General features: G+C 36.9%; 2 protein-coding genes across 8 annotated transcripts; one reads left to right on the top strand and one right to left on the bottom strand.

Moving 5' to 3' along the window:
• The first annotated feature begins 3,598 nt into the window (after positions 1–3,598).
• Positions 3,599–15,358, top strand: LOC103981936 (probable E3 ubiquitin-protein ligase XBOS34). Of its 5 annotated transcripts, XM_009398704.3 has the most exons (11): positions 3,599–3,788; positions 3,878–4,010; positions 4,151–4,265; positions 5,135–5,215; positions 5,308–5,396; positions 5,518–5,609; positions 5,757–5,838; positions 12,164–12,266; positions 13,746–13,831; positions 14,173–14,985; positions 15,085–15,358. In XM_009398704.3, exons 2-10 carry the CDS (start codon positions 3,909–3,911, stop codon positions 14,962–14,964), a joined length of 1,542 nt encoding a protein of 513 aa, XP_009396979.2. In that variant the 5' UTR covers positions 3,599–3,788; positions 3,878–3,908; the 3' UTR covers positions 14,965–14,985; positions 15,085–15,358. The 5 variants fall into 5 exon arrangements, with proteins under 5 accessions (XP_009396979.2, XP_009396978.2, XP_009396980.2 ...); XM_009398703.3 differs by having other exon boundaries at positions 14,173–15,358; XM_009398705.3 differs by having other exon boundaries at positions 3,628–3,765; positions 14,173–15,358.
• Positions 15,359–37,277: 21,919 nt separating this feature from the next.
• On the bottom strand, positions 37,278–71,876 carry LOC135584327 (uncharacterized). 3 transcript variants are annotated; one of them, XM_065104415.1, is made up of 32 exons: positions 71,638–71,876; positions 70,752–70,839; positions 66,358–66,466; positions 66,183–66,281; positions 62,883–62,925; positions 61,659–61,730; positions 61,472–61,567; positions 61,017–61,262; positions 60,744–60,927; positions 58,350–58,461; positions 58,191–58,277; positions 57,948–58,086; positions 57,496–57,583; positions 57,285–57,347; positions 57,024–57,133; positions 55,105–55,209; positions 54,351–54,424; positions 53,553–53,628; positions 48,686–48,922; positions 47,008–47,079; positions 45,997–46,068; positions 45,842–45,906; positions 45,659–45,761; positions 45,449–45,580; positions 45,157–45,300; positions 41,883–41,990; positions 41,750–41,800; positions 41,612–41,689; positions 41,425–41,538; positions 38,557–38,753; positions 38,289–38,358; positions 37,278–37,841 (listed from the first exon to the last, which is right to left on the bottom strand). In XM_065104415.1, exons 1-32 carry the CDS (start codon positions 71,722–71,724, stop codon positions 37,653–37,655), a joined length of 3,510 nt encoding a protein of 1,169 aa, XP_064960487.1. In that variant the 5' UTR covers positions 71,725–71,876; the 3' UTR covers positions 37,278–37,652. The 3 variants fall into 3 exon arrangements, with proteins under 3 accessions (XP_064960487.1, XP_064960489.1, XP_064960488.1); XM_065104416.1 differs by lacking the exon at positions 37,278–37,841 and adding an exon at positions 38,025–38,176; XM_065104417.1 differs by lacking the exons at positions 66,183–66,281; positions 66,358–66,466; positions 70,752–70,839; positions 71,638–71,876 and adding an exon at positions 63,176–63,249.
• Positions 71,877–72,089: the final 213 nt, after the last annotated feature.

Below are 72,089 nucleotides of genomic sequence, written 5' to 3'. Positions count from 1 at the left end.
AGAATCTGCGGTTAAGTCTCCATTCAAGTTGTTGAGAGAATCAGTAACAAGTGATTTTTAACTGAAATCTGGGTATAAAGCAAGATCTGGATCTGAATCAATTACCGGCATTCAAGCGTTAGCAGTTCCAGTTTCATCTACATCTATAAGATCATCTTGAATCGAATGCCCACAAAGAAGAAGAGGTGTGTTGACTTTGGGTCAGGTGCTAGTGTTGTAGTAAGAGAATCTACAGTGCATGTAGGGGAGTTTATAGTTTCTATTCCTGGAATTGAAGAAAAGGGTGTCAGGTATAATGAGAGAGTAATCTCCAAACTCATACACTTTAGCTCGAAAGAAAGATTCTTGTCATGTACTCTTTGACTCGGCCTCAGTGCTTGAAAGGAAAGATGATATTGGGTAGCCAAAAACAAAAAGATTTCACAACTCTTATTGCTTGCCTGATTGCCCTTAACCTAAATTGTCAACTCGAGAAGAATAAGTATCAAGGTTCTGCTCCAGGTTAAGAGTGAGCAGTGAGGTAATGATTAAGCAGCTTGACCTAGAGAGTTCTCCCTCGAATGTTGGGTTCTGAACTGAAAGTGGAGTTTGGCAAAAGGGGTGCTGGAAAGGTGAGTTCGCCAAAGTGTGTTAGTGAGTTGCTTTGATCTATGCTTACGGGAAGAGAGAGAGGTTCGCCCTGTTCTACTTTACATATTAATCTATACCAATTGCTCGGTAAGAGATGAAGTATTGACTTGCGAGTTAGAATAAAAGATAAAAAATTATATATGAGCTCTTAAGATGAAATTCAGTATTTGTTGAGTTTGCTTGGAGTTGCACTAACAGAGTATTTGTATCAGCTAATGCGACTTATTGAGTTTAGAGTATTCGTATCAGCTAATGCGAGTTATTGAGTTTAGAGTAATAGGCTGTTTACTTACTTTTCTTATACTATATATGTGCACTTCCATGAAAACAAGACTTGCGGAGGATGGGACGTTTGACTGTGTTGGCAACGATATTAGATCTTTTTTAATGCTTGTGGAGCGGTTAAGCAGGTAATCTTAAATTCAATGATGAACTTCAAGTCGAGTTCGGGATGCGCCTAACGAGTTTGTCGGGCAAGACGAAGCAGAAAGTCAAGTAGAGTCGACGAGATCAGATGTAGGATCATAGGCAGTATCGGGATTTGAAGCAGTCGAAAGTCAATCAACAGTTCTAGGATTAGTACCAGGCCCAATAGCAGTGTGAGCTCTGGAAGAAGCTGCTTCAAAAGAAGTATCAGAATCGGTTGAAAGATCATATGCTGGATCAGGAGAAGGATTAGAAGCTGTCTTTACAAACTTCTATAGCACATGCGCTCACAAGTCTAGTTTTTCAACCTCTACCTGTTGTTTATGCAAGAGAAGCAGTATTTGACGGAAAGGAGAAGTCCAATATTTGATGTTTGAGAGAAAGGTGAAGTCTAGTGTTTGATGTTTGAGAGTTCGAGGAAGAATCAAATAAAAAAGGAAGCTACATATGCATAAGCTGGATCTTTAACTAGAGACGATGCAGTATTAGGAGTTGGCGTAGCAGCACTAAGATAAATAAGGGTGTCTTATATAGATGCAGTAATTAGAGAATAAGAGTCTAAAGCAGGAGAAAGATCTTCATCAGCAGAGTCAGCATCAGTAGCATGCGATTCAGAGAGTGGAGTTCAGAAAGCCTAAGAACGTTAGCGTTGTGGAGAGGAGGTTCAGGTGATTGACTTTAATCGTTTTAAGACTCGGTGCTTACGTGAGTGGTGTCTAGTTGAGTGATTCTTATCATTCTTATTCCAAAGTACTAAGCTTTGGTTACTGAACTGAAGCAATGTAGTTTGTTTACTAACTTCTACCATACATCAGATAGCTCTAAAATTCAATAAATGAGTTTGAAAGAAGAAATTCAATATTAATCTCATGATCTTTAAAAAAGTCATAAAACTGGGATGGTACTGTTATTTGGTTAAACTCGGGTTACACAATATACTCCTCAGTTATTGGGCTATCTATATTAATATCCAGAATGTCTGGAGTTTTAATTTTATCTCTAATATCATTTTTTAATGATAATTGAAATCTTATGGTCCTTAGTCAGTGTTATTTCTTAACACTGGTCCCATTCATAAAATCTAATCAATTCATATTCCACTTGATCATCAATGGATTAGACCTTCCACCCCATTACAATGGTTACTATAGAACCTTTATCACTTCATTTAAAGCAGATAAATGGACTCTCATCGTAATCGAGGTTGGAAGTCTATGTTGAGCCTCAACTTCTCAATGCTCCTCACTGCTGTTTCCAGGTTTAAGAAAACCTAATAAGAACTTAATATCATAGTTAAACAATATATTTTTCAACTTTGGTTTAATTTCCTCTCTAACATCATTGTTAATGATAACTGGACCCTCATGAAAACTATGTTTGGAAGTATATATGGAGCATTGATTCCTAGCTGCTCATTACTATTGCCCCAAGTTTAAGAAAATTTACAAGAACTGATACCATTCTTAATGATAATTAGAATCTTATGATCCTTGATCATCTTTTCAACCCTAATCTTATCCATAAAATTTTATTGATTCATATTCTCCTTAATTGCCAGTCGCTATAACTAAAGCAAAACACAGTAAGTAGAATTTTAAATAGGTATCTACATTAATTTAGGATAAAAAAATCAAATAAGGAGACCTTTTTGTTTCTGAATAGACTTGTAGTATTTTTGACATCTCTGTTATAACTAAAATAAATGGACTGTAAACCAAAAAAGATCAACTCATATGCAAAGGTAGAATTTCAAATAGATATCTTTATTGATTCAGGATTAAAAACAATCAAATAAGGAGAATGTTTGACATCTCTATTAAGTCTATTAAAAAACATTATAACTAAAGCAAATAGAGTTTTTTTTAATTGATTTCGGATTAAAAAAATCAAATAAGGAGACCTTTTTGTTTTTGAGTAGAGTTGTAGTATTTTTGACATTTCCATTAAAATACTATAAATCTGTTCAAAAATATTATAATTAAAACAAATAGATTCATAACATAATAGAAACCAATTAATATACAAAAGTAAAATTTCAAATATATATCTTCATCAGTTTAAGAATATGAACAGTCAAATAGGAAGATTTTTTTATTTGTTATAATATTTTTAAAAATATATAATATTTTTGGTACCTACATGGAACACTACAAGAATACTATATGTAATTAAGAAATTGAATTGGTCATAGTATAATGACAATTGGCCCATATAGGTGGACCGGTTCACCTCCATAATGTATAACCAAGCTTACTTGGTGAGGGGCACATTTTTTAAGATTAAGATAAATAGGAGATATTTTTGAAAAATACGAAAAGAGCACACTATAGGTTTTTTTGGTAAAAAAATAAATGAATGATTGAAGTCAATTTTTGTCTTAATTAAAAATGTTTGGTACGTGGGAAATAAATAAGTTAAAATAGCAGCGGAAAAATAATAAAGAAATTGAATGAATTTTAGGGACCGGCGCTTATTACAAAAGAAAATAAATAAAAAAGATAAATCTCATTACAACTCATTCCCTAAAACAGTGGCGCGCTCAGCCACCCGTGCGTTAGGAAGAAAATTGGCTTCGACGGTCTCATAATACTCAATTTACAAACTTTGGTGGAACCATATATTGACGCTGAGTTCGATTCCTTCCCGTCGAAGGAAAACAGAAACCTCCTCTCGCTTTCGTCCCTGGTCTCCGTCGATTTGGTCGTCCCGGTGATTCTCTTCCTCCATAAAAGGTTCATCTGTTCATCGTTTCAGCAATTTTGTTGGGTGAACTATATCCATGGTTCTCGTGGCTTTAATTTCATTTCTGTGGTTTAATTAGGTTTTTCGATCTCCGGAGTAAGGACTATTCGATGGGGTTGCAACAATCCAAGGAGGAATTGCTTTACCAGCAGGTCAATTATGGCAACATCGAGGGGATCAAAGCCCTCCGCAGCCAAGGCGCCGGACTTGAGGTAAGCCAAGCGATGTCCAGAGTTGAATTCATTGAGTCGATTAAGATGGGTTGGAATTCCAATTTCGCCTAGCCGGAAGCCAATTCTGCGGAGGATTTTGAAAGGATTGGTTTCTTGGATGGGGTTGTATATTTGTGCAGTGGATGGATAAAGAAGGGAAGACCCCTTTGATCGTCGCGTGCTTGAGGCATGATCTCTTGCCCGTTGCGAAGATTCTGATCGAGTTGGGTGCCAATGTCAACGTGTACAGGCCCGGTGAGAAGCTACTTCTGGTGCCAAGTTCATGTCGTGTCACATATAATGGAAATAAATTCGCCATGCGACCTATATTAGGTTTTAAAATTACAACAAAATGGAGCATTTGCCAGGTTTAGTTTAGCAGGTTCTTTAGTAGAGATGAACTAGTTACATGATTTATCTGTCTCTATGCAAGAGGGCAAGAACCAGAATAGCGTGATGATTTTGCTTTTCTATGATCATGTATGTTGCCTTAGACAGGTACTCAAACAACTATATTCAGTTATCATGAATGGTGCTCAGAAAGAAAAAAATGAAGAGAAGGGAAGATACGAGAAAAGAAAATTTTGTTTCCCCTTTTCCAGTGAAGAGTGGAAATACAGGATCAATTGAACTTTTTCTTCTCCAACTTTCTCCAATTTTTGTTATTAGAAAATTGGGTTTCTGTGTGTCCACATGTTTGTGTGATTTACTATTTTTTTTCTCTGTTATCCTCCCAACTCTATTACCAAACAAGAGGACATAACTTAACTCTCCACCCTTTGCTTCTCATCTCCGGTTATCTCCCTCTGTATTGATTAATGAATTGTTGTTGTAGTTTGGTAATGTTTTCGTGCTTGTTTGTTCTATGCAAATGGCTATGTTGTGCAAAGGATTTTGTTGCACAAATATATTCTGTGTGCTTTATTAAAGAACTGTATTTGCAAGCAAACGAATTATCACATAAAGCCTACAGATAGCAGAAGTGAATTTAGTTTCTTTTTCTGCAATTTCATGAAATTTCGTGAGTAGATACACTTTGATTTTTTGCATTTGCATTTTTATTGAATTATTGGACATGGAAACTTGCATATAAAGGTCTAAGTGCCTTTACTTTTTCACTGTAGGGTGTCATGCAGGAACTCCCTTGCACCATGCTGCTAAAAGAGGCCTTGAGCAGACTGTTCATCTCCTTCTTTCTAATGGAGGTATTTCTGTATCACTTGCTCTTCAAAATACTTTTTCCTCATGTTTTTTTATTATTGATGTTATTAGAATGCTCATTTCTTAAATATCACAGCAAATCCTTTCATCATGAATGATGATTGTCATACTGCACTTGATTTGGCTAGAGAAAAGGGGCACTGCAATGTTGTCCGGGCAATTGAGGTATTCTTTCTGCTGCTAAATCCAATTTACCATTTAGCTCCAGTCTCGGTGTTTGGTTCTAAATTTGATGCATCATCTGTAAATTATATATGGTCCTTTTTCTGATATTGCTTGTGTTCAGAGTCGAATTTCTCTTTTTACTGGATGGCTGCGGGAGGTTTATGGGCCAGGCTTTTTGGAAGCACTTGTACCACAACTGTTGACACGAAAAATGTCTGTGTATCCTTATAGTCTTTTTTTGTTCATATCAGCTTTTTCCTTCACAGACACCATCGAACATTAGTGTAACATAGAGGATATATCAACTTTCGTCCTTTAGGAATTATGAAGTTGCTGATCATTATTTCATTTATTATGCAGTTGGTCTGTGGTTTTGCCATGTGATGCTCGTAATCCAACAAGACCTCTCAAGTTTGAGCTAGCTATTTATTCTGATCTTCAGGTGCAGTAGAAGAGTATCATTTTGCATGTTTTGCTTTTTAGATAGTTGCTTATCTTAATTCTGTTAAGTGATACATTATTAATTTTAAATCACTTGTAATTTGACTATATAGCATTGCGCTTTTGGCAAATATTAGCGCTTACTCTTAATTTGATCTCATATACAAATGAAATGATCAATAAAATATAGAACTAAACCAAATTTTTTCTACTGATTATAAAGTTGTAAACATTTTTTTCTTGTTATATTTTGATGGATGTCCCTTTTACTCCTTTATTTTGATATTTTATGTGGGGATCATGAATTTATGATCACTTTGGGTTTGCTTGGAATTTGAAGCCCTTGTTCAACACATATAATGGTCTGAACATTGTAGATTGATTTAAGAGGTTAATTAAAGAAGTTAAAGACGAGTGCCCATCTAATCTTCTATATACCATGTAAGAAAATTCATTACATGAGCTAGCAGGTGCATCCTCCAATTCTGAACTTGTGTTAGGACCTGCTAGTCATCTCTTGGATAAACATATCCTGTTTTTTGTGGACTTAATACTTAGAACTAGGAAAAAGTATAATGCATAGTTCACAACACAAGTTTCAGGATTGAGATTAACTAGTGACATTATGATTGAAATTGATAGGATTGTTTTAATCAGATATTGGAATCGGTTGATAAAATAATTAACTAGAAACAAAAATTATATAGACAAGAAAAAGGTTAACAACAAAATAAATTTGAAGAAAATTTAAAATTCATTCTAAAATATTCTTTTACCTTCATATTTCATAGTGTATGTATCTTTCCAATATAAACACATGCAAAGCTTGTAATACAAAATACAAAGATATTGTATAAAAAGGCACTACATGTTTGTTTAAAAAAAAAACAATTATCATATTGTATATATGTTATTAAAGTAAAAGTTATAGTATGTATCATACAAAAGATCAAAACTTACTGTCTACAGCTTTGAAGTTCATGATAAGCTTCACTATAGCTAGAATTCTTCTTAATCACCATGCAAATGAACTAGGGGTAATACATATAAAATAATATTGAAGATCAAGTTGTATCCTATTACATTTGCATTCTCAATGATAGTTTTCTTATTTCCTTAAGTGATTAATGATTATCCTTTATCCTTCCTTTTCCCTTCCCTATATCCTTTTTATCTTACCTTTACCTATATCCTTTCTGTATTAAATGATGTTGGATGGTAGATTTTGTAAAAAAGGGTGCAAATAGTAAATGTGATGGTTGTTATAAGAAGCAAACAGTAGCAATGTCTTCTCTGTATGGCAGTTGTAGCCAAAGACTTTTTTACTTTCTTCTATTTTGATTTTCTCTTCTTCTCTTTCCCCTCCTTCCCTTGATTCAAACAATTTGTCATTTCCCACTGACCTCAAATTATATGACCAGAAAATTGACCGAATTTGAACCTTGCATACCAATATGGATTTAGTGTACCGTACCAAAGTCGGGTGATGTGGAAGTTTGATATGATGATTTTAGTTTTTTTGTTTAGCATATAGGAAGCGGGCTATGATTTCTTGGATATTGAACTGCTAATTACACACTGACATGTACTGCAAAATTCATCTACTGATGTCTATATTTGAGTGCTCATCATTAATGGAAGTGACAATTCTTTTATGGTTCTACACATGATTTGTCATAGTGGTTTTTTTGGTTCTTATAAAGAAAAATTGTGTATAGATGATCTTTTTTTGGTGCTGTACATGTTTTATGGTGGTTTTTTGTTTTTTGGTAAAAAAGACTAGTTCTGAGAGAACGAACAAGGGACTTGTTCACTAGTTCCGGAGCATGAGTTTAATCATAGTTGTCTAGTAATTATTACCACTGAAGATGCTACACACTTGGTTTCTAGTTTTTATCAGATTTTGCTGTTTCTTTACCATAAATATCATCTAGAGATATATATTCAATTGAATTGATACACAAGTATAGTTTCAGGCCATAAATCAAGCCAAGGGAAAGGCTCCTCCTACCCATCCTATATTCAGGATTTTCTTTTTCTTGTGCACTTTAACTAATGTTTGCTTATTTGAACATGGAATAGATTTAGAAAAATGTATATTTGTAAATGAGGAAGTGCTTAAGTCAGATTGCACATTTTATTGCCATTTGCAGTTTCAATAAGGTAAATGTGGGTACATGACTTCATTTTTAAATTATCCAACGCTTGTACATTTTGATAGGAAGTTTTTAAGATTTTGTACCATAACTGGTTGAACCCACAAGTTTACTATGTAGTTATAGCATTTGATATTGTCAAAGGAACTTATCCTGAAGATGAATTGACATCATGGTAGAGGTCTTACTTCCGTAAACATGGATGAGATAGACTATAATTTTTATATTATGGAGTCTTTGGATACACATAAACTAATTCAATTATTCTGTTATCTGTTTTAACCAAGGTTTGCAATACCGTACCGTACCGTACCGGTATTTCGACCTGGGCTCGGTACCGGTACGGTACGGTATACCGAGCTGTCACGGACTTAGCTGGTTTTGCCTAAGTCGTGCGGCACCCTTGCGTGTCCGTCCGCAAAGGTCAGCCTCCCCGAAGCCTCTCATTGTCCCTTAGGACCAACAAAAGAAAGAACGGGTTAGAGAGAACGCCTCAATCGGGATCCACAAGCAAACATCTCCGAAAAACACTTCATAGACAATGCAAATTACAAACAGACTTTACAAGCTCTGAACAGTGGCACAACAAAGGGGTAAAATGGTCCATTACAGACCGAAAATCTCTCGCACGTGTCCACATGACACAACCTTTATTTACAAGCCTAAAGAGGCCACCAACCCAACTAAAATGGGACTATTAAGCCTTCGGCCGCCCCTCTACATGCTGTATAAGGCATTAACATGCCAAAAGACACGGACATACATAAGCATTACATCAAACATCCTGTTTCGAAGTTTGTCCGTGACAGAGCGGTACACCTAGGTGTACCGAGTACTGTAGCACTGCTACAGTGCCTCGGACCGGTAACAGTCGGTCCGTGTACCGAAAACCTGTCGGACCAGTACATACCGCCCGTACCGGGCGGTACAGCTCGGTACGGCAGACCCTGGTTTTAACATCTATGCATTAGTATAGGGAAGTCTTTTGTTGCACTTAAACTGATTTGTTTAATGTGTTATCTTCTTTGACATCTTTGACTGGTTTTACTTGACTGTTTTGCATCTGAGTTTGGTGAACTGGTTTGATCGGTCAGCTGGAGAAACTCAGCTCTAAATTTCCTCTATCTTTTTCTATTTCCCTAACTTCATTCACAAAATTCCCAAGAAATCATTGAATGAAAATATTTACTATGTTGTGAACATGTTCTTCATGTTGATTTATGAGAGAGAGAGGAACAAATTATTCTGATGTCATTACTGATTGGATTTTCTAGGGCGGTCTAATTTAACAGAGTCCACTCACCATCTTATAGCTCACCGTTTTGTTAAGTTTGACATTTATTAATGGTTTGTACATGCAAGTAACTAGTGTTAGCATTCTTTGCGACAAAGAGTGCAGCTTACAGTTGAAATTTGGCTCCTGTACTTTCTATTCTTCTAAGCATGAATAGTTTTACTTTGTTCTTAAATTAGTGTACGGTCGTAGATCTCAGTATTGGAAACCTCTCAAGACTTAGCTCCATGACACATTGAACGATGTTGCCCACAGGCCATTAGTGAACAGTTTTCAATTCTTATAAGCATGATTAGTTTTTCTGGTATTTCAACAGGACATTAGTGCACAGTTTTGAGTGCTAAATCTTTTTCATTTAATACGGAGGGAGAAGGCAGAATGATGTTTATTACGTAGTCGACCACCTTAGACTTAGTGCCTCAGGCCATGATGTTGAAATTTGATGGCATTTAAGTTCTGTTACGTAGTATATGTTAAAAAAAACTTGTGCACAAGTATGAAAGTCCCAATTATTTGACTATGGTAAATTAGTACCATCATGGTTTTCCGTTTTGTTGTAGAAACTTTTATCATCATGGTAATTTAGTATGAAAGTTCTACCATCATGTTGTGTGTGGGACTCATGTCTTGCTTATGTCTACAAATATGTTTTTGTTGTGTCCAAATCATCATTATTGCTGATATTTCTACAAACATGTCTTTCTAATTTCTACAAACATCACTTGACTATGTATAACTTGTTTATATATGCAAAATTCTATGTTTAAAAATGACATTCAGAACCATTTTTACTCTCTGTGTGTCTGTTTTTATCTCCATCTCTGACTCTATGTCTAAATTGCACATACTTTTCATGGGAACTTGTATGCTGGCACTTCTTCCTTGTTAGAATATTAATTTGTGATAACTGATCAATTTTAACTATGGATTTATAGGAAGAAATAACTCTTGTTGTCCTTAGTGCTGATCCACTAAGGACACATTGGCTTTTTTTTATGGAAGACACTGTTCTACTCCCATGTTGCTAGATAAAAAAATATACTTAACATTTATGATAGACTATGTAATCCACCCTTCTGTCTACCCAAGGAAATATATATTTATAAAAACATGAATTCTTACAATAAAAGAACACATTGTATCACAAGATGTATTTTCAACTTTTGTGCACATTGAATAGTATTACTAGTTTCTTGGAGAAGTCTTGGGATTGAACATTGTCATTATAAGCTCCATGATATATCGATCAGCATTGCCCATGAATAAGGACTGCTCATAGTTTCCAGTATTTCAACAACACCTTAGTGGATTGGTTGGATGTAATGTCATGTTCAATATGTTACTTTAAATAAGGACACATTGACATGTTAATCATAGATGGATATACTGGTTGCACAATAATGTGTACTGCAAAGCTCTTCTACCTTCTTTACAAGTTTTAGCAAGTATTAGTAGCAATATCTGTGTGTTTTTGTGGTCTTATAATATTTTTGTTGTAATTCATTTATGTTTTCATTAGAGAAGAAAAGTTTCATGAAAGAATGAAATTCAGTATGCCCTTGATTGTAGTGAATTAATATTGCTTTGGATTTTTATTTTTTCATATTTTATCCTATATCTATGGATCAAACAAAGCCCATATGGATGAAGTGAAGTGAAGTGACTTTTCATATATGAATTTTTGTGCATTTGCGTGAGCCCTTGATTTTAAAGTAGACTGTCCCTGTTGGTAACCATTCTTTGGTTTCAAATTGTAAGTTGTTCTTAGAATTTACTAATTTTCGAAGCCTAAATGAATGTGTAGCTGGATCATTAATGGTACTGAAGCCTCACTATGGAGGTACTGTGTGTTCTTTCGTGCACTAAAATTATCCCTATCACTACTTGCATGAACATATTTTGACTCAGTGGCAACTTACTTAAGGTTTTAGGTGAACTTCGAAACGGATTTGAAATATTTTAATTTGAGCATATATAAACATGCAAAACTGAAGTTCAAAGTATCATCAACTTGTTATTATGCTGAAAAATGCTTTTACAAGGATACTTTATGTAAATGGATTAAGCACTATATGCAACACAGTTAACTAAAACATTTATTAATAATGGTTTGACAAATGTTGATTGTGGTTTGGCCATGAGTGATCCACTCAGTTCTATTTGCCCTAATAGGGTGTGGTATATATTTTTTTTAAATTTCATTTGTATTGTGAATATCATTCATGAAAACCTTGCTGATTTATGATTAAAAGCATAATGGGTCTGTCTGCAAGCAGGACTTGATAGTTGATGATGAGTTGTCTTTGTTCCATATATAGAGTTCGAATCGCCCTTTCTTGTTCTCCTAACTCTTTACTCTTGACTCTAAGCTCTAAACTGCTTCCAGCTATAACCCCATGGAGGGAGTGGTAACCAAACTTCTTGAAGAATAGAAGATAGTGCACAAGAGTAGAAGAACGTAAAAATGTAGCTTACTTTAAGTTAGAATTGAGGATTAAGAGCATAATGGGTCTATCTGCAAGCAGGACTTGATAGTTGACTAGATGATGAGTTGTCTTTGTTCCACATATATATATATATGTATATGTATATATATATATGTATATGTATATATGTATATGTATATATGTATATGTATATATGTATATATACATATATATATATATACATAAATATACATATATATACATATATATACATATATATATATGTGTGTGTGTGTGTGTGTGTGTATTTCAGCCATTTTAAATTGCCTGAATTTATCAGGAAAAGTTCTACTTTTATCATGAAAAGACTAGAAACTCCTTTTGGTTATTCAATCAGTCAATAAATGGTAGGTCATTGGTTTTTACTCACTCACTCATTTTTATCGGCAGACTGCCAGGCCACGTACTGTTGTTCCACTCTGGAAAGTTCACATTGAAGAACCCAAGTTCAACCAAGTAGATCCTTCTGTAATCATTGTTGATAAAGCTACAAGTATGTTTCTTCATTGTTTTGAAATTTGTTCAATGAGAATAATGACTTGAAAATTTCATGTAAATTGTAACATGGTTTGAATTTCTTTCTTAATATTTTTTTGTTAAAAGAAATTAACTTTGTTAACAAATAAACATTTTGGTGCCATATCTTTAAATGCTTTAGTAGGTTCTCTGGAGTACCAAACTTCTTTTTCTGCCACATAAGTTTCTGGTTTTCTATATATGCAAAATGGTTACAGTTCTCACTCCACATGCTTCTGAATTTATGACTTTTATAGCACATATGAGATATTTAGATTCTGTTGGTGCAACTGCTAAGTTAGTCTGCAAATTATACTAGGAGACCCACTCAGGCATACCAAGTCTGGCCTTAGGCTGGGGATATAGAAAATCTTCACATCTGTCGTCCTCCATCTTGTTTTAGACAGCTGATATTTTTTTGCTAGTAGGTGCAATGTCTCAGTTTGATGATATTGCTGCTACAGTACTCGAAACTTTAAGCTGCATCAGCAATCACTTTTTTGTCTAGCTTACTAATTGAAGTCTACTGTGTCACATGTCCAAGTGACTGCTTTACGAAAATGTTGAAAAATGAGCGACTAAAACTGTCAGATTCACAGTTTTTTGTCACCCATATTCTCAATCCCTTTGTGCCTGGAAACAGTTTATCCTATTTTATTCTTGGTTGTATGCTTTGATGTCAGTAATACACCTGGATTTACTCCATGTCTCATTATTTTGTGCAAGTCATGATTGCCACTGGGATACCATGTTAATTAATCTTTTGGCTCTAGGCTTCCATATTTATGAGGTGTTATGTTGGCATTTCATGCTTTTAAGTGTTGTAATCTATTGAAGATTTCTTTCTGGTTGGATTCTATGTTACTTCTATGAGAGCTTCATTGTCGTTTCTGCATTTTTTGTATCGGCTAGGTGTAAGGTGAATAAAGAAATTGAGGAAGAGTCATGTGTATGCAGTCCTCAAAACATATCATTCTTCTTTCTAATTGCCTTTTGTTTGTTTCCTCCTTGTTAGCATAAGCAGCATGTATTCCAGAAGGATTGGTTCCATGAAGTTCATTATACATTTCTGTGCTTAATGTCTAGTAGGTACTTAGGCAATATAGACTGAAGTGGCATTTTTTAATGATTACATACTTCTCTGATATTATTTTGACTTCTGCAACTCACAACTTGATGGTGTCACTGGTTGTTCCAGAAATGACTTCAACTGACAAGTCACAACTTAGGCAATATACACTGGTCGTTTAAAAAAATGATGACTGTTAAGCTTGATTCATTTAATTCTTTCAGCCAGTATTGATGGTTCATAATGGACACTAGTTGTGGTTGGTTTAATATCAGGATAAGTTTGGATACCATTAGAAAAATTTTGTATCTTTCAATTCAACTACAAAATGATGACTTCTTGGATTAAGTTTTATAATTGTAGTTCTTAATTATTCTTTTTACTCAGGGGCACGATATAAGTTTCTATCTGCACGTGAAGGTGACAAACAACAACTGCAGTGGTTCTTCAGTTCATGCCAAGGGATCTCCCAGGTATTACATGCATTTCCCGAAAAGACCCTCCAAAGTATCTGAATAATGAAATCTAGCCAGTAACTTAATGGGGCTACTTCTGAGCAAGCATTAAATATCATCTTTGACTTGATCTGCATTGTTACAAGATAAAGTTTGATGTAATAGGTGAAACCATTTGCAGTTAGTGCCCGGAAACTATATGAATTATGTGAACTGCATATTGAAGCACGGGAATTTGACTTTTAGATCCATTTCCAATGTCATGATGATGTGTAGTTTGTCACTTATATGTTAATGGGTTGACTTTTAGATCCATTTTCACTTGTTTGAATGTTTTGTAAATTATTTCCCTCTTACAGGTCACCAATAGCCTTCCAGTAATGCCAGTAGATGTCTCAATGCCTAGTCCTCCCCAAATAATTTCATCTGCTTCAACACAGTCAACCGCTGCACCTACATCAAATCCAGAAGATCTAGAGTTGGCGATGGCCATAAATGCTTCCATACAGACGGCCATATCAGAGGGCGTGCCTGATATCCAACCTAATCCACAAACAAGCAATACAAGTGATTGGGCAAGCTCTTCAGACAATTCAACTTACAATGGTTGGGACACCCCAAATGCAGATACTTCTTCAAAGATGAATGGTCAAGGGTCAACAAATGAACCATATGCAAGCAATGGATGGGAAGTTCAGTTGAATACTAGCGCATCACAGCCTAACGTGCAGAACCCTGATACTCCAGTTATTCAATCATCTCAGGGAGCACCTCCTACTCAGTTAGTTCCTTCTGCTCCTCCAGTAACCGAGGATACATTCTATGATGGGCCTATCCACTACCCATCAATAGATTGCAGCCCCATAGATATGAAAATGTCAGCAGTGGAGGATGCACCTGGAACTGCTGAAGCTAAAGATGGTTCTACATCCAGCTACTCCAAACCAGGATCGAGCGAAGACAAGGCAGAGAGTAAAAGTTCATCAGGTTGTTGTGTTATCTGCTTGGATGCTCCAGTAGAGGGAGCATGTATTCCGTGTGGGCATATGGCAGGATGCATGTCATGTTTAAGGGACATTGAAGCCAAGAATTGGGGATGCCCTATTTGTCGTGCCAAGATTAAGCAGGTCATAAAGCTCTACGCTGTCTGACCAATCAAATGGTCTATACAGGTAAGGTGATGCAAATCTTGGACACCTGTTTTGAAGAACTTGATTCCTTGGTCTTCTGTATGGTATATAAACTTCAAAAGAATTATTTATTGCATATAGGTTGTCGGCAAAAGTTACCTCCTAAGCCATCGTCTCATACATTGGGCTATCACAGTTGGGTATGCTGTAAATAATATTTTGTTGATAAGTTCCATATTTTGTCGCATATGATGCCTCTGGAAAATGGTTGCATCACATACCCCGAGTCTCTGTGAGCTGATAGCTGTAAGTGCAGTGGAAACTGGTGCTACATTTGAATTGAAAGAAAATGGGCACATGTAATCTGTGTTATATTGTATCATTATAATGCTATGTATGCTGATGAGATTTATGATTTTCTTTTGTTTTTTTCAGCATAGACTTGCTTAGTTGACTAGGCTACAATGTATATGTTGATTTTATAACTTATGTTTCAGGTTTTGATAATTGAACAGAAGATAAAAGATCTAGTAATTGTTTTGATACAACAAATACTGAGTACCGCTTCTTTTGAAGCAATTTTGATCCATGTTACAGGATTCAAATAGCAGTCTGCATGTTCATTCAGAAAAAGACTTGTGTTTAAATCACATTATGTAGGATGTGTTTTAAAAAGAAAAACAGATTCAAAATGGCTATACATACGTAGCATTTCATATATTTCATTCTAAAAGTACACTTTTGAAGTTCTAGAAACTATAACAACAATTTGACTGTTAACAGAATTAGGACTCATAGAAATTTGGTGTGATGATTTATAGTCCCAAGAAAATTTGAATTTATTGAACCATGAGTAAGAGAATCTAATTATAGAAATAATGAAATGCCTTGAAGACCTTTCCCAAGCATTTGACGTTCCTTTATAACCAACCATATAGAAGAATGAATTGGTCGGGAACTCGTGTGACCCCAACTTGTCTTTTGAGAATATTCCAAAATCGCTTGAAGAATTCGACATTGAGATCATCGGCTCTTCTCGGATCCCATTTAGAAAATGGCATTTCTAATTTTATCGAAAGAGAAGGGTTGGCTTAGGGATTGATGATGCTGATCTTGAAGTCTTAAGACGGGACAAGCACAAAAGACCGATGGGAGGGTGAAAGTAGGGATTTTGCATAGGTCAAAACACCAATCAGCAAAACAATAGATGATTTTTGCATCTTCTGGAGGTGCAAAGGTGTTGCTGCAACAAGTTTGTGCTTTTGATCTTGGCACGAGTAGAACATATAAGATGTGGCTACTGTCTATTATATATAGGCAGACAATTTATTAGAAAAGATTCTTTTTTTTTTTGCTAAAAAAGAGAGATGTCACGCATGGTATTTTTTTAATCTGAAGTTTGAGGTTTCTGCCTTTATATTTAATCCGGTAAGCAATAATCCCAAGTGAGGGTGTGAAGGTTCTTCATGGAACATATGCAAGTCCAAGAACATTGTCCTTGCAGTAAGTTAGTTGCTAAGTTTAGACCAGGAATTAATGACAAAAAGTTTCAAAGTCAGTAGGGATCAAATCTATAGTTAAATGAAGTAGTTATAGGTTTTTTGGAGATGGGTCTATTTTAATGAGTAAAGGTGAATGGTGAGTTGCGACTCAAGAAAGATGCAAAACAAATTTCGATCAAGACAACCAGCAACACATGAATAATCAAAATGATTATTTGTATTTAGATCTAGAAAAACTAATATGAGTAAGATTATTATTATTATTGAATATAAAATTTTGAAACTCGAAAAACAGAAGAGAAAAATGTAAAAGGACAACCTCTTTATTACTCATTCGAGGAGGTTAAGAGATCAATGATAAATCCAAAATCGTAAATATTCACTATAAACCTTTTTAGGATAAATAGCTGAGAGTAGCATTTGTATTTTAATGAGAATGAAAGGACTCCCTCTTAATGGCACCTTTATATTTCCAAGATAATAGTTTCGTTCGAAATCTATATAACAAATTTTGGTAAGATATGATGAAGGTTTGAGCTGACAGGAGGAGCAAATTTGTTATATAATAAATTGTTATATGATAAATTGTTCACTGTTATGACACATTGACATAATGGAATTATATGATAAATTGTAATAGAAAATTAGCTTTATGATTAATTAGCAACCAAATGTGTTGGAAAAATTCGTCAACTCTAAAATTCTTTAGTAAATATCGTGAAAATGGTTCATAGCCACTATTGATTTTTCCTACTAAAAGAAAGCCAATAAATAAAAATGACAGTTGCTTTCATTATATATATATATATATATATATATATATATATATATATATATATATATATATATATATATATATATATATATATATATATATATATATATATATATATATATATGTGTGTGTGTGTGTGTGTGATTCTGAAAATTTAACAGCAAACTTAGGATAGACCTAAGATGGTTCAAAATTTACTAAGGAGTCTCTTTGTTCTTAGTTAAAACTTTATAAGCATTCAATCATCAACTATGAATTCTGTATTCCTTTCCGTAAGGGCTAGTGTGATTTTTATGAAGTCAACAACTATTCATTGCTTCTTGTTATTATTTATATTTTTAGTTTTTTATATTTTCAAATGGATTCTTATACTTGTGAAAGTAAAATATTTAATTTTATTTTTCCTCTTGTCACCGGATGATTAAAATATCACAAGATTTATTATTGAGTATGTGTTGACTTTGTCTCATTTTGATTTTTCATACGGTATTTCTGTTAGCAGAGTCAATATAATTTTTAAAAATATAAATATTAAAATATTAAAAATAATTAATTATAGAAAATATTATTTAATTAGCTCGAGAATAAAAGAACGTAAATATTTCCACGTAGCATAAGTCGAGTGATGCGTTCGAACTGCTTACCTTTCTTTGCAACCCGTCGTCACCTTAACACCTCATCATGCAATCGTGGGAAAGCAACCACTAGTGCTACCGCTGCTATTACTGTTCCTGCAAAGACAAGTTGTAGGAACTGAGATCCCAATGGTTTTTACCTACGAATTGAGTTCGTGTTTCTGTCGAGGAAATGATAAGTTCTAATCGTTGCAGTAGAGCCAGATAAATTGCCCATTAAGTGGTCGGTGAATTGATGAATGCCTCCATTGCTGGTAATTCACAGTTCTTCCAAGGAGTAACCTCCATCCTTGGTTAGCTACATCTCCTACACTTTTTTTTTCTTGGGAATGTATACGAAAATGATACAAAATGAATTCTATAAGAATTTTCAATATATGAAGAAATAAAATACCCCCCTTTTTTTTCTTTTTCTTTTGTGATTTGTTGTGATTGGAATTCATGACTACATGGGGAGTATATGAATGAGTACTACATGGCATAACATCCAAGGACGATTTCTTCGATGTAGACATCAGGCCCACGAAAAGGAACCTCGTAGCTCTCCTGATAAGTTGCTACATGTACCAAATTGGGCATGGGATTCACTATAACATGTATAATTAATTTGGAAATTCAAACCATGATAAAAAAATTACGATGGAGTATTATGATCCTATTTGAATAAATCAATTGGATGGCTAGTTATATAAACATGCAAGTAAAGATATATTGTTTGATGATAAATAAACAAGCTCATGCAAGGATGCAACAATGTACATGTGCATGAACCGATTGATGCATCTAAATTTGATTATAGTAAGCGAATGATACATTTCAATTCTACATGAAAAAAATTTGGCAAGAAATGAAGAAGGTCTGCAAATCTTGAGCTGCCATGAGCAAATATGTGGGTGCAAGAAGAACTTCTTCCTAATCAAGTGTTGTGATGACTCATAAATTCTTGTGAAATTATTCACCTTTGTAACAAATTGTTGCAACAAAGTTCAATGCTAGATTGCACTGAAACTGTTTCATATTTGAGTAAGATCTAACTCCAAGCCTACAAAAAAATATTGTTAGTTTGGCAAGTCCCATAGTCTCACATCGGGAAAATCGGACTTGTTGTCTCGTCTTGAAACTATAAATAAGGGCTTAGGCTTTGAAGTCAGATGCACCACAAGAAAACCTAAGTATTTACTTTGGTTTAAGTCCACACTCAGTTAAATAGTTTGGACTTATATTTTAGATTTTTCTTATTTAGTATTTTCAGTTGTTTTATGGCCTAGGAACATCTTCCTAAGGCATTTGTAATTGTCCCTTTTATAGTAGTGATTTGCTCCTCTTTCGTTCGTGGATGTAGGTCAAAGTCAATTGACCGAACCACGTAAATCTGGTGTTCTTGTCGCTTTTATCTTTTCAGCTTTATTGTCTTTGTTGGATTGTCAAAATTATCTTTTGGTAAATTTTCTGGGGCTAGCTCTAACAAATTGGTATCAGAGCCTGGTTCTGGGATCTTTTGGCAACGATAACAATAACAAAGATTGTTGTCGAGAAATTCGATAGAAATGTCAACTTTGGCTTATGGAAACTCAAGATGGAGGCCATTCTGGTTCAAGACGGAGTTGATTTGGTACTACAGGGAGCCGAGAGCATTCCAGATGATATGTCAAAAGAAGAGCTTGCGAGTATGGATAAGAAGGCCCGATCAAGCATCATTCTAAATCTCTCTGACGAGGTTTTACGGGAGGTAGTTACGGAGACTATGGCTAAGAGCATGTGGGACAAGCTTAAAGCCTTGTACATGAAGAGGACAGTGGAGAATCGTCTTTACTTGAAGCAAAGTCTATATATGCTTCGGATGAGTTTGATTCTTTGGTTATGGATTTGGAGAATATAGATGTAAAAATTGATGATGAGGATAAGGCTTTGTTACTCTTGTGTTCTCTTCCCCAATCTTTTAAGCATTTCCGTGATACTTTGATTTATGGAAAAGAAACAGTTTTGTATCAAGAAATTAAATCTGCACTGAAATCTAAGGAGCAGATAGACAGGAATATCACTAGGGAAAGTAGAGAGAATCAGGCTGAGGGTCTGGTTGTTAGGGGGAGAATGGATAAAAGAAAATTTAACAGTAGTAGATCTAAATCTAGATCTAAATCAAGACATAGAAATTTGGAATGTAAATATTGTCATAAAATGGGGCACATTAAATCTGATTGCTTTAAATTGAAAAATAAATTAAAGCAAAAGGAAAATTTTGTTGAAAAAACTACTGAATCCGCTGAAGTTAGTATAGCAACTGATGAGAATGTTGGAAATATTTTTTCTGCTATTGATGACAGGACGAGGTCTAAAAATGAATGGATTTTAGATTCAGGTTGTTCTTATCACATGTGTCCCAATAGGGATTTATTTTCCACATATGAATCTTGTAATGGTGGAATTGTTTTGATAGGAAATAATGCCGCATGTGATGTTGTTGGTAGAGGCACAATCCGAATTAAAATGCATGATGGTATTGTGAGGACGCTCACTAATGTTAGACATGTTCCTGATTTAAAAAAGAATCTCATCTCTTTAGGCACCCTAGAGGCCCTTAGGTGTAAATACACAGCTGAAGGTGGAGTTATGAAAGTTTCTATAAGTGCCCTTATTGTTATGAAAGCTTGTAGGTCTGGTAGCTTGTATATTCTACAGGGAACTACTGTCACAGGTTCGGTTGCAGTTTCATCATCATCATTGTCTAATTCTGACATCACCAAATTATGGCATATGCGTTTGGGTCATATGAGCGAAAAAGGTTTGAGCATATTGAGCAAAAGGGATCTACTTTGTGGACAGAGTACTGGGCCACTAGTTTTTTGTGAACACTGCATTTTTGGAAGGCAAAAAAGAGTCAGCTTCACTTCTCCGGCAGTTCACAAAACGAAAGGTACTCTTGACTATATTCATTCAGACCTTTGGGGTCCAGCTCATGTTCAGTCTAAGGGTGGTGCTAGGTATATGTTGACTTTCATTGATGATTATTCCAGGAAAGTTTGAGTTTATTTTTTAAAGCATAAAAATGATGTTTTTCTAACCTTTAAACAATGGAAGGCTTTGATTGAAAAGCAAACAGGTAAACAGATTAAGCGACTTCGAACAGATAATGACATGGAATTTTGTGAAGGTGACTTTGAAGAATTCTGCAAAAATGAAGGAATCGTTCGATATCGCACTGTTAGGATGACGCCTTAGCAAAATGGTGTGGCCGAACGTATGAACAGAACACTCTTAGAGAGAGCAAGGTGTATGATCTCAAATGCAGGGTTGACAAAGGACTTTTGGGCAGAGGCGATTAATATGGCTTGTTACTGTTAGGATCGAGAGCACTAAGAGGGGGGGGTGAATTAGTGCAGCGGATATCTTTTAGCGATTAAAAACAAAAGCTGCGTTCGTTCGATAAAAATCAGTTTTGAAGCAAAAGCCGACTCAAAGATAACTTATGACTAAGTGCAGTTTACGTCTAAACGTAGTTTACGTCTAAACACAATTTACGTTTAAATGCAGTTTGCGTCTAAACGCAGTTTTACGTCTAAACGCAGATTTACGTCTAAACGCAGATTTACGTCTAAACGCAGATTTACGTCCAAACTCAGTTTACGTCTAAAACGTAGTTTTACGTTTAAACGTAGTTTACGTCTAAACGCAGTTTTACGTCTAAAACGTAGATTTACGTCTAAACGCAGATTTACGTCTAAACGCAGATTTATGTCTAAACGCAGTTTGCATCTAAACACAGTTTGCGTCTAAGCGCAGTTTACGTCTAAACGCAGCTTACGTCTAAACGCAGTTTGCGTCTAAACGCAGTTTGCGTCTAAGCGCAGTTTACGTCTAAACGCAGTTTGCGTCTAAACGCAGTTTGCGTCTAAACGCAAATGACAGTTTGCAGTTCTAAATGAAATCAAGACGTAAACGTAAACTGCACAGAACCTTGTTCGTAAAAGCGCGGAAGACAGTTTGCAGTTGTAAATGAAATCAAGACGTGAACGTAAACTGCACAGAACCTTGTCCGTAAAAAAGGCGCAGAAGATAGTTTGCAGTTGTAAGTGAAATCAAGACGTAAACGTAAACTGCACAGAACTCATTCGTAAAAGCGCAGAGAGACAGTTTGCAGTTTGTAGATGGAATCAAGACGTAAACGTAAACTGCACAGAATTCGTTCGTAAAAGCGCAGAGAGCAGTTTGCAGTTTGTAAATGGAATTAAGATGTGAACGTAAACTGCACAGAACTCGTTCGTAAAAGCACAGAGAGCAGTAGCTATGTGGGAGGTTTGCAGTAATGATAAAGTGCTCAAAATAAACGCAAACCAGAGATTTAGAGTGGTTCGGTCAGTCTTGACCTACTCCACTTTTGGCTTCCTCCACCGGCGAGGTCACCGACGTCAACTAGGAGCCTTCCTTCAATAGGCGAAGGCCAACTACCCTCTTACAGATTCACTCCTTTTGACGGGCTCAGGAGACAACCCTTACAAATGTTTTCTCTCCTCTCTTTACAACTCAAACTTGAAGAACAGAAGGAGGAGGAAAACTAGCAGTTTTGAGCTCTAAGAACCACTGAAAAGATCAAGATTTCGGCTTGAGTTCTTTCTCTTTCAGTGCTGAATGGGTGGGGTATTTATAGGCCCCAACCCAGTTCAAATTTGGAGCTCAAAACGATCAAATCCCGGAATTCCGGGATCAGGCGGTTGCACCTCCTGACTGGAGAGGTTGCACCGCCTGGCAGAGCTCGAAGACCGAGCTCAGGCGGTGCCACCTCTCTGCCAGGGAGGTTGCACCGCCCAGTCTTGCTCGAAGACTGAGCTCAGGCGGTGCCACCTCTCTGTCAGGGAGGTTGCACCGCCCAGTCTTGCTCGAAGACTGAGCTCAGGCGGTGCCACCTCCCGGCTGGAGAGGTTGCACCGCCCAGTCTCGCTGGGAGGCTTAGCCCAGGCGGTGCCACCTCCTGGCACTATTCCAGATCACTGGTTGGGCTCCAAACTTGGCCCAAACCAGTCCGAATTCGGGCCCAATTGGCCCAAGATTAAGTTAATGGGATCACCTCCCATTTTCTAACTTAATCAACGTGCTAACTACGATTATATCTAAGACAATTTCTGCAGCTTTGCTTCGGTGCGTCAATCGCTTCTTCCGACGAGTTTCCGGCGAACTTCCGTCGATCATCCGATGAACCCTCGGTGATGCTCCTGCGGACTTCCGGCAAACTCCTGGACTTTGCGACGATCCACTTGGCAAGTTCCGACGAGCTTTGCTTGGCAAGCTTCTGGACTTCTCGGATCTGTTCTCGCAGAACCTCCGACGACCGTCCGAACTTCCGTCGAACTCTCGAACTCCCAATGTGATCATGAACTTGACTCCGGCGCAACTCCTGCTGCTTGTCTTTCTTTCATCGTAGTTAATCCTGCACACACAAAAACAAAAACTTCGATCGAGACAATTAATCCTAAGCAATTAATCAAGTTGTCCGGCATGTCATTGGTCCCTCGACGCTTCGTCCGATTCTTCGGCGCATCGTCCTTTCCTGCAGCCTATTGCTCAATCAGCCAGTTGACTCCGCAACTCCGATATCCTTGGCACAATACCCGCTCTTCTTGGCCTGATGCCCGAGTCCACAGCCCGAAGCCTTCTGTCGATACGTCGACCGATCCACCGGCCCGACGTCCAATCTTCTGACATGTTCCTCCGGCACAACATGATGTTCTTGCTTTAATTGTCTCATCCTGATCGAAGCACCCTGCGTCACTCAAAACGCAGATTAAATCATAAACATATATCAAGTAGTTTCATCATCAAAATACGAGATTCAACAATCTCCCCCTTTTTGATGATGACAACCACTTGATGACGGAGTTAAACTTAACTCCCGGAGTTTAAACAAACTCCCCCTATCAATATACCTTATTGATAGAAACTCTTAGATTCAAAAATCTAAGCAACATGTCATCATAATCGGAGTTAACCTTAACTCCCAGAGTTTAAACAAACTCCTCCTATCAATATGCCATATTGATAGAACCTTGAATTCAAGTCATTGCAATATTCATCATGAATACTTGCAACACGTCAACATGAACATATGCATAAACTTATGCATCACATGTCATGTCATCAACATACTTTCATCAACATACTTCTCCCCCTTTGTCATCAACAAAAAGGAGAAGTATCACAATCAAGTGTTAGTGATATTGGTTCAACTTATTGCATGAAAAACATATTATCAAGTTTTATCATCATGCAATTTTGCTAGAAAATATAGCAAGTTTTGAATCATGCTTAGAATATTCAAGCTATCAAGTTTTAGATATGCAAGTTTTATAGCATACAAGATAGCACTTGGTATGAAAATTAGAGATGTTCAAGTTAGCAAGTTCTATATCATGCAAGCTAGCAAATTAGAGATGTTCAAGAAGGCAACTCTTGCTTCTTGAAATATGCAAATTTGTCAAGTTTTGCTAGATGTGCAAGTTAGCATTTTTGCCTCTTGAGATAGGCAAGATAGCATATATGCTTCTTTTGAGATAGCAACTTTTCGCTTCTCTTTAGACTACAAGCTAGCAATTTTTACGATATACAAGTTTCGCAATATACAAGCTAGCAGAAACTTCGAAAGCAAATGCAAGATAACTTTCTTGTGTAGGCTCATGATTATTGCTTCCTATTGTAATGTGCAGGTTGCAAGTCTTGCTTCTTGAGATATTCAAGATAGTGATTTTCAAGAAGACAATTTTTGCTTCTTGAAATAAGCAAGTTAGCAATCTTTGCTACTTAAGATAGGCAAGCTAGCAATCAAGTTTTTGCATCTTCTTGACTTGTGCAAGCTAGCTATCTCCCCCTTTGTCATTGTCAAAAAGAAAGGAAGAATACAGTTTTGTAGTTCTTTTTCCTTTTACAATGATTTCAAAATCATGACAAAGGATGAATAATCAAGTTATGAATGTCAAGACAATTTTTCATCATGAATATTTTATCATTGCATGCATCGTTATCATAGGTTGAAGTATTACATGCATAATTTCATATCACCATTCATAATTACATTAATGTTTCAATATAGCAATTTCTTCTCAAAGTGTGTAACTTAGCACTCATAGCATTTTAAATCATGATTTACATCATATGCAACACATCACATCATAATTAGAAAGCACAAGTATTGCATGCATAATTGCACATCATAAATGTTTCATATCATGATGGTATCAATTTTGTCAAATTATATCCTACCATGCATGATCAAAACTTCTCCCCATTTTATCATTGAAAACAAGAAGAAAGTAGGGGGTAGAGCATAAAAGTGTTAAATATTTCAATCATTTCAAGGCATCATAGATCAAGTTATGATTCGTGATTCATCATAAAGCAAGTTAGTTTTCAATCATCACATAAGGCATTTAAGGAATTTTTGAAACATAGGAGAATGATTAATTTAAGCATACAATGTTTCAATCCAATTCAAGTCATGAATATCAATGCTTTCATATTGTGAGTATCAATTCATGAATACCACAGGATATTATTTGTGACTTCAATTTTGCAAGATCAAGATTATGATTTAGATAAAACTTATTCAAATCAAATCATTAACTTGAAATTCATAATCAAGTCATTAAAATTAATTTCGAGATTCACAAAATATCATGAAATCATTAATCTCGATCAGATGGGAAAAGCATTTTTTAAGAGATTCTTTTTCATCTAATCATGCCTTAGTCTTTTTATGCCAAATTAAGATAAGCATGAAAGTTCAAGACAAAAGGCAAAGAAATCTTGTTATTTCTATATTATGAAATATATGATATCAAGGCTCATGATTCATTTGAAAAGATATAGTACAAAGAGCAACTTGAAACATTATTATCAAGATCACATTTTAAAATGTTCCAAGTTTTAAGATATTAATATGACACTTCATTGAATTCTAAGAAATCAAAAGACAAGTTGCATTTCATTTGAAGAACTCCTTTTTGATAAGCATAATGAACGATCTTGATTTATAACGAGCTTCATGTTATAATTATCAAGATCATGATTTTAATAATTATTCTCTTTAGCAATGAATCACAAAAGCACTTTATTTTTGCATAAGAAATCTCATTGTATTATGATTTATAAATTCTTTTTCTGCACATGAATCATAGGAGATATGTATGTGAAACAAATCTTTGCAAACAAAAATACTATCATTCATATTTCAAGATGGAATTTATAAGCAGGAATCATTTCATCAAATCTATTTTAGAAAATTATTTTTCATAAGTGTATGAGTAAATCCGATAGTTAGGATACCACTTGTTAAGTGAATCCGAAAATGAAATTAACACTTTCATATATTCAGACATGATTTTTGCTATAGATTTTGAATTTAAATCATGAAGATCAAACAAGCTCATGATCATGAATAACTTAAAATCTCATGCATAAAATTGTTAATCATTGTATCATAACCATTTAATATTATTATGCATTACTTTAAATCAAACGTGATTTCATTCAACAATGTTAATCAAACATGATACACATTATTACTTCTTAACCATGATTTCATATTTTCAATCAAAATTTATTTGTTTATCATAAAATATACAATATTATCATTTTCGAAATTACTAGCATGATCATAATTTTGTAATAATTATTTTTTTTTTCTTTTTAACATGTAATTTTCAAGAAAATTAATTCTAAACTAAAAAAGAAAACTACATCATGAAAGCATCAAGTAATTTCAAAATAAACCAAAGGCATTACCTCAACATTGTAGGCTGTTAAGGCGTAGTTTGCCGCCTCGCTTTTGTTGATTTTTTCTTCGTCTTCGGAGGAGCTCGATTCATCCCAATTTTTGTTCTTCTTCTTGCGTTTAAAGCAAGTAGTTCCATTCTTTTTGCTTTTTAATTTTCGTTTCATTTGTAGTTTAAGTTCACCATCACTTGAGCTTATGCTCGAGTGGTCTTCAAATGTTCTATGTCCCAAATCCTTCCTGTTCTTTGGAAGGTTGTTTTGTTCATCATTGTCCTCATCACTTGAGTCATCGCTCAAGTGGCATTCATTTGTCCAGAGTTCCAAATCCTTCCTGTTCTTTGGAAGGTGATTGTATTCAACATGTTCATCATGTGCATTGTGCACCATTTCATATGTCATTAACGAACCAATTAGTTCTTCAAGTGGTAAGTTGTTTAGGTTTTTAGCTTCTTGTATTGCAGTTACTTTTGAATCCCACTTCTTAGAAAGAGAACGCAAAATCTTGTTCACAAGTTCAGAATTAAAAAAAAAACATTTGCCAAGAGCTCTTAAACCATTGACAACATCCGTAAAACGGGTGTACATGTCACCAATGGTTTCGCTTGGCTTCATTTGAAAAAGCTCGAAATCATGCAGTAAAATATTAACTTTCGAGTCTTTGACTCTACTAGTTCCTTCGTGCGTGATTTCAAGAGTGCGCCAAATATCGAAAGCCGTTTCGCACAAAGAAACCCGATTGAACTCATTTTTGTCCAAAGCGTAAAATAAGGCATTCATAGCCTTTGCGTTTAGAGAAAAATACTTCTTCTCCAAATCCGACCATTCGTTCATCGGTTTGGAGGGAAGTTAAAAACCGTTTTCAACGATATTCCATAAATCCAGATTTAGAGAAATCAAGAAAACTCTCATTCGAGTTTTCCAATAAGTGTAGTCCAATCCGTTAAAGAACGGTGGACGAAAGACCGAAAAGCCCTCTTGAAGAGCCATTTCTCTCGGGTGTAAATCCGAAATGAGAAATACCCCGCTCTGATACCAATTGTTAGGATCGAGAGCACTAAGAGGGGGGGGTGAATTAGTGCAGCGGATATCTTTTAGCGATTAAAAACAAAAGCTGCGTTCGTTCGATAAAAATCAGTTTTGAAGCAAAAGCCGACTCAAAGATAACTTATGACTAAGTGCAGTTTACATCTAAACGTAGTTTACGTCTAAACACAATTTACGTTTAAATGCAATTTGCGTCTAAACGCAGTTTTACGTCTAAACGCAGATTTACGTCTAAACGCAGATTTACGTCTAAACGCAGATTTACGTCCAAACTCAGTTTACGTCTAAAATGCAGTTTTACGTTTAAACGTAGTTTACGTCTAAACGCAGTTTTACGTCTAAAACGCAGATTTACGTCTAAACGCAGATTTACGTCTAAACGCAGATTTACGTCTAAACGCAGTTTGCGTCTAAACACAGTTTGCGTCTAAGCGCAGTTTACGTCTAAACGCAGCTTACGTCTAAACGCAGTTTGCGTCTAAACGCAGTTTGCGTCTAAGCGCAGTTTACGTCTAAACGCAGTTTGCGTCTAAACGCAATTTGCGTCTAAACGCAGATGACAGTTTGCAGTTCTAAATGAAATCAAGACGTAAACGTAAACTACACAGAACCTTGTTCGTAAAAGCGCAGAAGACAGTTTGCAGTTGTAAATGAAATCAAGACGTGAACGTAAACTGCACAGAACCTTGTCCGTAAAAAAGGCGCAGAAGATAGTTTGCAGTTGTAAGTGAAATCAAGACGTAAACGTAAACTGCACAGAACTCATTCGTAAAAGCGCAGAGAGACAGTTTGCAGTTTGTAGATGGAATCAAGACGTAAACGTAAACTGCACAGAATTCGTTCGTAAAAGCGCAGAGAGCAGTTTGCAGTTTATAAATGGAATTAAGATGTGAACGTAAACTGCACAGAACTCGTTCGTAAAAGCGCAGAGAGCAGTAGCTATGTAGGAGGTTTGCAGTAATGATAAAGTGCTCAAAATAAACGCAAACCAGAGATTTAGAGTGGTTCGGTCAGTCTTGACCTACTCCACTTTTGGCTTCCTCCACCGGCGAGGTCACCGACGTCAACTAGGAGCCTTCCTTCAATAGGCGAAGGCCAACTACCCTCTTACAGATTCACTCCTTTTGACGGGCTCAGGAGACAACCCTTACAAATGTTTTCTCTCCTCTCTTTACAACTCAAACTTGAAGAACAGAAGGAGGAGGAAAACTAGCAGTTTTGAGCTCTAAGAACCACTGAAAAGATCAAGATTTCGGCTTGAGTTCTTTCTCTTTCAGTGCTGAATGGGTGGGGTATTTATAGGCCCCAACCTAGTTCAAATTTGGAGCTCAAAACGATCAAATCTCGGAATTCCGGGATCAGGCGGTTGCACCTCCTGACTGGAGAGGTTGCACCGCCTGGCAGAGCTCGAAGACCGAGCTCAGGCGGTGCCACCTCTCTGCCAGGGAGGTTGCACCGCCCAGTCTTGCTCGAAGACTAAGCTCAGGCGGTGCCACCTCTCTGTCAGGGAGGTTGCACCGCCCAGTCTTGCTCGAAGACTGAGCTCAGGCGGTGCCACCTCCCGGCTGGAGAGGTTGCACCGCCCAGTCTCGCTGGGAGGCTTAGCCCAGGCGGTTGCACCGCCTGGCACTATTCCAGATCACTGGTTGGGCTCCAAACTTGGCCCAAACCAGTCCGAATTCGGGCCCAATTGGCCCAAGATTAAGTTAATGGGATCACCTCCCATTTTCTAACTTAATCAACGTGTTAACTACGATTAGATCTAAGACAATTTCTGCAGCTTTGCTTCGGTGCGTCAATCGCTTCTTCCGGCGAGTTTCCGACGAACTTCCGTCGATCATCCGATGAACCCTCGGTGATGCTCCTGCGGACTTCCGGCAAACTCCTGGACTTTGCGACGATCCACTTGGCAAGTTCCGACGAGCTTTGCTTGGCAAGCTTCTGGACTTCTCGGATCTGTTCTCGCAGAACCTCCGACGACCGTCCGAACTTCCGTCGAACTCTCGAACTCCCAATGTGATCATGAACTTGACTCCGGCGCAACTCCTGCTGCTTGTCTTTCTTTCATCGTAGTTAATCCTGCACACACAAAAACAAAAACTTCGATCGAGACAATTAATCCTAAGCAATTAATCAAGTTGTCCGGCATGTCATTGGTCCCTCGACGCTTCGTCCGATTCTTCGGCGCATCGTCCTTTCCTGCAGCCTATTACCCAATCGGCCAGTTGACTCCGCAACTCCGATATCCTTGGCACAATACCCGCTCTTCTTGGCCCGATGCCCGAGTCCACAGCCCGAAGCCTTCTGTCGATACGTCGACCGATCCACCGGCCCGACGTCCAATCTTCTGACATGTTCCTCCGGCACAACATGATGTTCTTGCTTTAATTGTCTCATCCTGATCGAAGCACCCTGCGTCACTCAAAACATAGATTAAATCATAAACATATATCAAGTAGTTTCATCATCAAAATACGAGATTCAACAGTTACGTTGTCAATCGCGCTCCTTCTGCAGCACTTAACTTTAAAACTCCGGAGGAAGTTTGGTCAGGTACTCCTGCTGATTACTCTAATTTAAAAATTTTTGGGTGTCCAGCATACATGCATGTAAATGAAGGAAAATTAGAGCCTCGAGCTAAAAAGTGCATTTTCCTTGGGTATGCTTCTGGGGTGAAAGGATACAGATTATGGTGTTCTGATCCTAAATCTTCAAAATTTGTAATCAGTAGAGATGTTACTTTTGATGAATTGTTTATATTATCTTCCAAGGAGGATTCTACTGGTTGTACAAATGATGGTGCGCAGAAGCAGGCGGAGCTTGAGATTGGTAGTTCAGATTCCTTTAAGTCAAACTCTTCTACTCAAAGAATGCCAGTATGTCACGGACCTAGCTGGTTTTGCCTAAGCCGTGCAGCACCCTTACGTGTCCGTCCGCAAAGGTCAGCCTCCCCGAAGCCTCCCATTGTCCCTTAGGACCAACAAAAGAGAGAACGGGTTAGAGAGAACGCCTCAATTGGGATCCACAAGCAAACATCTCCGAAAAACACTTCATAGACAATGCAAATTACAAACAGACTTTACAAGCTCTGAACAGTGGCACAACAAAGGGTAAAATGGTCCATTATAGATCGAAAATCTCTCGCACGTGTCCACATGACACAACTTTTATTTACAAGCCTAAAGAGGCTACCAACCCAACTAAAATGGGACTATTAAGCCTTCGGTCGCCCCTCTACATGCTGTACAAGGCATGAACATGCCGAAAGACACAGACATATATAAGCATTTCATCAAACACCCTGTTTCGAAGTTTGTCCGTGACATTCTGCCCCACTTATTCCTTCGACGTCCTCGTCGAAGCCTTTGCCGACACTGCAACTCCTTACCTTTGCTGAGTCTTCAATATTCTGCTCCAGCTGTAATGCGCCTCTTGGCTCCCAACTGCTCTCCGCTGCTGTTTTTGAGTAGTCGAACCTTTGATCCGCCATGCTGCTTCAACTCACCAATGACTCTGACTCTGGTGTGGGGTTGGCTGAGTTGTGTTGATCCTCGTTGATTCCTGCGGATCCACCAAATGAAGGAAAAGACCATCCTTATTGCGCCAGTCTCTCAAAAATTCCACATGCTGCTTGAACTGGGTGGATGCTTGTTGGAGCTTTAACGAGCATCGCCTCGCAAACTTCTGAAGTTTTGGGTCCTTCCTCCACAAAATCTGCTCATTGACTCTTCTTTCAGTTAGTTGTCACATCCAAGTAGGTTCGCATCACTTCCGCTTTCGATTGGCATTTCGTTGGGAAATGAAGCGTGTCATCTACTCTCAGTAGCACTGATCACCGTTGGTGAGGATTTGACAACTATTGTCTTCCATTATCTTCAAAGAGTCTTTGAACTTGTGCAAAGCTCCTCTACTGGATAGATAAGAGAGTTGGGGTACTCGGTTTCGCCCATTCTCTTAAGGGTTGAGAAGGCAAAGGTTACTTTGACTTCGCCCGCCTCATCGAGGTTGTATTTCATGCATCGAGCCGGTTACTGGCCTTCACCTGCTCTTTGCTCACACTTCTGAAGCACTTGAAGTGTTTGCACTCCTTGCGTTGAGTTAGCTACTGTGATTCACCTTCTCAATGCCATCGAACTTCTGGAATGCGGAAAGTTTTCACCCCAACTTGGAGTAATTCTCTGATAGATGAGGTCGCCTCTAGGATTGTACCATCTTCTCCATCAACCCTGCCGCCTACTCCACTGAGTAGCAAAGGTACAACACCACGTACTGCCTGCTTCGTTCCTTGGTCGTGCACTCTTGCATGACCCGAAGTCCTTCACTTACGGCTATCTTGATGAGAAACTTGTTGACACCGGTCTTACGAAGTATCTTGGCCTCTGCCCTTCAACCTTGTCTCGGTACTTGGAGATTGCCTCTACATGCTCCACCTCCTCGGCCCCTTTCATGACCAAGCGTTCTCCCTCCATGAGAGCAAGGGATCAATGACTTTCACGGAAGTCCCGCCTCTGCGGTACCATGGCACTGTCATGCCCATGGCCCTACTATCCGTCGCCTCGCCTCTGCATCCCTTTTCTCCACGATCAGTAGATATGTCTCCGTGGCACTCCTCTGAGTCCACCTCCATTCTAACTGATGTTTGATTTTGGGTAGCTAAGTCCCTCTGGACTCGTCGTCGCTTCCTCGCCCCTTTCGACCCCCTGCTTCAACACCTCTATGTTCTCCAAGCAGTCCGTTTGGTCGATGGAAAGACAGACTGCAACTCCAATGCATGGCCTCTGCCATCACGTTGTAGGATTTGCACCGATTATGTTCTCCTTAGCTTCCTTGGTAGCAACGTTCGCTTACTCGACCTTGTCCTCTGACTTGTCGGGCTCCCTTAAGCGAATATGAGCTCTGGAGTAGTCCAACTCTCCAGCTGCTTCGATCATACCTCTGCATGATCAAGTCCCTCCCATGGGACTCACTGGTACTTACATTCGAACTTTTCCCTTGGTGGAACACAGCCCCCATATGCTGATGACCAAGGTTTTCATCCGATGCAAGATTCGATGCACGCCCGAAAGACCCGCCTCTGCGGTACCATGGCCTTCACTCCTTGAATCCATAGCCCTTCTTGCCGTCGTGTTGTTCACCGAAATGGAGCTTCCAGTAGCTCCCGATCATACCTCCATATGATCTAATCCCTCACGGGTCTGTCGTGTGTATCGCATTGCCACGAACTGTTCCACCACGATCCGCTGCACCATGTCGCCTCCTGGTGACATCTCCATTGCATTCTGATCCTTGTGGAATAAACTCGAATTGTGAACCCTCCATGTGTGGCCTCTGCCAGTACATCGCAGGGTCTCTTCCACCTTCGATTTTGTTCGCTCCTTTGGCAATCGACTTTCATCCACCCACTCTTGGGTCTCACCTAGATGAAGCACCGCTCTAGGACAGTCCGTCACCTAGTAGCTCCCGAAGTCCACCGACTTCGCTGTAATTTGTGCACCATTGCCTGGATCCTGGGCCTCTGCCCCTACCAGCACAATCTCTGCTGCGCATCGCTTCCTTCATAGTAACTTGAATGACAACACTATGGCATATTCTTCAAGAGTACCCGCCTCTGCGTCCTCTTGCCCCGTGCTAAGGCCTTCTGAACCCAACTTCGCCTCCGCAAATTGAGTCGCCTTAGTTCCTCCATCAAATGCTCCTCCGAGATAAGGTGCATGTGCCCAGAAGCTCCCTTCGTCTTTGGCACCATACAAGATGGAGTCCACTCCGTCAGAATGGAGGACCCATGGAACAACATGATCCTGCTCTTGCCTCTGCAAGAGTTCATGTCCTTGACCTCTGTCTAAGGAAAGCACTGTGCCTTTGCTCCATGTTCCAACTTCTCTGCTGGCTCCCTTCACACGGCTTGGGTACTTCGCCAAGTTACACCCAAGTTGCTCCGCTCCTCGTTTTTGCATTGAGTCGATGGTGGCCCTCGCGCCCACCATTTCACAGGTCAGCCCTCCCTTGAGTCCGATCTCCACATCGACTCCAAGTGTGCCTTCATTTAATTTGCTTTAGGTCGCTCCCCCACTTGATCTCGCAATGCATCCACCAATGCATTCTCTCGAGCGAGATCATGCAACGACTCCTCGCCGCTTGCTCAGTCCATCGAGCTTCGTGGAGTTGTTGTTTGTTGAGGTACTCCTCCTCAACATGTGAGGTCCGTCTCACATGATTCTTCCTCTGGAGGGCCGGGACTTATCCCTCCTGGATAACTATCCCATTGGAGCAACATTTCTCTTCGTTTCAGAGACCACTATCCCCTTGGACTACTCCGATCTGCTGAACAAACTGTGCATTGTTTTGCCTCCTGTAAACGCACTTGCTAGATTGCGACTCCCCGTCAATACAGTCCCCGCTGCACCCCTCAAGGCCTAGCAACATGCTGAACTCGTTGCACACTTCAGCCTCCTACGGACGTATCCTTCACATGCCGAAGAGAAAGTTTCAATGCTCCATGGCGCCGAGTCTCGGCCGCCTTGGGATGGCCGCGAACACTCCATCGTTCGCATACAAGCCCATGCATGAGTACCAAATTCTTTGAGTTAGCAATTCCCCTCACCTCTGTGAGCTTTGCACAACTCTTTCGATCGCTGAACAACTCATTCCACCTTGCATGGTCTCATTCTTGCCAAGCGCCTCGCTTGCCTAGAGCACCATCAAGTATAGTTGTCAACGTTGAGCCGTAGCTCAAACTCAGCCATCCCAACCTTTGTGCGCTCCGCATTCTTCCAAGCTTGTCTGTTCTCGTGGTGCCTCTTGCGCGAAGGGTTGGCCATTCCTCTGAATGCCAATGTCAGATGCCCGCTCCTCCGAGCGACTCTTTTCCCTACATCTCCATGCCCGTTTTCCCCGAAACGGTCATGCGTGTGCTGACTGAATGCAGCCCTGCTAGGTCCCCCACGTTTGCATGCTAAGTGTTTCTATGAGTGCTTGTCCCGCTCTGATACCATGTGTCACGGACTTAGCTGGTTTTGCCTAAGCCGTGCGGCACCCTTGCGTGTCCGTCCGCAAAGGTCAGCCTCCCCGAAGCCTCCCATTGTCCCTTAGGACCAACAAAAGAGAGAATGGGTTAGAGAGAACGCCTCAATCGGGATCCACAAGCAAACATCTCCGAAAAACACTTCATAGACAATGCAAATTACAAACAAACTTTACAAGCTCTGAACAGTGGCACAGCAAAGGGTAAAATGGTCCATTACAGACCGAAAATCTCTCGCACATGTCCACATAACACAACTTTTATTTACAAGCCTAAAGAGGCTACCAACCCAACTAAAATGGGACTATTAAGCCTTCGGCCGCCCCTCTACATGTTGTACAAGGCATGAACATGCCGAAAGACACGAACATATATAAGCATTACATCAAACACCCTGTTTCGAAGTTTGTCCGTGACAAGTAGGTGGTCCCGAGTCTACTAACGTAGATGATCCAGAGGAAGAACAATATTCCATAGCCAAGGATAGACCACAGAGAGATATTCGACCACCACAAAGATATGCAAATTTGGTTGCATATGCTTTGTCTGTTGCAGAAGAGACAAGTGAAGTTGGTGAGCCTACTTTCTACTCAGATGCAGTTTCTTGTGATAATTCCGCTAGGTGGTTGATTGCGATGAATGAAGAAATTGAGTCTCTCCATCGAAATAGAACTTGGGATCTTGTGAAGCCGCCTTCAGGTAAGAAAATTGTTGGATGCAAATGTGATACTATTACTGAGGAAAAAGTCTTTGTTCAGAAAATTCATACGAAGGATAATCCAGCTGATATGTTTACGAAGCCTCTTCCGGTTTACAAGTTCAAGCAGTGCTTGGTTAGTGTTCATTGTTGGTGATTGCCCGTTGGGGCTTTTATGAAGAAGGTGGAGCAAGTTTTGTTGGGACATGCCAAGGTGGAGATTTGTTAGTTTGGCAAGTCCCATAGTCCCACATCGGGAAAATCAGACTTGTTGTCTCGTCTTGGAACTATAAATAAGGGCCTGTGCTTTGAAGTCAGATGCACAACAAGAAAACCTAAGTATTTACTTTGGTTTAAGTCCACACTCAGTTAAATAGTTTGGACTTATACTTTGGGTTTTTCTTGTTTAGTATTTTCGGGTGTTTTATGGCCTACGAACATCTTCCTAAGACATTTGTAATTGTCCCTTTTATAGTAGTGATTTGCTCCTCTTTCGTCCATGGATGTAGGTCAAAGTCAATTGACCGAACCACGTAAATCTGGTGTTCTTGTCGCTTGTATCTTTTCCGCTTTATTGTCTTTGTTGGGTTGTCAAAATTATTCTTTGGTAAATTTTCTATGGCTAGCTCTAACAAATATATATAACAATCATTTGACTACCATCGAAATTTGACTATCATAATTTGTTTACTAATATGCCATGTTTTATTTTTTGGCAAAAAACAATTAGTAGTAACAAAGATATATGCAATGTTTTTTATATATATAAGCTCACCGTTTTTGGTTTACAAGAAAAGATCAGCATGAAAATCCTTGATACACGTAATATTTCTTGACAATCTTATAGATTTAACAATAAGCATCAAACAAGGGAAGATGATTTAAATACCATAATATTCACGAATACATTATATATATGTATTCTATCTTGTCTAAATAACTATTAAGTGATCGAACAGTAACAAAGACAACTGTATATTTACATGATGTTTTTTGTGTTCTTGATTAAGAAGAAAGTAAACAAAATATAAAGAACAAAGAAGAACAATAGCTCACGTCTGGTAGAAGGGAGAAGACAAAGAAGAAGAAAAGGAAAAATGACAAAAGAAAAAAAAAATTTGCTTCCTTGTCGATATCGTACACATCGAACACTGTAACAACCACTTTGTAGGCTTCCTTAACAAAAATAAAATATTAAATCAGCATGAATCATTTCAATTGGAATCGATCAACAAAGTATTACTGAACCCGACAGTCCAAACCCATTATTTTGAACAAGAAAACTTTAGGCTTAGCTGTCCAGGGTTAAATAAGTAAAATAGCTATCAAGGGGCGTTGTTTAGGTATTTTTCAAAATAGAGATGCTTCGTAGGAAAAAAATTAAAAGTTGACCAACTTTTTTCTAAAATACACCCAATCTTCTACAAATTAACTCCAGCATGTTGCACCGAAATGATGTACTGCGCTCATCTTCCCCGGGTGATATCTGCTGCAATAAAGGCTAAAGCGGTGATCTACCGTTGAGTTAGTAGAAATCGACTTTGGGAGTCCCTTTAGCATCACAACTTTCTTTTGTTAAAAGAGCATTTGCTTGCCTCGAACAATGAAATTCTACAGTGATACACGTCTTATTTAGCTGTTCCCCGATCCTCTTATCATTCAAAGTCTAGCTTTCTTTGTCGAGAGTCAAAGCTGTTTTCACGAAGAGGGTTGATTAGATCAGGTAGACTCATTCCAAATTTGTCTACCCGCTTGGTAATGTTGGTAGCCGCACAACGGATGCATCCAATACACACCTGGTATATAGGTTATTTGGAACAAGGGATTGAGTTACCTATTTAAACAAGCACACCAGATTTAAAACAGCACCATCCTAAATTTCTGGTTCAAAAATACAATATTGCAAAATTTGATGTAATGCGATTTAAAGTGTTGAATTGCAAATTATAACATTCTGATCCTGCATGATATGTTTACCGTCAAATGAATCTCCTACCAGCATCGCACAACTTCTTACAGCAAAAGCATCCGTCTGCAACATTCAACCCAGTTTTCACTTGACATTTTACATGATCCAGGCGGACGATACGACATTGTTGAACAAACGGGAGATATGACATTGAGTACTGCTATCGACTCCGTAACCACTGGAGATTACATTCTGGAGTCTTATGATTTCCAAACCATGTTATACTTCAATGTGATTGGTGTCGATCTCGTCTATACAGTTCTTTGACTGTCAACAGTCAATCTCGCAACGGTCTTCCATGCCAACTCAAATAATTCTCATGAAGCCTGAAACTTCAATCAAGAATACTTGAAGATTTTTCCTGAATCTGAATCGGTTATTTCTATCAAGCGAAGATGAGAGCTGGTTTGTGCTTGTAAGAGCATAGAAAGCACTCGCCAGCCTGGTCTTTATAGCAGGATTAGACTGTTTCTCTAGGATTTCTTGCACCAGTCTCTGTAACAATAGAAGGTGTAATATACAGAATTTACCACATCATTCAAACTAACATGTACCAATCAAAAAGGTGTAATGTAATGCCCACAGGTTGATGACAAAATACAACACATCATTCAAACTAATGATGTACCAATCACAAGGGAACAAATCTGACTAATATGTATAGACAAGAGACACTACTCAGAAATCACCTCAAAATCAAAGTCTGATGCACACCTAAAGATGTGCAAGAATTTTAGATGACGCAAGCACTTCTTGGGAAGAAGCTATTGATTAACGAGAATATTCAACTTCTCATGTTCCTACTTTGTATATGCTCATGTGTAGCTAACCTATCAGTTGGCTTTCCAAGCAGAATGAGATTTTGCAAAGGCAATATTAATCGAAGTTGATAAATGAAGATTGATCAAAGTTGAGAAGGAATCAAATGAATGCAGAGAGTACCTGGTATAAGTCTTGCTCACATAAAACTAATGGAAAGAGAGCATCTGCTGCAGAACCAGCAAGTTCCATTCTATGGCATCAAGAACACAAAATGAGAGAAAAACTGTAAGCATAGCTTTCTTCTGTAATTAAAGCAAATTTGTTTGGCAAGCAAAATAACAAAGCAGAAAACTTTTGTCCATTATACTGCATGAAACATTGCCCATTACTGCTCTGAAATGCCAAATGTCAGTATATACCAAAAGAGTATGTGTAACTCAAATCTAACCTGAAATCTTGATATAAAAGTAATTGAATTAGCAGCCTCAGGAAATAGCTTAAGATGCTTTGCTGAAATTCGCCATTTGATTCTTCTGAGCTCAGTGCCTTTGCACCCAATCCTTCTTTGCCGGCAATTTTCTCTTTGTAATGGTAGGAGGCAAGAGCATTAACTGCTCTCAGACATTTATCAACAATATCAACATCCTGAAACATGAAGCACAAAATTAAATATAAGATGGTTCAGAACTAATGCATGTCTTCAGGGGATGCAGAACACACGTAAATGTTAGATCTGATAAATTAAAGGAACCACTTAAGACTAGTCTCTCCATATTTACTAATGCCCAATGCTCTCTCTACAGCGAGAGTGGCCAGATCAATGAAATGAAATTAGTTGTTAAAGTAAGAGATGGCAACTTTAATTGATTAAAGAATATGGTAAAGCAACCCAGGAGATAGAAGAAATTCTCTGGGCAATGAACTTGATATTAATAGTACATAATGCAACAACCAAAATTATCTGAATGTGTAGTCTTGGAGTATTGTCATATGGATTACTCCTTCAATCTGTGAGATAGGCAACCCTGTAATAATATCCAACAATGGCCACACTTATTAAAATATTTTTACACTAAATTGAGATAATGATATTGAAAGATATCTTTTAAGAAATTTATTTTTCTGATGCTTCGACACATGTCAAAGTCCAAAATGGACAAGTATATCCATGCAACAAGGCTTTGGTGTAATTAGGTTCGATCATGATAAGAATTTGCAGGAAACCCTGCATGTCTTCAGTAATAGAATAAAATAAAAAAATTTGATTTTGTCAACCTACAGGAGGTAATGTTTGATAAGTAGGGAAAACGCACAACTCAGAGTAGGTGCGTATGAATGATGATGATGACACAACTAATCTAGTCAAGATTGTGAGCAAAAAACAAGCCTTGCATGTTATGTGGGTACGTATAAGGGGCTTGGTATCACACAAAATGGCACAAGTCACCAGCAGGTTGGTTTGTCATACACCAGAATGGGGCTTCATGTCCTCATCATCATTCATAGCTCTTCGTGTATTGGAGTGTTTGATCTTATGAACAGTTCCCTAAGCAGTGCTAGAGATGTTTTCCTTGTTTTATTTAACATGTATCTGTATCGTCTTGGTTCTAGTGTTGTATTAGAATACTAAATTGGCGACAAAAGGACCAGCTTTGCATGTTCTCTGGGTATGTATAAGGGGCTTTCGTATCAACAAAATGACACAAGACACCAGCAGGTTGGGATGTCATACATTGCCTCAATCCTTATATATGACAGAATCCCAACAGTGATCACTAACCCTTTATATAGCTAACAAGCTCCACCCAGCAGAACCAATAGGCTTGAACATGCAACCTCAAAATTGCACGACTTGTAGGATCGAAGCACTTCTCACCACACAAAAAAGCTATAGCTGATGATGAGGGCACAATTTAATATTTCAGATGGTATCATAAAACCCAGTTTCTCATGTGATGCAGGTGGAAATAGGGGTTTCACTATGCACATGGGCATATCCACAGGGTGGGCTGTCAAGCACCAATGCTGCACCCACATGAGCCAGCAAATCCATAAGGGGACCTCATACTCCATAGAGGCCAATAACCTCCACAGTACACATCAGGGGGATCCAGGAAACATTGAATCTACAAAATTTCTTCGATCCTAATAGTCATGTATACATATGCAACATATACATCTAACTCTCACAAGTAATTTACTATTAGGACACCTTACCACTTACCACGATGAAGCATATAGCATATACAACATAGACATGTAACCCTCGTGAGTGACTTACTATTACGACTTACCCCTCATTTAAGGCCAACACTTAGTATAACACCCCGGCTTAGTCCCACATGGTCTGATGGTCCCTTACCATTAACTTAAACTTAAGCATTTTGTGTCAATGCTTTAGGCTTAACGAAGTTAATAGGTCACTTATCCCATCATATTGTGTTGTGATACTCAATATCTAGGGTTACCATTAGACCTACAAAATATCTTATATCCTAAAAGTACTGCCTCACAAATGTAAAGGCAATAGAAACCAGACTTGTGCTAAAAATTTTAATACAAGAAAGAGGGCATCATCTCACGACTTGATGATATATTGTTTGACAGACTAGTTAATGAGAGAATGGGGTGCTCAATGAAACACTATATCCTGTAAAGAATACACTTTTTCTCATCATACGAGATGATCGTTTCTTTGAAAAATTGCATAGAAATTAAGACAATGATTAATAAGGAATTGTCATTAACTGTTTTGATGTTGATGATAAGACCCCTAGGGTTTTATCATAAAAGAGGAATAAAAGGGATGATCACTTCGAGGGGATCGACTTCCTAAGGTTTGTCAAAAGACTGGAATAATATTTCATTGGTAGGTGAAAAGAAACAGATACACCCTATTTATAAAGTTTCATCCTTGAGTCCATCAGGACTTGGACTCTTAATAAATAAATAAATATCAAATAAACCCATATTAGACTCTTACTAAATTAGACAAACTCAATAAAACATTATTCAAAACTCAGAAAATAAACGGATCCTAACAGTTGATTACCATACGTTTTCTTTTATAGATGTATAATCTTGGGGGGATACAACTATTTTCTACATTTTATCTTTTATCCCTTCCCACAAACACAATTATTTAGATTTCACAAATGTTTACTACATGAAAAACTTGTACAATAAACAGATACCTATTGCATGGTGTACTTATCAGTTTAAACTCATGAAAAATATGTATAATGATGCCATTCAGATAAATGAAGGATGGCTTAAGTCAATCATTGAAGAATGTGCTAAGAGGAAAACAACATACTTGATGGCAAACACCAAAGTCAAGTGTCCTGACTATATGATCAAAGGCTTCCTTGTTCAGCTGAGCAACTTTCTCAGGGTACACTTCCAACAAATGTGAGATCAGTGCAAAATACTGCAAACAGCACAGTCAGGAACTACCATATCTGAAAGAAGAGATCACTATAATAGAATTGAAATAAACTTACATCACAACTGAGTTTGGGGTACTTCAGAAGCTCCAAAGATATTAGAGGGGTGACGATATGGAGACCAACATAGATGACCTGTAGACTGATAAGTAAGAGATTTAACAAAGTTAAAGACAGAAATTTCATCAGGCTTACCTCAGCAATATCTGTACTTTCTGCGTCATTGGAGAATGATGAAAAATCAACCTGCACATAACCAAAAAAATGTAGGCCCTGGAAACCAGCATATGGAAACACATCTAACTGCAGAGGTACGAAATAGATGTACCAAATCTTTGGAACAAATATTAGTAAGGAGCTGAAGCAAAGCCCGCAAATCCTTGTACTTTTCTGTTTGTGCCTCACTCTGCAGGCTAGTTGAAAGAGAGAGAGAGATCTGAAATTCAAGATATTTACATGAGGAACAATTTTCTCCCGAGCATACCATGTAGAGATTACTTGATCTTTTACATTCCCAAATTATCCCTAAGAAATGATTGCACTTGATTTATAAATAATATTTCAAGCAAGGATTTAAATCTTGATCAGATAGTCTCAATAATCTACAGTCTGGCATGGTACTAACTACTAAGTATACCAGGTAGTTTACAAACCCATACCACAATCACCGATTGATAAGCATCATGCCAACCAGTATTTGAGACAATGATATCAAATGTAAATAAATTCCAGGCCTCTTGATGACTAGATCCATGGAAATAATGCATGTTTCTTTCTTTTACTTTAGTATTAACTATTAAGAATATAATAAGTGTATCAACCGATATTTGAAACTATAATTTCTAGTGTAGAACATTAAGATTTCAGGCCTCTTGATAAGTGAACCCTACCAAATAATTCATCTTTCCTTCTACACTAGAGAAGTAGAGAAGTTCCCTTTTGTAGATTACTTGTTGAAAATTCTAAAGATTATGTGCTTCAGAGATACAAAATAATAATATGATTAAAATGTAATGACTTGACAACAAACCATACAAAATGGGATAAACCAAGCTTGCAAAATAAAATAGGCAAGAATGTAGAACTTGGTGTCCTCTTAAGATTGGAAGAATTTGGGAGATCAAGAGATGCATTGCTAGACTATTTTATTTTAAAAAACTTGAAATTAAGAAATTTTCAATGCTTACAGAAGCTTTTCATTACCAAACTAAAGAATTAAAAAGATACTTAAAATAAAAAATCATAAGAAGATGAGTCATATTGTGGAACAAAAAATGTATTTTTTGTTAGATAATTTAGTTGTGTTAGGAAGCCAACCACCATAGCTATTTATTTGTCAAACCAACAATAAAAAAGCTGTAAAGTTCCAACTATTTGGGATCAATTACATGAATCTTTTGCTGTCATTGAGATCTATAAAGAGTTAGTATTTAAATCATCTTTCCCTATCTATTTATAATTAGTTAAGTGAAGAGTATTTAGATCTTTATTTATAATTTCTATTAAAGTCTTTTTAGATCTCCCTCTTCTCTCCTTATACTACTAATAATAATCATTTAACTATCACTCTAAGTCTCCTGAGCATATGTTCATACTAACTTAAATGATTCTCCCTCGTTTTATCCTCGATAAATGAAAATATTTTCTTCACATCTTTCCTACTATCTCGATACATCTGCCTTAACATTCTCATCTCCGCAATATAGATTTTTTTTTAAATATTGTTTCTTAACTACCCAACACTCAAATCCAAAAAGTGTTACTAGCTTGAAGCAATGTTGACAAATAATACTTTATTTGTCAAGACAATTATTGGAAAATATGAAGGCTAACATTACATGGAATGTGGACCGTACAAGCAAGGTTCGTAATTTCGTGACTAGTGTTGTACCAAACAGGGCTCAGACCAGTACCATATCAGTGTTCAGAATGTCAATATATACCCATACATAGCGAGTTTCAAAGAGAACATAAAAATTCCAAGAAAAAAAAAGAAAAGTTGGAAACTTCTTGATGCAGAGCCTCTACTGCACTATACCAAGGCAATGCTGACGTCTATCACGTGAACCTACTGGGCTCTACAGGTCTTGTATTGCCTAGTACAGGTCCTATACCCGGTTTACATTGGTCCATGTATTGGTAACTTGTCAGCCTGGAAAACACTGACCATACTAAATCATGTTGCGCGGTATTGCAAACCTTGCATACAGGTATGGGAAATGAAAATGCAAATGTAAAATTCTACCAGTCTTGTAACATGGAACAGCGAGTAAACTTTTCAGCTTATAATACACAGACATCTTGTCAATCAGATAGCCTTATTACCAAAAAGAGAAACAGTGCAATGACACAACCAAAACACCTTTTCAGATATCATCAACGCGTAATCAATTTGTTTTTTCAATGCTAAGAAACTAAGAAATTGGTTATTGTTTGCTGAATTGACCTAGTTTTCACTTTTAAATAAATTATGGGTGTTTCAACTTTCAAGTTCTCATTAAAGTTTGACTTGGGTATTTGCTTGGCGTAGGGCACTACACCACATTGCAACATTTGTAGCTAAAGTAATTTCACTGGAAAAGACAATAACATATCACATGGAAATCTAGGTTGTCAGATTTTAATGTGTTTACAATGTAATTTGACTTGCATACCAACCACTTTTGCACTCATATTTTATAACTCAAAGAAAATACTCGACAGCACAATCTGGAACCAAAACCTATAGATAGAAGTTTAGAAAGAACTAAGTTTTCAATTTTTTAATCTATTATTAATAGTGGGAAGAGGTTGAAGATGTGACATGTTGAGCAAAACTATGATAGTTAAGTTCAATAGAGGAATCCTAGTACTCTTGAACATCATGTGCCTCTTATAGATCAAAAAAAAAAGTTGTACAAGACCATTTTAAGGTGTGGTGTTACTTATTAATCAAAATTTTAGTATTTGGAAAAAAATTCAAATTTTCAAAAATGTTACTGCTAAAAAATGATTTTTGGATGGATCCGCAAATGTAAACAATAATGGACTAAGATTTTCTCTCTTTTTTTTTTTGTGCAAAGGGAAAGAGGCGAATGCGGGATTCGAGCCTACGATTTTATGATAACTATTAAAATCTTTACCAACCAAATCCGCCAACACCTTCGAAAATAATACCACTAGAAGGACAGTAGAGGAAGACCTAAGAAGACTTGGAATGAACAAGAAGAGATTTGGTGACTTATTTAGACTCGTAACATTTAGATCTCAATGGTGAAAATGAATGACATAGCTAATCACAGATAGTTGAATTTAGCAATAGAAATTAATTGCCAAATTAACTTTAAATTAAATAAGTCCATGACTATTCCACTTCTAGTCCTTCCTAACATTAGCGGGAACGAAAATATATCAGAAATTTGACTATACTCTCGAAAACAGGACTTAAAAGGTAAAAAACATTGACAAGTAACTTCAATGAAACTTTATCAATTTCTAGCAATTACTTTCAAGTTTCAACTAAATGATATCTCTTTTTCCAACTAGCTAAATTATTTAATGATTTGTAAGGGTACAAACAAACTTATTTTAAGATATCTAAACAAACTAAGCAGACATATTACCTTACCGATATTATGAGAAGAATAAATTCGGAGCAACTGCAAGCAAAAGTTCACCAAAATTGAAGTTTCCTTGGCACTGAGAAACGCTACTTCTCCCTCGACGAAGTCAACGACAAATTTAAGTATCAGGTACACAACTGTAGACTAAAGAAAAGACGAGTTTACAACTGAAGCTTAGTTGTAAAATAAAACAGTTCAATGATTTGAAGTATAATTTCTGGCAATAAATTAAGATGAATCAAGCACTCAAACTTGAAATATATTGAAAAAAATCATATTATGAAAAGTGTACCTGATTTTTGTATAGCTCAAGAAGTGTCAATAGAGAATTCATTACAGCACAACCCATCTCAAATATAGACTTCTGTGTTCGAGGTTGGGTGGCCCTAGATGCTCCTCTCAGCCGTTCCAACAAACAACTGACCTGTTGAAAATTTTTAGTTGCTTTTACATACAAAAATGCTCAAGTACCCAAGGAATGCACTGTAAGTTACTGTACTACCATATATATTGCATCTGCTTGCTGAGCAACAGCTTTCAGATCATTCCGACTTGAAATATCCACAAGGTATGCTGTCATGGGTCCCATGAGATCTCTCACATATCTGAAGTCATTAGGGTCAAATAGTGAAGATTTGGTTTACAATCAGGCATGACCCAAAATAAAATGCTTAAATTGTCATACTGGTTGGATGTTTCTAGATCTTTAAAACTTGAAGCTGCACAAACAAGTGTCTCAGCAAGAGAACGCTGCAAAGGAAATCACCAGCAAACTTATTATTAAGTCAAAAAAATGAAAAACAAGCAAATTCATGAAAAATGTATGTGTGCCATTCCCACTTGCAAACGAGCATTTAAGGAGAATAATGTCCTCTCATTTGCAAAGGCTCTTGCAAGATCACGCCATGATTCCTACAAGAAAATGCAGTGAGAATATAAAAAACCTGAAACCGCAATACGTGGTTAACTCAAGCAATTGTTGATTCATGAACAAAGAAAAAAGACCAACATATTAGCACCTTATAGGATTAAATTTTATAAACATAAAAAATCTGCAATGTACTACTGTTCTCTTATGTTTAGTATCTTTTGATCTGTCTTTCGTCTGAGACTTAAGTATTCAAAAGGTATTTAGTTGTGGTAGTGATCATAACAATGGAAGGATTGGTCAATAAGTATATTAAAGAAAACGAGAGGAAGTGCAAACCAGGGTGACTAGCACGAATGTAGCTGAGCTTTAAATTTAATTATTTTGTAGAAGACAAACAATTTTAAGACTAAAGTGTAAGTTGTAATAAGAGACTAAAAGAAAATATACAGAAACAAAAGATGTTGAACACTGCTTGCTGGCAAGCCAAAACTGCGAAATAATTAATAGTTGAGTAGCTATTTTTTTAGGCTTGTGTCCTCAGGACTTCAGGAACGTATCTATATATGACTTTCTTAACCTTTTATCCTGCTTTTTATATATGAAATTCTTTTAAAGCCTAAAGACAAATTCAGAAGAAGAAACATAATGTGCTTGCATAATTGGATGTCCAAAATTTCCTTGAGCTTGATTATATTGGCCAGAGGTACTAACTATAGCGTGTCCAGAGAACACCTCCTAAGTTTGCATATTCAACTGACAGCAATCAAGGCAATCACATCTTTTTGTAAGAAAACATGTAAAAAGAATCTACAGATTTTCAGTCATAGGTCTCATGTGCTATGACAGCAAAAATAAAATAGATTTTAAGTTTAACAGCAAGTCCAGAGCATGAGTCCATCATATTTGAGCTATCATCCCTATTTCTTATAAATCTACTAATAAATCTCACAAGTAATGATAACATTTAATATTGTTCTCACCAATGCAACAAGGTGAATACAGACATGTCTCCGACGAACAAGCACTACAAGCAGTTTCCAACATGTCAATGCCTGCCAAAACAAGGAAGAAATAACATGTCTAGTGAAGCATTCTAATTGTCTCAGTGCTACTAAGTTTATATTTCTTACAAATGTGTAAATAACAAAAAAATCCATAAAATAATAACATAAATGATTGACAATAGAGAAAAGAATTATATTTTGAAAAAGCCAGGGTATAATGCGTATCATATAGAGTAGAAATATCAACATAACCCACTAGTTGAATCCGTTTTATTAAGAGGCCATTGTGCTTCTCAACTTCATTCAATTCCCTATCACTCCCATCAACAAATCAACAAAACTCAGAAGCTTCCTCCTATTTCATGTGATAGAAAAGTATTGGCACCATGTGACATATGCCAGAGTTTTTGACAAACGGTTAGGTAGGTTCCTGGCCCATATAGGCCAAGATACAGGTCTGCCATGACTTATATATTGCCCCTGATCCACAAAAGGGCAATCCTTGCCGCTTATCAATACGAATCATATATTGGACAATGATTTACTGATGAGTACAGCAGCCCTAGGAGTCATAGTTTAGGCATCTTCAATCTTGTTGGGGTCAACTTAATTTATGTTAACTCAAAAGATATGCTGAAATCGAACAGACATATTAATAGTGGGGATAGCAAAGCACAACTTGGGACCTACCATTTAGGTGTGGTTCTCCTAGAGTAAGATTAAAAAGATAGTATGATATTTACAAATGTTAATATAAGATCAGAAAAAATATGAGCAGAAGAGGTGTTGCATATTGATAGGTAGGGCTTGTAAATTAGCTTGGTGTTAATAAACAGCTTGGGCTTGAAAAAAGTCCATCAAGAGAGCCCAAACATAAATTTCATTTTAGATTCCACAATTGATCAGAGCCACACATGGCATCATCATTCATTGGAATTCAGCTTGTTAAGGGCTCAGTTTTAAAGTTATTTAATATGTTTACTCCAGCCCCTTTCCAGCATGCCTGCAGCTCTTCCTCTTGGTCAGCAACGGATGTGTATACCATCGTCCTCAGGATGTAGGCACTTAAGGTGGAAAGTGAGCTGCAAAAGGCAGAGGACTAGTAGCTAGTGCCAGTGATGTCAGACACAAGCAGCTGGATTTTCTAGTGATCATTATAACTTATACAAAAACCATGATCCAACATAGCTAATCTGGTCAGTCTGACTAATCTTAACCCCACAATGGATAAAAAATCCTAGACCAAATTGTGGACCTATGAACTCTAAAAAGCTTCAGGCAATCAGAACTTGGCTGTGCCCAACAAGCACATAATTAGAATGAATCAAAACATGGAGTTCAAACAATTTTGCTGTATACACTATGATTCTGCATCACATATATGAAGACTTGCATCTTATTTAAAAACATTCTACATGTCTACTTAGGCATCTAAGTATAGGCCTCACTTGGAAACATTTCCCTTCAATTTTCATGCTTCTAACAGTAGCAAATGTGCTTTACCGCACACAAACATAGCAGATTCATTCAGAAGTGCAATAGAGTATCTTGGGAACCTTATTTCAAGCAAAAGTAATGAACATAACTACATAAGTGTCAATAGCAACAAAAAAAAGTAAAAAAAGAAAAATTTGTTAGATGTCAAAGGATGTACTTGAAGCTCATTCTCCCCAGGGTATGAAGTAAGTGTTGTCATGGAAATGCGGATAATGGTATCAAGTATTGTTTCTCCTTGGCTATGTTGCCCAGCAAAACTGAGCAAGACCTTCTTAGAAGACTGGGGGTGTTGTTGCAGCCCTTCATCATGACCAGATATCCCAAGTTGTCCTTTTGCAGCATCAATAGGCATTAAGTATGTATCAACCCATCTGGCAAGGAACCATATGACTGCCTGTGCACAACTCACAAAGAGATAAACATGAGCAGATCCGAAAGGACAGACAAATTAACAATGCTGCAGTATTAGAGACTAGCAAAAGCATCGCCTCAAGGCTCAAAGTATCTAAGCAAAACTTGTGAAAAATGTATATTATTTTAATAAAATATAAAAAAATTCTAAATTTACATCTAAAACCCGAATTAACCAAGTATCACACAGCTCAATACGACATTCCCATACAGAATAAGAGCATGTGTAGTTGACAGTATACACAGCTCCTTAGCACAGATGTAAGTATGGAGTAATAAATAAATTCAGCATGCCAGACTAAAAATAATATAACAAAATGTGCATGTAAGATACTCGAGACAAGAGATGCACATTACTCATAAAAGTCGGTATTTTTTACTATGAACCTCATGCATTAAGTTTGGACAAAGTAGATAGAAAAGATAAACTACAAAAAGGTCAGAATTAGCCTTATAAAAATACCACATCTTATTATACCCTTCACATGCAGAGCAGAGCTGACTGATTTCACTATGCTATATGGTGCTAGATTAAATGTACTAGCTTGAAATTAAATAATGAAGATTTTGATAAAATACATCCATGTATGGCAAATCATACCAAATATTCATTATATGTATATGATGAATATTAAAATAAAGATAATGTACAGTAAGTGCGTGACACACTGACGATTTACTATCCACTGAACTAATCAAGATCACAAGTATTTGATAGAGGATGCAATTAATAACATGCAAATTATCCACAACAAATAAGAAAAGTAACAATGTAGCAAGTTTCATGAATCAACTAATAACCATTTTTAGGTGTGAATCAAGCATACATATGATCAAGTATGATTAACACAACCTAAATTTGGACTCGTACCGGAGATCGATCACTTGTGCAACAAAACCACTAGGATAACAACCTCGTGTAAGCATCTTGTACACTTTTTATTATACCAAAATTTATTAAAAAAAACACAACCTAAAGTGAACCAGTATGAAGTTGACATGATAGCCACCTTTATTTACGATGAGTTTCAAGTATTGCAGATCTAAGCAATGTGATCCGACTTGTTTAACATCCTCAAATGGTTGTAACTCCTTTTAAATCCTAACTGAAAGAAACTACAAATAAATAATAAGTAATTAAATTCCAAAACTTACCTAGTACTGAACTGAAAATATATCGCAGACTAATATTTTCCCTTTTGGTTTTCATTTTTCATGATTTTTCCTTTTTGAATTTTAAATATCTTCTTCGGTCAATATATGATCCAACTAATCTGATCAATACTGACATTTCATGTCTGGCCAATGCCAATCCTGATTTCAATCAGAGCATATGCCAACTACCTCATAAGTTCCCAATAGGGTAGCCTAGATAACCACCATGACTGTGGTACAACATGGGCCAACAACAAGGTCAAGAAAGAGCGGCATACACCCACATTTGTGGATAGAGGTGGAGTGCAGCGGTCTAATTGGTTACCATCAAACTTTGGTAAAGAAGGGAAAGAGTGGTTGCAGTGCAATATGGGTTAGCACCAAAGTCATTCAAGAACTAATATGCACGATGGTGAATCAAAGATGGGGTGAAGGGGTATAAGTTAGTTGTAGTTAAACTACGAGGAAGGAAAGTGCAAGCAAGCACAGATCCAAAACTCATTGTAAAAAAGCTAATAAACCATTTCTGGCAATAAATCAAATGGAATTAGATCAACATAAATTGGACCTTGAATTTATTAGCTTGATCCAATAAATTGATTTAAATTAAACACAGTTCAGCCAATATAGTCCCATTGGGGCAGATCAAACAACTAGACACAGGAAGTGTTTTTCAGAACTTAGATGTTAGTCTTAAATTTTATTATGGCTCAATAATTTGTTTCAGTTACACATAATAATTGCAGCCAAAGTTCTTTTCATTGTGACATCATCCATAGCCTAGGCAAAGGCTTAATTCATTCAGTTCCAGCTGGACACCTAGTACCGTGAGACAACCATCAAAAAACATCTTCTCATTTTCTTATACTTTTATTACCATAAGAAACCAAACTACTAATATAACATAACAAAATTATTCCAACTTGATGTTGTTATGACCAAGGTTTGTCATTTCGGGTACCGGACCCATCTCACAGATTTGTAGGGGCAGGATGTACCAGTGTACCGACACATGGTACACCGGTAAGTATTAGTATTTCAAAGAGGAAGAATAAGAGGGAGAAAAAGAAGGGACAATAGAGGAAGGAGGAAGAGAGAGGGAAGAAGAGGAAGCGGCAGAGGAGGAAGAGGAGAAGAGACATATTACCTGATAAGCGATTAGGGCATATTTCTTGGGTGGCAGTGTGCAGCAAGGTCACAGCAAGTGGAGGTCACCGGTAGTTGTCTACATAAGAAGCGTCTACCATTGGCCGAATGGCAGTGTGCGGCGTCCATCACGGCAAGCGAAGGCCATGGCAATGAGAAGTCATAGTCGCAGCATCAATCGCATGAGAAGCAAGGTGGCATGCAAGTGGGATTTAGGGTTTCCCACTTCCCTTTTAAATGGTGGACCGGACCAAGGTGGTCCGTGTATCGGTCAGCGCTCGGACTGGTGCCCATTTCATACCGGTCTGGGCCAAATGGCGATCGTTGGTTATGAGTCTTATGACAACTATACTTCTTTAGCTCTTCTACATACTTAATGTTCATTGTGAACTGTTTTAAGTGTAGAAACTATTTTGTGTACGCTCCTACAAGGTTTCATCTTTCAAGGAAACTTGAGTCATATTTGGCCAAAATATATTTGGTTCCAGTGTGAGTAGCAATTTCAGATTTCTACAATCCAACCATGTTGAGGGCATGTAGTATGCCAGCTGCCTAACTATAAGTGAGGTGGAGCATAAGATAAAACCATTGCCAGCACCGCTGACATGGGATCCTAGATCCCTGAGCTGCTGATCTACATATTTTCTCAAGGTCTACTTTCCTCTGGGCAACACATAGCTGAAAGCCTTCTTCACAACTTTTGGAAGCTAGTAGATGAATATACATAGTAATGGTGCCCTCAAGGACCCATCATTTTTTTAGGTATCTAATGCAAGACATAGGTCTATATGCAACAATTCTTTCAGCAGAACTTGCTAAAAGACAAAATCATGAATCTAGAAAGAAAGCTATAAATTGTATATGTTCCTCCATCTCCTTACAATGTTCCTCAGATGGATAATATCAACTACCAGAAAGGTCAAATGTGAAGAAAAGCAATGGATAAACAATTACTCCCTAGAGCTTAATAGTTTAAAAGGATGATGAAAAGATGACTACAAGCAAGGGCAGGTCTATTCATGACATGCCAACACAGCATTCCAGTGACAAATTTAAAGAAGAGAATTCCCTTTGCTTGGCTTTCAAATTGTACATGGTCTCTACTCTAGTTCTCTCCTTTAAAATAGTTCAAGTAAATAAGCGAATAGAAAGCAACAACTTATTTCTTCACAATAGTACAGCTTGTTCAGAATGGCAGACATCATTTTAAGATAGTGAAGAAAATAAAAAATGCTGATATGCTATAGAAAAACACTATAAAATTCCACCCATGCTAATCATGGTTCCCACGAAATGGGCTCAGGCCAAAGGAACTAGATTCATCCAGATGTCTCTCTCCTCCCCACCTCCAGTTTATGAACACTAATTCCACATCCAGAATTAGTCTTCAAACAATGCTCATAATATAAGGCACATTACTTACATCTACATACACTGATTATCCTATCAAAAGCTAGACCAGCCGCCAAGAAACAGAAAGATGGTGCACCACTAGATATTACAATCCAATGACTAAAAACAGTAATACTAAGTTTTATTTGGTCAAGAATGGAAATATTATCCAGCTATAGGGCATAATAAGCTGTAAATAGCTTGATGAGTAGACATTCAAACAACAACAATTATATGGGACCTTCAAACTTCTGGGGTGCAAGAAGAATATATTCATTGATTTGACACATAAAACAGTTGAAAGCAAGGATTTTAATTTCGAACGATTCTACCCGGCCCGATACGTACCGGTCCGCCAACAGACCAGTACGCGAACCACCCGCTACTAGGCGGTATCAGCCTGGCTACAAGGAGGAAAGAAGAAGCATCGAGGGAGAAGAGGGAAAAGGTGCTCCAAGAAGAGGGAGAATCGGGAGAACCTCGACACTTTCCGATCTGGCATCGCCCTCCCTCGACGATCTCGATCCAGAATGTAACGGAGAGGCGACGACTCAGCTTCTTCTTCGTCGTGTTCTTCGCCGAAGGCCGGAGACGCCCACGACCTTCGCCGCAGTCTTCGCCGAAGGCCGAAAGCGTCTGCGGCCTTCAATGCCTTCGTCGAACGACGCAGACGAGGAGAAGACTAGTCTTCTCCTCGTTTAATGCGACGAGGACAAGAAAAGGAGGCGACATCACCGAGGCAACGTGCGCCTCCTTTTATTATATTATATTTTATATATATATATACACACACACACACCGAGCGGCACACCCTAGCATACCACTCAGTACGCCTATACCGTACCATACCGAGCAAAGCTCGAAACATCCGTACAATACGAAATTACGAACCTTTGTTGAAAGTTAACTACATGACCTACCTCCATGAGTCGAGGACTGAAGTATGCATTTCTCATTTTTGGATCTAGACTCTGCTTCGCAAAACTTATTATGGACCTGCATTAATAAAAAAATTAGTGCTTGGGATGCAACAAAGTGTAAATGGGATAAAAAGAAATGCATTAAGCATCCTATAAAGCTATTGATGTTGCAGATTAGCTGATGCACAAGGTCACAGGCATAACTCAACCACTTCCACATTCAATTACTCTCTATAATCTATCTGCACAAAGGATTAATTAGAGCAATTTAGTTCATGAAACTCAAGTCACCAAATTTTAAAATCCTGACTTCTTTGATTGATCAGCAAGAAATGTAGATCCATTTCTCATGCATTTTGAGCTTTCGGAAGGCAGAATATTTACATTTTATGTTATGATTAAAACAGAAGTTTGCAGTATTAAGCTTTGTAGGGCTAGTGAAGAGTATCTGTTTTGTTTACTAAAAGAGAATTTTTAAAGAAAATTAGCACAGGAGATCTAAAATTTTTTATGAAGATATATCTGATTGGTTGTGTGATGTATCCTAAGTACCTGGCAAAGGCAATTCTAATGGAGCTAATTATGTAATTGTTTTGTTGGGATGATGTTGGTGTTACCTCCATTAGTGTCAGCCTGAAGCTAGAGTTGAGTCAACCTCAGAGAATACAATGTACGTTCTTTTAAGTAAACTCTTTTATCTTTAATGGCATTATTGCTTGGAGGATCTCAACCTATGATGGAGGAAATTACTGCACTATTCAAAAACTAAAGTAAAAGAATGGAATTAAGAAACTATACCAGGAAAGAACAATTACAGGATGCTGTAGTTCTTCTGTCACACCTGAAAACCCATCTTGTATTGCTTCAGGAACCTAAACATCATAGCAATAGAGTTCATATGATTCTTATGAAAACAGTCATATTTACACTAATGAAAGCAACAACAGAACCTAGTAAAACTAATGGCTTCACTGGAGTTACTTATTTTTCTTATTCTTTAAAGAATTGAAAAGGAACTTTAAAATCAATGCTGCAGCATACTTGATTTCCCATCTTCTAATGTAAATGCCGACCACTAAGAATGTCTCTCAATAAGAACTAGGAATAAAAGAAAATACTATTTTCTGCTTAATCCTGGAAACATCAAGAAATAGAAATGACAACAGAACGATTTGACTGCTCTATTTTTACTAGGACTTTCCTGCTATACAGAGCCGATAGGAGAAAGATATCCACATAGCTACCCAAATATTTGGAACATCATAGATTCTTATTGTAAAGCCAGAAGCAATGACGAACAAGTCAGTTTACAAAAAATGTTCCGATGCAGTGAAAGAAAAACACTGATAGCAAAGAATAATATATAATTCACTTTAAGATGACTTGAGCCCCTGAATATGTGGGTGGCAGAAAAATAGAAAAAAGAAAAAAAAAATCCCAATATCAAAGATAAAGACTAGAGGTAACATACTGACAGACTGGAAGTTACATAATCAAAAGGTTAACAAGGTTAACAAAAAAGGATAAAGAATTGATGGGAGAAAGATCTTACAAGCACTGTTTCTCCCTCGCCTGAATCAGTAAGAACATGCCCAGTTATCAAAAGGAGCCAGTATAGTTCCTCTAAGGTTTGTGTGGGATCCATTCTTTCATTGTTCTGTTGCCAATTTTTCCACAGGAAATTAGAAACACAAAGATCTTCAATATGAAGAAAATAAGCTAACTAAATTATGTTTCTTGCTCAAGAGCACATCTGTCAACCAAATGCTATAAGAAGCCTGGCGTCAGTATTTTGTCAAAGCATCAAACATCAAAGCTCATTTAAGGAGAAAGATCAAAGCAAAAAAGGGCAAACTATTTCTTGGTTAATTATAACAGCATAGTGCAAATCAAGCATATAAACAAACACTGTGCATGGCTAACTAGCATAAAAGAAACTATAACAACATATAAACAAATACTGGGCACGGGTAAGCAAATTCACCATGTTAGCGCTATCTGATTTGTAGTTGTACTATTCAGTACCAACCACTTATTTGGTATATTAACAGCATCAAAACAATCAAAGCCAAAACATCTCAAATTACCATCTAGTGGAAGGCTATTTTGCTTAGTTATATTCATAATAACTATCAGATCATAAAAATCTGCCAATTGATGAATCTGTCATTGATAGAGATAACAAAAATTATGTTCTTTTCGTCTTTCTGGACTACACTAGACCAGGGTTTTGAATATCGGATACCGGTATACCAAGCTCTGCTCGGTACAGTACATACCAATATATACCATCGGTACACTAAGGCGTACCGACGGTACACCCTAAAACCTTAAAAATACCTTCACCTACCACGTCAGGGCGTACTAACCGATACACCTTGATAACAGTCGAAATCCGGAACAATACCGGTCGATATGCCTCGATACTAGTCAGTACACCTCAGTACCGCTCTGTATGCCTTGGTACCGATCAAAACATTAGTATCGCTCAGTAGAAGACGATCCACATACCGGTATCCTCTCGGACCGGTGCGTACCACCCGATACATTGAAATTGAGAACCCTTCACTAGACTATATCAGTGCAAGGCTTGCAATTTCATGGCTCGAATTGGTACCATTCCGGTGCCCCATCATTTTATACATCAGTATGTATCGATTTTTGAAAAAAATAAAAAGAAAAAAATTTGCTTGGTACAGAGCCTGTACCGAGCATACCAGACAGTATAGGCCAGGTGTACAGTCCAAAAACCAGTAAGTTGTCAGGTAAATACCGTCCATACCTTAGAAAATTAAAAAAAAATTGTATAGTCAAATATTAACCCAAAATTGTAATAAACAATTGGGACTGTTACAGACTTACTGTAATAGTTTCAAATTGAGAAGGTTGATCAAGCTAAAATTTTGCAATCAGCATATTTAACATATGTAATAAACTAAGATCCTGAACATTCGATGGGAGTTACAATATGATCTCTGCTTATTGAGATCCATAGAATACAATGGCTTTATGAAAAACACAAAACAAGCCTCTGTAAATAACATCTTATGCATATTACAAAAGTGAAGAAAAAGGTTTTCAGAACCAAGTGCTTTGAATAAGCTGATAGTCTATCATATCGTATATATACAAAATGGATAAGCTAACATATTTAACTGAACTGAAAGTTATTAAGATTTAAGAGGTCCACTGAAACAATAATTCCAGCTGCTTCAAAAAAACCACATAAATAAAAATTGTGTCATGAACTCAAAAGAACATAATGCATCCTGCAGCAGGGTATAGAACTTGTATGAGCAAACATAATGAAACTCAAGGCAATTCTTCAAAGCAAGACTCAGATGAAAAACGAGGATCAAATACTAGGAGATAACCAATCAGGAGAATATCGAGAAAATTTTCAAGTAAAAAATATTAAATATGTTATGGAAAAAAACTAAATACAATGAAGATCAGAGATAAATCAAGCACCTGACTGAGAAGAGCAAAGCGTTCTGAAAATAGTCTTGTGAGAAAAGGAACAGTGGTTTCAACAGCAGCTCGTGCAATAAGAGCATATGCATACAATGTTTCATCTCGTCCTGCAATAATAAAGAGGGCAGTATAGAGAATAAATTTTAAAGAAAAAACAATGTGAAAAAGGAGAATGGAAATGACATCTATAAGCAATTGGGATGACTTGACTATATGTAACAATTACACATATCTACATATAGATAAAAACATTCATACTTGAGACGGAGACATGAAAATAGTCAGCTTCACTATCATCTTCAAATGCAGATTCAGCAGCAGCTACACAAACGAAATGACAAGAATAATTACACAAGATAACCTGTAAAAGATTTACTAATACAAGAAATCAATTTATAAATAAACAGGGAACACAACTAAAATTCTGATACACAGCAAAAAATGGTAAGTAGCAATTCAAATGTAATACCTTTCAGATGTGACTCCACAATAGTACTAAACAGATTTGATGCTGAAGATATACCTTCAGCTGAAATTTTCATATCATTACCTGATCGCTGCAGACAAAATTAACAAACACTTGAATCCTAGAATAATAAAGAAATAAAACAAACAATAACCAATGTTTTCAATGGAAAAAATCTTAACCTCTAATATGATATAATAGAAAACAGACAATGGTCCATCATATTATATATAATATACACACATACAAAAAGAGAGAGAGAGACAGACAGACAGACAGACAGACAGACAGGACAGAGAGAGAACTGTCAGAATCTCCTTATCCCAAAGAGCACAAGAAACAATCGATCAGCATGCACAAAACTTATAGCAGGCATGTAACATGAGAACCATGCATAATCACCAGGATGTTCCTATCCTGCAAATCAGAAAGTATCAGTGGAATTTAGGAAATACCCCAAGAATGACAGTCCATATCTCTAACATAATATCAAGAGCTTCCGAACTCCATGTTTGCTCGTCATCATTTTTAATCACATAAGTCTGAACTACTTCACATGTCAAGGTGGCCAATAGGTGAATGGTGCCAAAAGGTCTGAAAACAAATATAGGAGATAGGTGAGATACAACTGTGTTAAACGAGATTTTACACATGGAGTAACTCTGGAGAAGAAAAATAGCAAAGTATCAACCACTGACCTTAAAGACCTAAGGAGATTATCAAAAAGCATAGTACTAGTCAAGGTTGCCATCGAGAGCAATGCATGAAAACCATCAATCATCTCACTGAGCAACATGAACTATGTTAGAAAAAGAATGGATTTCAAACTGTCTAGAAAACCAAGCAAACATATGGACCTTTCACTTCGTCCACTACGTAATGCGCCTGATATAATGTTAGGAGGCTCAACCCATTCAATAACAGCTGATAGAATCTGTGTTAGATGCTTAATATGCATCTCCCCGTCATCTAGATACAACAAAAATATTAGATTCCCAAAATTATAACCAGAATAATGATGACTTAACAACAATAACAACAAAAATAAATTATCTTCTACTTAAAAATTTATGGATCAACATCATAAATAGCACATCTCATGCACAGGTGGCATTCATGGTAAATGGCAAATTGTGGCATGGGGCATTCATGGTAAATGGCAAATTGTGGGCAACAATAGTCTGGTTGAGGGCCACTAGCATAAAATCACAAGTTATATCATTAAAAGGGAAATGAAGTATTGTAACAAAGAATCCAGCAATATGTTCATCAACAAGGGAAATAAATTATTGCAACAAAGATCACATCAATAAGTTCACCACAAAGTTAACCATGCTGTTTTCTTTTTAAACATAATAATATATCATTTGAAGTTATGATCATAGACATACAAAAGAAACAGTATATCCAATACAGTATCATTCACATCCTAAGTTATCATGACTTGCAACATATAATACAAGTATGCATAGTCATCCCTCTTTCTTTTATTTGTTCATCTACGGAAAATGAGCATAGAGAAAGGAAAATCATAATAATAATTATAAATGTTACAAAACTGCTTTGTTCTATTTTCTTTTATAACAAATCAAAAGGGCCTTTATCATTTTTATTTGGAGTTATGAAAATATCAGACAGTGGAGCTGCCTTGGGCCCTCTAAAACGTGTGCCATAAGACTGCAAACCATCTTATGTAGGTGCTTACCAACAGCTAGCACAGCCGCATTTTAGAATATGAGAACAATTAATTGTCCATAAGCCACACCGATTCTATGAAGTGACTAATGCATAAGTTAATAATTTAAAAAAAGAGTTCATGTCACGAAAATTTATAAAAAAAATCTTTTTAAGTCCTGGCTGCCAGTCATTGAAGTGCTCCACATATGAAGTGTCCCTAATTTTTCAAAAAAAAAAACGAGGTCAAACCAGTTCATATGATAGTATTTACCGGTCTGATCAAGAACCAGCATGATTGTTCAAAATCAGGTGTACCTGGAAACCCTGTCATTCCAGGTGTACCACCCGATTTGTAAAGTTAAAATTGAGGGTACAGGTGGTAGTCCTATCATTTTTTTTGTCAAGAATAGCTATCCTTTTATTTCTCTACTTTGCCTTCCTCCCATGCTGCTCTCTCTCTCTCTCTCTCTCTCTCTCTCTCTCTCTTAAATCTCCCTTGACATGTCATGTGTTGCCTCGCCACTGCCGCCTGCTATGTCATCATCGGTGCTTCTTCCTCCATCTTTGATAAATCTATCTCCTCCTCTTCCTCTCCACCACTTCACTTATTCCTCCACCTCCTTTTCCTCCTCTCTCTTTGGTTAGTGCAAATGAGTACGCCAACGTACCCTATGTTGGTATGCCAATACATATCAGACTTGAACTGGTCTTGGATCGAAACTTGAATCTTTAGTTGCACTTATGTAATTCACTTCCACTTCTCTAGTTTCTACCTTTGTAATATACATAACATTTTTTGCACTTATGCATAAAGCAATTATGCTAGTTTTAGTTGGGTAAGTGCAATAGCCAGCTAACCTGAAGGTAAATTTTGCGCCACACCCATAAGACCAATCATGCATTGTAGCTTGAAATATGAAATACACAAAACAATGTATTCAATCTAGTGTAGCTGAGACATGAAATGAGTGGGAGAAAATTGGAAGTTGTAACTTCAAAAAGATAGAATATGTTCATTTTTTGCATGGATTCTTTCGTAATGAAGGTTCATTACTTATCATGATGAACTTAATATCTCCCATACAACTTATACTCAGATCACTCTTTTGTTATGACATAAATAACATGAAGATTAACTTAATGAAATATGGGACCACAACATGAGAGATGAAGTCCCTTCGACCACAAGTGTTAAAATTCTGTTCATGAGATTAGAACAGAACTAAAATATCATAGATCTCGAATTCAGCTAAAACTACCATAATTGTAATGCTATAAAAACCGGAGATGGCTTCCAATCATGAAAACAACTAACTTTAAAACTGAAATATAGTGTCCATAAAGGAGGATGCCTAGAGTTCCCTACAGAGGGAAATATTGTGGGAGCCATCCCCGTCGAATAGTCTGCTAGCATTAAGTCCTTTTAACATGACATTTTTCATAGTCTCTGTACCAGACAATCTAGCAATAATCTTAAAGGACTAGAAAATAACTAGCACTATCTTAATCACGAATTTAATCAATTATATGATTAAATAAAGATTAATAGACTAAGTAGCTTGTGAATGTATTACCAGAAGGAAATATCGTCCCTGTCAAGGAGCATAATTGTACTATTAGTTGTCTAGCAGAGACTGCCAGCGGAGAATCAAACCATAACATATCAGATGAATGTTTCTGGCGAACTATTGCATAGAAGTTCAAGAGCCACAGCATATGTCCACTTGATAATAGAGCATCATGCCATAAGGGCCCTGGCTAAAAAATAGTACAAGACAAGTTTAGCAAGTTGGGTAACTCCATGAACTAGTTTCAGTGAATTTGGATAAGTAAAAAAACTCTGCTACCTCCAACAATGAACGTTCAAACTTTTTTAACAGCCCCATGTCAGGCCTAATTCCAAATGACCCTGAATTTGATTTACTGCTTGAATTATCTAGAGCACTGGGACTGCTCTTGAAGTTCCAGTTCAAGACCTGAAACATAAAACGAAGCGCTCGGGAACAAACTTTCTCTTCAGATATATTTGCATAACAGCTCACAATCTTATCGGCCACATTTAATGCAGCAGATTTTGCCCAACAATAGAACTCCTACAAAGGAGACAAATGTCAACACGATTACAACTCTAATGGGAAAAAGGAAGGAACAAAAAAAAGTGCCTTACAAAAGGTTATAATTCATGGAACATCAAAAAAGCATATGCAAGGTAAGATCATACAAGTTCACACCAGGAACAGCATGACACATGTATGTACACAGATAACCATATAACTTGATAAAAGAAAATTTAAAATAAGACCTTCAGATAATTCAATTCCATAGATGAATGGCATTGTTCATGGTAGTCTTTCGGAAGACCCATACCAGTCGAGGTTCCAGGTGAAAATTCTGACACCTGTATTAGAAGAACTTTAGACTAAATAAACTGAAGAACCAATTAGCTACATATTGAGCTCAATACAAAATGCAATTCTAATGATGGATACCAAGGACTCCAGAAAACTAATGCCTGCAGACTGCATATCTGAACCATGAAAACCCAGAATGGCTTGCTTCACCTGAAAATGCAAATAATAAGATTCTTAAATGAAAAATTAAACAAAATTATTTCTTGGAATAAGTAGGACCATTTCACAGATTTTAAATTGCATGACTAGAACATGAAGCAAGTTCCTTCAAGATGCAAGGCAAACAATTGAAAATGAGATGTCCTTTTTCTTTAATAGAAATGACAATTTCCACTTACCTTCTCAAACATGACAACTTAAGACTTATCAGACCTCCAACAAGTCACTTAAAAATACAATTAAATTGATCTTGGTTTGACAATCAAATGAGTAAAGTTTGTTGTTAGTTGTTACCATCCAAAACTTGGAAAAGGAGTGATCATGTTTATTGCATTAAACTAAGACACTAAGTGAGGTCTTCCAATGTTCTTGAATGCTGATGGTGATAGTATTGACCATTCACAATTTTCTGCAACCCATCATTAGCCTGTTTTAGAATCTTCATCTACAATTATACAAATTAATTTCATCTTAATCAACGCCAAGATAGATTGCAAATATAATAAAGTAAAAAAAACTTTGCTAAACGATTTTACTCCACTGCCAAGTCCAAAAAAAATCCTAAGATACCTGGCACATGCAAAGAAATGCATAGGTTCATGATCATTATGTCATAATTTACAAAGTTGATCAAGATTAAGAAAAAATTATACAAAAACCTCACTTACAAAGCATGAACCAAAACATTATAACTTGAAAAGCTCCATCTTCTGGCTTTGAAAGTCTAACTTATAGAAATGATATTATGGTATGATAAGCTCTAAATGGAACACCGCCAATGCCAGTCCCAAGCCCGAATGAAAAAAAGTGAAAGGTTGCATTAAGCCACTAACAAGCAGCGTAAAACTATGTCAGATCTCATGAACATAGATCTTAACCGATTTCACTGGTCTAGGGAGAGGTAGAGGAAGATTTAAAAAGACTTTAATAAAAATTATAAATAAAGATTTAAATATTATAAACTTAACTAAACATATAATTTTTTACATATCTCAATAACGGCAAAAGATCCATGTAACCAATCCCAAATAGTTGGGACTTATGGTTTTGTTATTATTGTTGTTGATAAGGTCTAAATGACAACCACAAACTAAATTACATGAATGAAGCACTATCCATAAATTTGTAGTCCATATTCCATACCTCTATAAGAATACCAATTTTTTCAGCTTCAATAAAATCAAACCTACAAGGAAAAGACATATCAATGGTTCAAAATCTATGTTGATGCAATAAGATGCAAGTTCAAGGTGCCACATCTCATCAAATTGCAGAAAACCCAAAAGGTTGGGAAAATATACATGCAACCAAGTGAACAAGGCATCATGTCCAATATAGTATAAAAATTTATAAATTTATTATGATCTTTTCTCCACACAAGAAGGTCAAAGAGAAGAAACCATATGTGATGCTTACAATAAGTCATTATGTCCCACCTCTTTGGTATCTGCTACATGGATCTCCCCATCAAGACACTCTAAAGAGCATCTTAAGCACAATATCACCAGTCATGCTGAGATCCTTCAAATCTCTTTCTGTTGCATCATTAAGCTTTCTTGAGCAATTATGTTGGGCAGAGTAATAGCAGCCAAGCTAAAACCCATCAAATATCTTTATATTGTTTCTAATAGTTTTCTTTGGTCATTTAAGGCGACTAGCATGACATGCACACAAGCACTATTCTATCAGCTGAAAATAGAGTCATAAGTGAATTGCATGAGGTGTACAAAGATATTTCTAAGCCATTTAAAACTACCATTTATGTTTTGATTAGCTGATCTAATGTCCTGAATTTTAAAGCACACCTAGTGTTTTTAAGATAATTATCTAAATTTTAATTTTTTACAAATTTTAATTTCATAGTTTACTCATTCTACTTATCACATACATTTATTTGTTTTTTGATATAATTTATTTTACTAATATTTAATCCAATTTAAAATATACGTTTACAACTTTACATATAGAACATTATACCTAATATTGTGTAGCATAGATGTTATTTTCTTGAGTATCAAAAGAACAACCATTTAGTATCTTTACTGCATACCTTTTATATGTTGTTATTTACTATGTTTCATTTTTCTATTTCTTATTGTTTACTTTTCCCCATTAGTTCCTCGAGAAGTGATCCTTGGTCAGGATCGAGAAATCTCTCTAATTGTAATAAGGGTTCTAACTTCTAAGTATGATTTGTCCATTTACATTTGATGATGGCAATGGCCCTTGTTGGACTACCTAATTAGGGAAACAATTTCCTAGAAAAAAAAGTCGGAGAGGACTTACACTGTTGCCAACCAGGGTTCATCGTACCGACCCATATCACTTGATACCAAGGTATGCAATACCGTACCGTACCGGTGTTTCGAGGTTGGCTCGGGGTGATACCATGTACCGAGCGGTACATCAGGACGTACCGAACGATTTTATATATTTCTTCCTCTACTGTAGCACTGTAGCACGTTCCATCCGGTAGCGGGCGGTCCGCGTACCAGTATGCCGTCGGACCGGTACCATTCGAAATTTCATACCATGCTCGATACTAACGGTACATACCAGTCCAACAAGGGATCGATACGCGAAGTGCCCTCTACTGAGCGGTACCATAACCTAACCCCGTATCAAGGGATACGGGGTCTGTACCGGGCGTGACCGATTGAAATCCGACCGTTAACAACCTATATCGATCAGTAACAGTCATATTTCGACTATTATCAATCAAGGGCTAAGATCGCCCTATTTCAAATGGTCAAATTGACCGTTTGAACCATAGGAAAGGGTTTTCAAACCTTTTCCTCCCCCCTCCTTCAACTTATATCACTCTCTTAATCTCTTTAACTCTCTCAATCTCATCCTCACTCACATCTCTCTCTCATTCTCACATATTCACTCTTATAAACTCAACAAAGCTATGATTTGTGGATTGGATCAAATTTGGAAGGATTAAGAGAAAGATCCTTCTCGGTCAGAACGTAGTGGAAGGAGCCGGACAATATCAAGTCAGACTGCTCGAGGAACTAGAGACACCCAACTAACACATTCGTCCGCCCAGCATCCAAAAGCAAAGGAAAAGGGGAAGGTAGTAGCATTAGCTGTACCATTGGTAAAAACCAAGTTGGGCGACGAAACCACCAATGGCATACGATGTATTAGTATAGTATGTCGTAGGATCAATTTTAAGATTGGGTCCGACAAATATATCAAATTAATATACAAATACAAAGAATCGAGGATCCTGATCCAATTGCCTATTGAGCCCCGTTTTTTTTTTTTTTTGTGATAGAACCAAGTATATTCATCGATCGATTACTCAATTCATTTGAATCTTAAAGTTTAAGTTGTTTTAAAAAATCTAACAATTCAAATCATTTCTTTATAGATGATTCAATATTAATGGAAGGATGATCCGACACACACCACAAAGCTACTCTTCAAAGCCCGAAAAAGATATATGTCACTATTCTTTCCTAATTTAGATTATTTTTGCTAAAATTATATTAAATGTATATTTATTTCCAATTTTAAAACCCTAATATAACTTTTTTCTATTTTTTAGATATTTCTAGAGCTATTTTTTATTTTTTTAGGCATACCGTTGGTACGCCTTGGTATATATCGTACCGACTATTGGTCGGTACACCAGTACGGACCGAAATTGCAAACCTTGTTGCCAAGTGTTAAGATCCTATATGAATAATATATAGTTAAAAATATTCATCCACACCATTCATATTCCAAAGTAATATTGAAGTTATACAGTAGCAAACTCAATCTGGAATTGGATGGTTTGAATTACAGTAAAAATAAAAGAGACATTGTGCCTGGGATTTAGGTTCAATAAGAATAAAAAGCCTTGAACGTATTAGATGGATGGGTTGTTCCATTAAACCACCATTGACTACCGTAGCAAGTGTGCAGACAACCCCCGATAGAAAGTTGTCGACAAGGAGTTCAATAATGTTCCAATGCTTTCATTCTCTTTTGCCTCACATGTTTGTTCTCCTCTCCTCTCTATTGCCTTGGCCTAGGTCGGATGGATTATTTGATGCCTTTTGAATTTCCGAAATGGCATAGAAGCAGAAACAAGACTCATTGTTTTTTTGTGGGTACATGAGCTTGTTTAGAACAAGGGTTATTATTCACTATTTAATTTTTTTTGTTTTTAATCTTCAATATTTATAGCAGATAGAAGCAATCTTACCTAAGGCCAGTTAGATGATTCTTTATCCATCATATTAACATGAAAAGTCATATTTTCTCACTTCTAATGTTTATAAACTTCAATGTGACATAATATACATATCATTCCTTTGAAAAACAATACGTAGAAGGCAACATGATTCCTAGAATCCAATGTTTCAACAATCTATTGCAGCCTGCCAAACAATTTATTAAAACTTGCACAACTTCAAATTAAATGCAATGTATTTCATTAATACTTACCAGCCTCGTTTTACCAACTGAGCTGCAACTGCTGAAACCTTTAGTTGCACATAGGCATCAGCAGCACTTGCATGTTCCATAACATAGTGTAGGCAAAATCTGTAATGGCCACATTGTCTATCGTATAATGAGCAAAATAAATGGTTCAGTTAAATCTGCAAAGTATGGAGCATACAGTATCAAGCTTTTTCTATTCTCATTTGTAAGCATCCCCCACTCCCTTATTGCAGCATCACCAATAGCTCCAGCAGCTTGAAACCTTGCATTAGGCACCTCAGAATTTTCTGAGGGGTACAAGGAGAAGCATCAATACTTAAAATAAAAAACAAGCAAAAATAACAACTTAAAAATCAATATCAGAACCAGCATTACAAAAATCAGCATTTCATATAATTGCAGAGAGATGTTAGAATAATACTTCAAGAAACAATCTAGAATATGAAAGCGGACATAAAATAGCAAAACATCTATCTAAACATCCATCTTTTAGGGAAACACATATTTGTCACTGTTTTAAAGGCTCTGTACATCCATAAACAAAGGAAATTTATCTATCTAAAGCAGGGTTAACTAGTTCTCTGAAATACTCTCAATCATTCTCAAGAAGCAGGAAGTACTAAAGGGACCTTGTTTGTTTCTTCTCTTTTCCTTGTTATGTATATGTTAGTCACTCTTCCTCTTGCATATGGTTTGCAGTTTCACCCACATTTTAGGTGGTTCAGTCAGGTCCAACTAAAAAATACATATCTTTAGTTAAAATGCTGATTCAACCGGGACTTGCAATTTTGCGAGCCCTCTTCTCCATCACCTGGAGCACCATGCCCAACATCATCCATTGTCCATCATCCGCTACTAGTTATCCACTCACCACCCGTCGTGCACCATCGACCTCTTTTTGGGGTAATCCTCTTCTCCTCCTCTTCTTCCTTCCTCTTCCTCCTCCTTCCTCTTCCTTCTCCCAACACTCAGTACTGCAATATGTTCTAACATACTGTGTGTTGATAAATTGTGACGGACAGGATCTGTAGTTATCTGACCATGGAGTGGGACGAGTCTGGTACTCGAAATAGACAACATGCTACAATATTGCATTAAATTTCCCAAATATGCTGTACATGAGACTCCATTATACCTTGAGAAAAACGCATTAACTCCTAAAAATTGAGCAACATAGGATATAATTGAGAGCGAGGCTTGACACCACTGTTAATGACCTAGATGTCCACAGTTCAAGTCCTAGAAACAGTTCCTCATGCACTAAGCTACCCTTTTATAAGAAAAGTTTTTTTGATTCCCTAAAGATTTTAGATATGAGATAATTCCAACCAGAAATTGCCACTATATTCAACCAGACTTGAATAAACACCTGATGAACAACAGTGCCATGCATGTATCAGTGTGATTCTTATAAATGACTATTTTCCTTCAAAATTATGGTATTTTCTTGTTCTTTTTTGAACATTTAGCAGGTTAGTGACCAGCTTAAAAGATCATCCTCAACGAAATTGTAATCTCAGCATGCACTAACATGTGCTCTCAAGAAGTCCCAAAGATGCTATAACGATAATCCTGTATTACTTGGCCTTGATTTCAAGTAGAGTCACATTGCCTGCTGAGCATGTAAAGAACTGATGTCAATATGATACATGAGAAGTTACATCATGTCTTGCATGTCCCTTGCAAAGCCATGCTGCTCAGGTACCCATAAATCTGCCAGCCCATATATATACACACAAGGCATCCTGCCTTCACAGTTCACATGCACCTATGCATTGAATCCAGATGGAATTTTTCCTTATTTTCACCTTTTGAAAGTTGCACGACCTATACATATAGAATGAGACATGGATGCACAACCCTGTTGTTGAGCTGTCAACAAGCGATTCACTAACAATAAGAGCAAACATTTCTCCTCCATTATCCTCCTCTCCTACTCCTCTACTTATCCTTCTCCCTCTCCTCCTCCTCCTCCTTTCTTCTCTGCCTCTATCTTTGGTATGTATCCCAGATTCCCAGGTATATGCCAACCTATCATATGTTAGTATGCCATGTGCACCAGCCAATCTAGCCAGGAAATGGTATGATTTGCAATCCAGAACTTGAAACCTTGAGTGAGCTGCTAACTTGATAGGCTGAAACGATTGGCCCAGAATGCTTAAATCCAAGTTAGCAGTAGACTCTTCTAACCTTACAAACTATTCAAATATTCTCCCATATGATGTCAGACTAAACTTGAGTATCATATGTTTGATCTTCAATCAGTCCAAGGACTTAATATAAAATACATAATGAACTCCATATGTAATTGGCCAATATTCAAATGGTTATGAGATCTAGTAAATGCACATTAACAAACTTCTTGTTTGTATTATTGGCCCTTCTATACAAACAGAATTCATCAAGCAAGAACAAGTACTACAATCTATTATTCTTGTCTGAAAATAATCATGTCATGGATGTTATCCTCTAATAAGCAAAAAATAAGAAGCTAGTTATTATTAGAACATGCATCATATTAGAAGTATAATACAAATGACAAATTGAAGAATCAATCAAAAATAGACATGTACATGTAGACCATTATGCATATCATTTGTGGTGTCAACAATAAGTTATAAAACAATCAACTTTAGTGAGATAGATAACAACAATAGCAACAAAACCAAAAGTCCCAACTATTTAAGGTCTGTTACATGGAACTTTTAGCACCATTAAGATCTGAAAAAAGTCATATGTTTAGTTAAGTTTAGAGTCCTTAAATATTTACTTATAGTTTCTATTAAGGTCTTTTTAGATCTTCTTCTACCACTCCTCGTAACACTAATATTAATTATCTTATCTTTTCTGACTATCACATCCGAAAGTCTCATAAGTACATGCTCGTACCATTTTAAACAATTTTCTCTCATCTTATTCTCTATTGAAACGATACCTAGTTCTTCATGAATAAAAATATTTTTTTTATAATCTTTCCTAGTAACTCCATATATTCATCTTAATATTCTCATCTCGACAACACAGACTTTTTGTATATATTATTTCTTAACTACCTAACACTCAGATCCATAAAACATTGTTGGTCTCACAACTGTCTTATAATTTTTTCTCTCAAAGGTATCCCATAATCACACAAGACTCCTGATGCCCCTCACCATTTTAACCATCTTGTTTTTACTGTATAAATAAAATCTTCATCGATCTCTTCATCTTATTGAATAATTGATCCAAAATACCTAAAGCTTTTACTTAAAGAAACTTTTTGTTCATCCAATTTAACTATATTCTCCTACCTATTCCTAGAATTACTAAAATTGTATCTCATACATTTAGTTTTAGTCTTACTTAATCTAAAACATTTAGTTTCTAAGAATTGCCTCTACAGCTCAAGTTTATGATTAATTCACTTAGGCTCTCATCAACTATGACAATATCATCAACAAATAATATACACCATAGAGGTTTATCATATAAATGACTAGTAAGTTTATCAATTATCAAAAAGTTGGGACATAATGCGGAAACCTAATGTAATCCTATACTAATAGGAAACTTACTAGACACACTCCCTATAGTTCTAACACTAGTAGCTACATTATCATACTTATCCTTAATAATATTAATCTCATTAGTGAATACACATTTCCTTTCTAAAACTCACCATGATAAATCTCTAGGAACCCTATAATAAGGTTTCTCTAAGTCAATAAAAACCATATACAAATCTTGCTTTTTCACCTTATACTTTTCCATTAATTGTCTTAATAAATAAATAACTTCTATGGTTGATCTTATAAGCATAAAACCAAATTGATTTTCATATATATTTGTTCAAGCCTTATCTTACTTCAATAATTTCTTTCCCAAAGTTTCATAGTATAGCTCATGATTTTAATTCCTCTATAATTTGAATAATTTTGTATGTCTCCCATATTCTTGTAAATTGACACTAAAAACTCTTTCTACATTCATCAAGCATCTTTCGAAATCTCATGATTTTGTTAAATATACTAGATGATAGACTAAAAGTAAGGTACAGATTAAAGACTGATATAAAATCATGAAATTAACAGCTATGAATACAAAAGGTCTGCATCTTAGTTGCAAAATGATGAAATAGATTTAAAAACCTAGCATGTATCAATGAGGATTTCCAAAACTTAGGTCTACAAACAAGATGAGAAATACATCTTCACAAAGACTCTTTCAGCCTCAAATATGACCTTCACAGACATGATAAAAGCAACAATGTGCATGAACTGCATAACGTTAACTTTATAGGAACTACCAAGTTGTGTCAAGCAATGTTGGACCATGCCATCCAATGCTAAGCCATGTCGACCATGTTAACACATGGCCAATCTCAGTTTTTGTCAATGTTGGCTGGCACAGGAGGGGTGAGACAAAAAGCACATAAGGATGCTCTTGTGCCATGAAACAGTAATACCTAGAAGTTAGAATGAGGTTTGTATACATCAAATTCCATGACAATTTTAAAATCACTCGATGAGCTCTAACCACGATATAGGATCTGACCATGAAACTTGACTATAAAAATAATGGGCAACATACCAAGAATGAATCGGCATGTCTGGTATGGCATGGAAGATTGCCGCAGTGGATTAATAATTTTCTCTGCTTCAGCTGGATTCATGTGCATCTACACGTACAGAGAACTAGACATTAGATAAAACAAGTTCAATACATCAACTTGCTATGCAAGGCCATCAATTAAAGGCCCCAAAAAGCAAAATAAAGAAGCATATCAACCACAACTGATGCAGAAAAGAATAAGAATGCCCAATACATTTTTTTATTGTTAACAACTGATATCGAGATGCTTGTAGTTACAAGTAAAAGGTACTGCATCGACAGACTCATAGGCCCAACACAGCTCATTAGGAGATAATCAGATAAATAATGCACACCACCTAACTTGCCTCCTGGTAATTACTTAAGGTGTTAGAGCTAACAGCAGCTCAGTACCTGTAAAGAATGCTACCTTATTAGACTGAAACGAGTATGACAGCAAAATTTGCATTGTTTGCAGAGCGCGGGGTGCCTCTGTCTCTTAATTTGATTAAAAGATTCATCAAGAAAAAAAAGACAAGAATCGCCAATTTTTTTCAAAATACAACAGCATAGAAAGAAAAGGACAACAGTAGAGAGCATAGTTAATAAAAAAGAAAAGAAACTGTAAAGATGAACCAAAAGTTAAGACAATAGATAGTGAAATCTGACAATAAAGAAGAGAGAGCAAAAACCACATCAACATGGAACGATCGCTCTTCTGGTGAAAAAAATTGATGGACGATCAGATCAAATACTAATCCAGCAAGCAACAAGAACACTGAAACCTCAAATGCGAGATCCCAAGGGCAAATAAGAAATCTGAGAACCATGCAGATGCAAGGCAAATCATAGGGATATGCATGTGGGCGCGGCGCGGAGACGAGACCTGGATCAAGGAGCAGGCTCGCTCGATTGCGACCATGGTGGACTGGAGTTGGGCCAGATCAGGCAGGGGTCCTGGAAATCCCTGCATCTCCTCTTCTTCTTCCACTTCACCTCCTCCTGCTGCTCCTCCTCCTCTTCCTACTCGTCTCTTCCCTAGGGTTCCGGGAGCTCTCGGTCTGCGAGCGACAAGGTCGAGACCGAGAGAGAAACGGGGAGATAGAAACCCAATGGGGCGGCTTGCCAAGCGGTGGGTGGAATTTATACTCGAGTACAGGCGATGAGCACAGCACCTGAAGGCAAACCCGGTTGCGCCAAAATCACTAGAATGCCATCTAATCTGTCGCTTTATTTTTCTAAGATAAAATATATCTACATTATTCGATGAAACAGATTTGAGTTACAAATGGGATCATTTTTGAGGTGTTTACAAATGGGATATATATTTATTTGCTC

Source organism: Musa acuminata, chromosome BXJ2-4 (genome assembly GCF_036884655.1).
Source record: "Musa acuminata AAA Group cultivar baxijiao chromosome BXJ2-4, Cavendish_Baxijiao_AAA, whole genome shotgun sequence".
In the NCBI taxonomy this organism is placed as follows: Eukaryota; Viridiplantae; Streptophyta; class Magnoliopsida; order Zingiberales; family Musaceae; genus Musa; species Musa acuminata.
Note: the sequence above shows the minus strand (reverse complement) of the source record. Positions and strands in the feature narration are given on the sequence as shown.

Bases quoted from the DNA above. Each gene is read 5' to 3' on its own strand.
- LOC135584327 (XM_065104415.1), bottom strand. From the start codon at position 71,724: ATGCAGGGATTTCCAGGACCCCTGCCTGATCTGGCCCAACTCCAGTCC. The intron at 61,731-62,882 runs GTATGGAATATG...TTGCATTTTCAG, and splicing joins AAATTGGTATTCTTATAGAG to GTGAAGCAAGCCATTCTGGG. The intron at 38,359-38,556 runs GTTAGATTTGAG...TTGATGCCATAG, and splicing joins CTTTTATATCAAGATTTCAG to AATGGAACTTGCTGGTTCTG.
- LOC103981936 (XM_009398704.3), top strand. From the start codon at position 3,909: ATGGGGTTGCAACAATCCAAGGAGGAATTGCTTTACCAGCAGGTCAAT. The intron at 5,610-5,756 runs GTCTGTGTATCC...TTTATTATGCAG, and splicing joins CAACTGTTGACACGAAAAAT to TTGGTCTGTGGTTTTGCCAT. The intron at 13,832-14,172 runs GTATTACATGCA...TCCCTCTTACAG, and splicing joins CATGCCAAGGGATCTCCCAG to GTCACCAATAGCCTTCCAGT.